Source organism: Dipteris shenzhenensis, chromosome 9 (assembly GCF_047967505.1).
Source record: "Dipteris shenzhenensis isolate YYH24624 ecotype China chromosome 9, Dip_SZ_1.0, whole genome shotgun sequence".
NCBI classification, from domain to species: Eukaryota; Viridiplantae; Streptophyta; class Polypodiopsida; order Gleicheniales; family Dipteridaceae; genus Dipteris; species Dipteris shenzhenensis.
The window spans coordinates 53,859,312-53,931,400 of NC_141604.1; the positions used below are offsets into that span (position 1 = coordinate 53,859,312).

At 41.8% G+C, this 72,089-nt stretch overlaps 1 protein-coding gene across 3 annotated transcripts; it reads right to left on the minus strand.

Annotated features, from left to right (window-relative positions):
• Positions 1-15,931: 15,931 nt before the first annotated feature.
• Positions 15,932-42,850, minus strand: LOC147898842 (1-phosphatidylinositol-3-phosphate 5-kinase FAB1B-like). 3 transcript variants are annotated; one of them, XM_087378964.1, is made up of 14 exons: positions 42,414-42,850; positions 42,186-42,246; positions 41,792-41,948; positions 41,450-41,669; positions 40,572-41,363; positions 40,256-40,409; positions 29,299-29,652; positions 20,885-21,913; positions 20,378-20,706; positions 20,008-20,134; positions 19,244-19,402; positions 17,278-19,125; positions 16,730-16,996; positions 15,932-16,632 (listed from the first exon to the last, which is right to left on the minus strand). In XM_087378964.1, the coding sequence occupies exons 4-14, from the start codon at positions 41,542-41,544 to the stop codon at positions 16,276-16,278; spliced, it is 5,511 nt and encodes a 1,836-aa protein (XP_087235090.1). In that variant the 5' UTR covers positions 41,545-41,669; positions 41,792-41,948; positions 42,186-42,246; positions 42,414-42,850; the 3' UTR covers positions 15,932-16,275. The 3 variants fall into 3 exon arrangements, with proteins under 3 accessions (XP_087235090.1, XP_087235091.1, XP_087235092.1); XM_087378965.1 differs by having other exon boundaries at positions 41,774-41,948; XM_087378966.1 differs by having other exon boundaries at positions 41,792-41,950; positions 42,179-42,246.
• Between the last annotated feature and the right edge of the window lie 29,239 nt (positions 42,851-72,089).

Genomic DNA, 72,089 nt, shown 5'->3' on the forward strand with positions numbered 1-72,089 from the left:
ACGCAGATGTCTTCCATATATTGGGCAGTCAGTATTGCTCAATATCACCGATCAACAAATTGCTACGATCGATCAGGAAGTCTCGAAAGCCCCTTGCAGACTCAGTGTGTGCAATTGATTGAGCTACAAAGTAACTTATAAATGGCTGGGAAATGCCAAACTAAAAAGAAATATATATTTAGCTCCCAAGTGTTGGAAGCTCTAGGAGCAGCGTAGGTTCTAGGTTCTAGGTTCTTGTGCAAGGAGCAACAATCCAAGACACATAAGGGTGTTTACACACTATGGGCGCCCAAGATGCAATAAATGCATCTAAACCGTGGGCGGGCTGTGGATGGGCAATCTTGCCCATCCATGAGCCTTCGACGTGGCCATGGGCGGGCAAGTGTGTAAACACCCTAAAGCATTTGGGGATTTATTGGATGAAAATTCACAAAACAAACAATGCTAGATTATCTCTCACATGCTCTTACAAGTAATTCGAAAATAATCCAAAATCTTGCTTGTGTTTAAGCATCTTAAATCATAAGTTACTTCAATGCTGCAATCTTTGTTAGCAATCTGTCAATTGCGTGAAACAAAGGACTGACCGATATTTCTCCACTTGCTTCTTGATCTGATTAAGTTTTCATCAACCTATAATCTAATCAGACTGTTGGATTGTTGGTTTGCAAGCATTTGTTGGTAGCATGTGTGGCAGTCTATAAAACTGTAACTGTGATCTATATGACCATGAAAATGCAACAAACATTGACAAGGAGGGGGCTTTTTTGCAAATTCAAGAGGCAAATCACGACGCTATATATGAGCAAGGAGATGAGTAAGTAATATGTCAATATCTTATTCATTCGCGAGACTTATTATTGGCACTAATAGTCATGATGTTTATATTCTCAGTGCACGGGCCCGTTCCGTCGGATTATAACTCTTTGGGGAAGGAAGCGTGCCACCTCCCCGCCCACACTATGTATGGTTATATATTATCATACAAATATTTTCAATTGCTTGTCTATTCAAAATTGCTTGTTTTTAATCCGAATTCTTACAACATTCCTCTCTTTTGATGCCTGTTCTCGATGTGAATGAGCAAGGAAATCCAAGCTGGATGCAAGTTCGAAAGATATCAACACCTATATTCATATGATTGTATTCCATGTGACAATATTATATAGACTGCAATGAGGATTACTTATGAGCTCTTGTGAGCATTGCCTTATTCATGTATTTGTTGGGCATTAACTCCCAAAATGCACAAACGATATGGCCACATCAATAATAAATTACCACCCTTGACATTTTCAGGAAGGATCGAGTCCTAACGAACTCTTTGTCGTGTCTCATGTCCACATTTCTACTCATTTACTTTTTCCTTTAAAAATTTGATAAAATTCTAAGATTTAAGTTCAATTTCGAGTTAGTTGTTACATGCTCGACAACGAAAAAGCTACTTACCGCACTAGTTTTGTAAGAGGTCTATGTGCAAAAAGTTGAGCCCATGTTTAAGTTTTGGAATGCAGTCACAGTAGATCAAGGCATGAATAAGAAAACAATCTAAGAGGGGATGCATTATGAGGATTGAGAGCTTTAACAAACAATTATACGCATTGCCACGTTATAATTTTTTCATATCTTGTTGATATAATATGTTACTGAATTTGATCGCCTTTCGGATATTGACATTCAGGTGTGTTGTTTACTTGGCAAGTAGTATCAATACTATAGCAAATAAGTGGACCAAGCACGATGACAAAAAAAAGCGTAGTTGACACTCTACGTAAGTATGACATTGCAACGTAGCTTTATTCGTATACAACGCATCCAACATTGGATGCCACTCTCTTATGTACCTTCTCCTAAATGGGGAAAAGGTGTGTTCCCCTATGAGTATCAATTTTGTGTAGAGAGTTGTATCGACTCTCCGCCATACATTATGTATGGATCCCCCCCCCCCCCCCTTTCCTCCCACTTCACTATCCTTCTGCATGCACAAACATGAGCACCTTATGCTCATTCACGTATCGCTATAGCATTGAGGGCAGACCTACTAATCCTTTTTTGTTTTTGCTAGAATTCACTAGTTTGATATGAGCTTCTTTATTTGGTAAGATATATTTTTCAAACGGTACAATTTGCTTGTGTTGCATTTCAAAATGGATGTTGTTATGAAACAAATACAGTTTTGCAAAGAAAATATTAGCTTTTTGGCATACAAATCTCTCTAAACCCCTAGATATCTTTCAAGAAATTTCAAGCATGCTAATTTGAATGCTAGTTACCTAGTAGAAGACATGTAATCTACATTCATGATAGAGAAATAATTCTGAGTGTTTGATTATCTAGTCTATTCATATTTGTAGATATACCTATGATGAACAAGAATAGATGTTGCATGGGACCACGGCAAGGGCTTGGCTTTCTCGAAAGTATAGCAACACTGATTATGCAATCCTCCATGAACGGAGATCCAAAGCAAGGAAAATTGATTTGACATCTAGAATCTCTCGTTAAGGCCTTCATCTTGTCATGGCCAATCATCGAACGATTGTACCATAAATGGATTGCTAACTGTAACAACTCGATCTTGTCATCGATAGCCATTTGTGGAATATGCGGTGCTACATTGCTCCATGCAACTTGCAACATAAATTTGTAGGCCTAAATGCTGCCCACATTTCACACTTGGTAACGTTATTCTGATGATGCTTGATAATAATTATGTACTATCAAAGTAACATGCACACCATGCCATGGTAGCTCACAAAATACGCAACAATGTACATAGTTCAGTTGCTACCAGATTATGTTCACCAACTGCTGAAGCCAAACCACCTAGATACAAGGATGCAAGTGGATTTTAAATGGGGAGATCAACATTCCAAGATCAATGGCCCAGATTAAAGTGACTAGTTGGACGGCTCAGATTTGAGCACCTTTGGTACTAACCTCCTCCCTTGATCCCCTTGCCAATCTATGGCTCAGATTGGAGAACTTTTTGGACTCATCTCCTCCCTTGGATCTTTGTCTTGATTAGCCTCTTTTGATCTCATCCATTGGATCTTGGTCTTGATCAAGGGACGATATTTGATCCCTCTATCCTTTGATGATATCCCTTAGATCTACCCCTGGATCTAATGGCTAGGAGTGCTCTCTATCCCTTGATGCTATCCCTTAGATCTACCCCTTGATCTAAGGCGAGGAGTGCTCTACCTCAAATTTGAATATATCCCTTGGATTAGAGATTAGATCAAGGGCTAGGAGTGAAGATCATGGGTCCAAACTCTAGGTTAGAGGTCTTAAAAGCTTGTGGCAACGTCAACATACCCTTGTCCCACACCTCAAAGTGCTCTCATTAGTACACCTCAAATTGCTCTCTAATCCCTTTATATTAGGAAAGACTAATTAGAGGCCCGTTTGAGACCCCATTTCTCCCTTAATGAATTGCACGAGGCATGTTAGATCAAAGATCCTTTTGGGACAATCCATTAATTTCATGGATGAAACCAATAGTAAATGGAACTTCAACAAGAGATGCCATTGAAAATAAGCTCTCAGATATTTTGGCATACAACATTGAAAATAATCGGGTCATACAAAAATATTGAACAATGGCTGAGCGATCAAACATCAAGACAGCCATGTCCCCCCAACTGTGTCACAAGTATCCTGCAAATACGCGAAGAATCAACACCATTTGAACTCATGTCAATAGCAAAATCATAGCCCGAATTATTATTATTATAGAACATGGTGGAGCCTGCAAACTATTGAGCTTTCACACCAAAGACACGCACGAATTTGTGCCAAGATAGCTATGAGAAACAAAAATGCTATCACAGAGGGTTGCAACATTCTCGGTGAATGGCCTTCCTACAATCAACAGTGCCTACCTTGACATGACAATAGAGGTTGCATGCTTCCCTTTTCTATTTCCATTTGGGCATGGTAACTAACAAGGGTCAATTCAATTTTCCAATTACATCAAATTGAGAATAAGTACATTGTTCTCCATCTATGCACTATACAAATCGTACATGTTGATCATGTATTAATTGAAGCAAGCAATCATAATCGCAAATAGCAGTAACTAGATGGCTTACAGTGTGACATTGATCAGTGCAAGAAAATCAATAAAGATGCATCCGATAAAGATGCAATCAAGCATGTCTTGCTCTACAACATGCCATCCATGATGCCATGGACACCATCATAGCATCGTTGACAATTGAAGGACCTAATAGCAATGGTTGACACTTGGGGTCTTCTGGACTTCTTCTTAATATTCATTTCTGATGAAGTGTTGGATACATGATGCCAAGAAATCAGCACTATTGAGAGTATTGCCAAACAATACAATGCATAGTTCACATGGATGGTCTATCCAGTTGAATGTGCAACTCTGTTCACACATGGTTCCATTTGCGGCATACATTCTAGAACAAGATGACATACAAGCTCAAAGTACTACACTATGTAATCTAGTCTTATCAAAGCAACTGCATGTTTGTTGAAAGAGCCACTACAAAGGAACAAGACATCATTCATGTAAGTACTCTTTTGAGGTATAACCACAACCTGAACTCGTTCTGGATTCCCATACACAAATATGGCTTTACTACTGTCTTGGGTTTGAGCATCAGAACATTGTCCCTTATCACTTAGTGCTCCTACTTCTATGAGAACCCCACATGAACATACAACATGTGATAAACTCTGCGATATCTCAAACCTTTTTAAATACACAATGAAGTCAAAACCAACGGGAAAGTTGAACATTCGCCCAGAGGATGCTACGAGACTTAGATTACAGGATCTCAACACTCTAAAATTAAAAGTCATAGCAGCAAGCCTAATGTCAAAACCTACATCATCGGTAGAGGCTGCACTCAATTGTTTGTGGATCTTGGTGATCACAAGAAGCGAGTTTGTTCACTATGTTGACTCCTCTCCTCCTGCACTATGTCAACGAATGATCTCAAGGAACTACAACGTGGTCATGCATTCGGGGGAACTCTATTGTTGCAAAAGGCCATTGTTCCTTGAGGATAACACATTCTATGAGTTTTAAAGAACATATGTAACCCATGATGTCAAACAAATGACTCAAATTCACAGAATCTACCCTGGTCATCAACTAGAAGGGTTCTTCTACAATGTGCTTTTACAAAATATAAGCTTAAAAAATGAGGTCGAGCTCATATTGAACAATAACATTGTTTAATAATACTGTTTAATAATACATCGTCGAATATCGGATATGAGGCCTTGTCTTGAACTATGAGGATATCGACATGTATATCGCGGAGTACACACAATGGAACTTAATGACAATAGATCACAAGGACCAACTGATCAATATGATTTTACATAAGGTCACATTCATCCAGGACAATCCTTTAGAGGCACCAAATGTTGAGCAAGGAGCTGCTGACAACTGGACAAGATTGGAGATGCTACAAATGTTGGATGTGTTCAAGACAATCAATGATGCAGCACTTATAGCCAAACAAGATTCACTCAATAGACACCTTGTAGCATTAAACATAGGATTACACATCATCATTGGAAATCCAAGAAGTGTGAAGATGTTTCTCACAAAATACTACATCTCGCATCTAATCTCACAAGACAAGACGGTTCTATTAACTACATCGATTGGAGCACCTATGATATGGATAAGCAGCACTGCCACAATAGTGCACTACCAATTCAAAATCCTTGTCTGAAGTAATTAGTACCCATTGTCTATCCAAGAGATAAATTAGCAACACAATGCCATCAAGGAAGCCGATGCAATTATCATTGATGAGATGTCCATGTTAATGAGGATGACTTTCAATTTGGTGGTCCGTCAAATAGTGAATGTAAGCAACAATGAGACATTTCTTAATTTGTCTAAGCACAAGCTATTGATACTATTTAACGACCTAGCCCAACTCCTGCTGGTTTGTAAACATCCTGTCAAATTATGTACTACATACAATCTCACATCATCGACACACTAGGTGCATGCAAAGATGTATCACATGAACTTTTTCGTATGTCATGCATAGGATTTGATGTTGTTGACCTTCCTTCAAGCCATTAGACAAAGGCAGCCTACAAATCTAGAGATTGAGGAATGTCTTGGCCAATGCATTATCAATGAAGAATAGGCTCTTGGATTCATTGACAAAAATACTATGATTATATGTATGCATAGAGTGGATGTGCATCCATACAATAAGCTCTTGATTAACAAATTCCATCCTTGAGAATCAGTCGTTCATATCCCCATTCATATTAATGGTGAAAATGAACAAGCACTACAAGAATGGTTGAATGACATCACTTTCAATGAGATCAGCAAGATTCGCATTGAAGCAAAGGCATTGATCACAGAAAACATCGATCTCACCATCGTTGTTGCCAATGGAACATCATGCAAGAGACACGAAATCAGTGCATCGAGCACGGGAAGTATAATCGTAATCATTGTTATCATCAACATGACCAAAGCCACATTTGCAATACAACATTCTAAAAATCAACAGAAGGCCATGAATGTAAAATGGTACCATGAAATTAATGTTTTCTTTAATGCTAGCATATGCAATTATTGGTCACAAATCACAAGGTGCCACATTCTCACTCATTTGTTGAGAAGCATTCGCACTTGGACCTTGGTTATGTCATGCTATCCCATTTCAATCCGATGTTGAAGTTACAAATACTCAATTTCCCATATCCATACCACTTCACTCCAATGCCACTGGATAGTATACAATGAATAAGCGTATTTAGGTACACATCCATAACGAAATAATTTCAACATTCCTACTAACCTTGAAAAAGCTGGCCTAAAAAATTTGTCCATTCTTTCTTGTTTCTTTCTCATGCAGGAATTCATCTATCAATCGCACAAAAGGCGTACATGAAAAAGAATGGATGTAAAGAAGGTATGCATTAGCACATACATGCGTGTATGCTTAGATTCTATTAATTTTTATACTTACAATAGAATTATACTTGAAGCTGTTTGAAATGAACAAAAATAATGCTAAATCAACCAAGCCGACTCCTGTTAGGAAGATTCACCACTTGATTAGGAGACAAATGTGTCTAGCCAACAACATAGGGCATATGCGTCCATCAATGGGTTTAGTACTTGGAAGGACCTTTGTGATCTCATGGATAGTTGTATAAGCGAGACCAAAACTTTTAGGATCCATTAGATATGCAAACAATGCGTCACATTGGTACTAGAAATAAGGATTGAACAAATCTTGTAAATATAATAGGTCTCCTCAAATAGATTCTTTTCGAACTTGATGTCGAGTTCAATGAGTCGAAAGACTTACTAGACTACATTGAAGCTCAAAAACTACTGGACGAAAGACAAACGGCATCAGCATATATCTATCAAATACTACGCTATGGATACGATATATCATTGGATTTGTTAAAGGATACAATGTGACATCAAGGCAGTGTAATTCTAGACTAATTTATGCAACACTTGATGTTGCACAGATGGCAGTCACAATGGAGAAGCTCACATATGTTTTCAGTAAACAGCTGTAAGATTAGTAATATGGAACACACACCGACCCATTTATAACCTTAGACTCGAATCATGGCAAGTACGTAAATAGTAGTTTCTTTCATTTAGTGCATAACTGATGTTTGCATCTTTTGTTTGCTATTTTTCTTTTTAGAGTGAGCACAATTGGACAACATCAACGATAAAGAAGAGGCACTAGCAAAGCACCAATGTAAACAGATGAATCGAAGCACGTAATTTACCGCATTACATGTTTGGTGACTGGTAGACGATAATAGGGCACACGGTGAACCTTTAAAAAAGAATCACCCAACACACACAAAAACCACTGTAAAAAATGGCGATTGATTTTGCAGCTCATCAACCCTTTGAAGACAATTTTGAAGTTCAAATTTTAGCAACATCAAAAAATGTAGACAAAGCCGCACATTTGAACAGTACTACATTAGGAAGAATAACACAACAAGACCATCAGGCTACAATACTCTCAAAATGGACACCTTGTAAAGTGTCAAAAATATCATTTCTTGAAAAGGACCTACTATGATTGAATAGATGCATCTTTTTTGGCATACATGTTTTCCCTCTACTCTTCACGATTTATTTCCTATTCTTCGATGCCCTTTGTCTCTACTTTACACGGTGTATTCACATATATGCAATTGCTTCATGAAATATCTATTTCTCAATTTTGTGACTTCACGAGTTCAAATGGAAACTGATTTATTCAAAAGTCCCACTATTATGATCTGTCCTCATAAGAAATTTCCACCATAATGCTCAACTCCCCAAAAAACCCACCATACTCATTCAACTTGCATGTGCCAGATCTCTGATGTATCATTAGACTTTTGGCATCTCCTTCCCCTCTCTTGAGATCTAACCTTTAAAGGTAGGCGAATTGAGGAATACCAGACTGGTCACCAACTTCGGTTTTCATTTTGACATACAGGTGCTACACTTTATTGTTTAAAGGCAGGTTAAGTTTGAGCTTCCCAGAATGTTGTCGATTTGGTCCTTGTAGAACGAGAGAGACTGCATTACAACTTGTAGCTATATGCAGTTGTCCAAGGCCTCTCTATCTTCACAGGACCTACAAGTCAATCAAGATTCACACCTCAAGCTCTATGGTGCTTGCATCATCACGCAACCATCTGTCTGAGCTTCATTGGAGTCCACATGACTTGCCCAAGCTAACGATGAGTCAATATAGATTGTTTCAATAAGGGTAAGAGGCAAGACAAAGAAGATAATGAAAAGTGCTTTAGACTTGTTCATGACAAGCGAGACTAGATGAATCTCTTAGTAAAACCATAAACTACTCAACTAGCATGTGCCTTGAAGAGCAAAGCTCTTAAACCCACTTATTTTTTCCTCTGTGACCGCCCAAAGCTCTTAAGAGTTGATCAGAATCAAACCACTAATGGGATGCTATCCTAAACATTATTTGCTTAAGCATGTCATCACTTCGTCAACTCAGCTAGCGAGCTAAGAAAGTTTGATAACAATTATGTGCAGTAACATAGCTCCTTATAGCTCTAAGATAGTCTCAACAATGCGCTCATACGATGTGAAGAAGCTGTTGTTCCTGCCATGACATCGATTAGTTGTTGCTGATCATAGACTTCATATGCTCCACCTTGCCATGGCTAACTAGGAAGGCCCTCATTAGCATGCATTTCTGATAATACGCCTAACGTAGTGCTTGCTCCACCGCTACAAGTAGATTCGGCAAGAAGGAATCTGTTTAAGACACTTGCAATGTCTCCAACAATGAACTCTAAATAAGTGTCAATCGATCATCATAACGCTTCCTTTGATGTGCTCTCCTTCTTCCATAGTCCTTACATACAGTGCTTCCATCTAATAGTAGGGCACCTAGATGATTCTTATGCTGCTCTCCAGGCCACAACGATGAGGCAATCAAAATCCTTTGCATCCACGTAACTAATATTCATTTAACGGGACAGGCCCCCTATTTTTTGTTGTATTACATTGCAACCAAAACTTCATCACGATTGGGAGATCATCTTAAGCATATATTGAGACAAGCACCTTACCTTCAATCCTTTGATCATCGACCATGCTTGTTGGGACAAATAAAAGCGATCTAGTCATCTTACTGCACCATCTTTTTTAAAGGGAAATCTATGCATCTTGCGAAGGATGTATCCCTCACATGCATGAGGAGGAGATGACTCCAACGGAGGCAATGCATCAACCATAGCATGCTTCTGAAGTGTCATCAAGCTGCCATAGCTCATGTGCCCATATCTGGTGTTCCATAACTCCACATTCTATATCGGAGCAGTGGGAGTGCTCACGGAAAGTGCAAGATCAGATATTTTCTCATAAATGTCAAGCTGAAAAAGACCCCAATACAAAGTGCCAAACAACATCAAAGCATAGTCATTCTCTTTTTCTCGGACTGCACACTTAGCATCATCAAATATGACCTGAAATCCTCCTCGATTGAGACAGGACACTGAAAGTAAATTCTTCTTTATACTTGGCACATAAAGAACATCAGTCATTTTGAAATATGTGCCATCTGTGGAGGTGAGTAAGATGTCACCCACTCCACACACTGATTAAGAAGACTTGTTTGCACATGTCCCTTGAAGGGTCATAGCTGCAAGTCAAGAAAGCATATGGGTCATCCTCAAGAGTGGCTATAGTATCTGGACTAGCCACTAGAAAATCTGAAATGCAAGACAAAAAGGCATAATGCTCTTCCACAAAGTTGGCTGTAACATCCCCTCCATCATGTGCATTAGGAGCTGATGCATTTGAGACAACCATACCTGAATCCCTTTTCTTCTCCTTAGCTATTCGCTTCTTGCATTCACCAATGTAATGACCTGGCTTCTTATTATAGTAGTGACAAATGCCCTTCCTCTTAGGCTTCTCTACATCACCTTTAGTCTTATGAGAGGGCTGTCCTGAATCAGCTTTATGTTGACGTGTGGGTTGATTTCCACGTGGCTTTTGCTGCCCTTTCCCTTTGGGCTTGAACTTTGAAAGCATGGCTAGCCTGTGTTGCCATGTTCTTTCTTGTCCGCTCTTCCTGCAACAGGAGTCCTACCAACTCGTGAAAGAAGACAGGATTGCTGCCTCCCCTCAATGACAAATTCAGCGAGGTATGGAAACCGAGATAAGACTTAGGAAGAGAATTCAGAGTGGTGGTAATCATCTCTGAATCCGGAATGATCTCATCTATATTCAGCAACTGTTCCCTCAAATCATGAGGTGAGCATTTATAGAATCTCCCTCATCCATATGTGTATGAAATAGCTCTCTCTTCAGGAAGGAAACTCTGGCATCATTTCTTGCTGCAAACATGCTCTCTTAAATCCCCCAAGCTGCCTTCGAGGTCTTGCATGACTGAATATGAGGAATGATAAACCTCTTGACAGAAAGATAAATAACCGAAAGAGCTTGTGCATCCCGTGAATCCCACCTTTTTTGCTCGCTGTGGGAGCCACCAAAGTAGCAGTTACTGCTCCTACCACTTGTCCTGCATTTTGACCTCTACCCCTGCCTCCACCTGTAGGAGTGACAGGTGTAGCCATAGTTTCTTGCCTTGTCTCATCTCCATTGACATAATCCCAGAGATGTCTGCCAACTATGTGTGATCGACTAAGTATGTACTGAGTGATTATAGTATGCATTAGTTTCTAGCTTCATTACATAGTCATAGTCTAAAACTAGCTGTTGCACGACTAATCGAAGTAGCTATTGCACAACTAGTTAGTGCAAGGTCCAGCATCGTCGGATTTTCTCTTCAAGAAGATTATTTTCACAAGGCCTACTAGAGCGTAGTTATCATCATCGAAATCCTTAGTTTCATGTTCAGCCCTGCTTCCAGCGAGGAGTCCCTCCACATCAATTTGTTTAAATGCAAAACAACAACATTGCTAGTGCTCGGCCTGTTTAGGTCCATCCCTCCTATATAGTCTCCGTGATGTGGCTCACTCTCCGACAAGTGTTATCTTCGCATTAGTGGTCTGTCTCCCCACATCGAAGAGAGGATATGAATGTAGTCCTCATATGAATGTCCACCCAAGGTTGGGTCTGTTGAGTTGAGCCCTCTAGCTCTCTACTATGTCTAGTCCTTTGCTATCCTTGGCTCATGTCACCAGCAAAAAAAAAGCTCTAACTGGGGTCTTATGGTCCCTCATGTGCTTGCCTTTATGCTCCTATAAGATGGTCTTTGTGTCTCTAGGCTCAAGAAGGAAAATGGCCACACTCCACTAACCTAAATGTGCTAGGAACTCTCTGAGTAGGCCAAAACCGCTATTGCAAAGACAGTGGTGCCATCTATGAATCTCAAATAAATAGGGTATCTAACTTCATAGTGATCGTCTGTGTCGGTGTCTTGCATACTATGTAAAGTGCAAATCCATGTCTCATGTGAGATGCCCTCTACATACCATGTCTGGCCCCATAGCCTATTTGAAGATACCCAACATTAACCAATCGAGATTCTCGATGCATGTGAGAGAAATTTGAGTGTAGCCTATGGCTCGATCAACCCCTCCTTGGAGACGTGTAAGTAGTAATCTTTGTACAAGCTGAGTTTCACCAAAAGCTCAATAGGTGCTAAGCAGGTCCTTTACATGTGGAGCTACTTCCTCTCTGATGACTTGGTTCACCTCCTAACAGGCGAGCAAAATGGATGGAGCCTCAAGGTTACACTGAAACAATCATAATCCATCTATCCGTAGTCCTAAGCTTGCAATATCTAAGCATACCAACTCCTCTGATCCCCCTCCACCTCTAAAGTCAGCTAAAGTCAAGGCTAGCCATGGCAATCTACGTCGTCTGAATGTTGTGGTACCAAAGTCCTTGACCCTAGGGAGATAAGTAACCACCTAGAAGATTGCATAAGATATAGAGGTCTATCCCTAAACTCTATTAGTATGATCTGATGTAGGATTTATGGATCATTCAAGCAAGAAGCACAACCTAACATCTCTCTATGCGAAACCAAACTCTCTCTGATAAGTTTGTCCCCCATATCTTGAAAATGTGAGTGGAAGCACTGATACTCAAGTTTTCCTAGTGCAATATATCCCCTACTTAAATGGGCGTACATAGCTAGCCACATCGTGAAGAAAGAGAGCACCCAAGTATGTCTAGGATGCAAGAATTGCTCTTGAAGCCCCATCGTAGGTAAATTGCACAGAGTACGACTACTCATGATGTGTTGAAAATCATGATTTTAGTTTTACCCAAGTTGATCTCTAAATCATATGTATCATTGAAAGACTGGAGTGGATCCAAATACTCTTGGAGACCCCCAACCAAGCAGGAGAGTAGAACCACATCATCTTCAGAATAAAAAAGGAACCGGCTAGCAAGGAACTTGCACCTCCTAGAGTCATGATGAAGGATTTAAATTTATCGATGTATAGGACAAACGAGGTCGGTGATAACAAACCACCTTGCTTGACTCCAATCATGCTCATGGTCTCCTCTATCCATCCCATCTAAGTGCTGACTCTGCCTAATACCCGATCATATAGTGCCCACTCTGCCCAAGAGAGGGAGAAAGAAAGAAAGAAAGAAAGAAAGTCTATTAATGTCCACATGATATATATATATATATATAGAGAGAGAGAGAGAGAGAGAGAGAGAGAGAGAGTTTATTAAAGTCTTCAAAAGACCTCCTGAAAAAAGTCTAAAAAAGGATGCATGAAAATCTTTTGAAATCATCTATAAAGGTAATGTTATCCCAAAGTCCGTATCCTCATAAGACCCCACACATCATTGTGTATGAGCTGCAATTTCCTCTTAGCTTATAGATGGGTCTCTAGGAATTCAATCCTGTTCATTTTTTCCAAAATGAACCAGTCTCTAAAGAAGCCATATCTTATACCATCCCATGTCTTTGTAACAACTACAAACCACCATAGCTCGCATGGCCAAACCTTGTATGCCATATTCTGTATTTTTCATTTTTACGATCGCTGTTGCTACGCATGCATTAGACATACTCTTATCATGTTTGGCCAACTGGTATGAACCCTGATCCAAAGTGCCCATTGTGACTATTTGATTGTCCTTTTCTCTATCCCTAACAATGCACTTATCATCTACAAAAATGACAACCTCTTTTCCCAAAAGAGAGTAAATTATTTATCCTTGGCACATATAGTACATCTGGAAAACATAAATCAATTCCATCAATTAATTAAAGTGAAATCCTTCCAACTTCTTCACAAGATAAGAAGAATTTTTTGCACAAAACACTCTTTTTCCAACAAGAGCAGAGTCCAAAATTACAAATGCATTCTTCTTGAAAGTAATGCACCTGGAATTACCTCCGTCAAAGTATCAAACTACATCTGAAGACAACCTCAAGATTGGCATCACACCTAGCATCATAACTACAAACAAAAAAAGACCAATCTTCTATAATCTATAATAAGGTTTGTTAAAGCACTGCCATTTTTGGCACCTGATGCATTAAAACCTAAAAATGGCATTCCAACTTTATTTTCTTTTTCTTTCTTTCTCCAATCTTTTGTTGCAGCCATTGATGCAGTTTCCAGGCTTCTTACAAGAATGCTAGTTACCCATTTTTCTTGGGCTGACTTGTATTTTTGTTAGATAGCTAAGTTGAATGAGTTTTGGACTGAGAGCCACTGAAATGAGGCTTATTTCTTCCTTTAGCCAACAAGGCCTAAGTGTCATCATGCATATCAATAGACATTTTTTTCCTTGTCAGTTCTTCCTGCAACCACCACTCCACAAGTTCTTGAAGAGTGAGTGGAACTATACTACCTCTCATGGTGTATAAAAAGACAAATAAGCCTCTAATAAAGAATTCATAGTTATAATGTAAGCTGGCTACCAAGTATAACTCTCTACGATCCTAGATTTTAGTCAATTGAATGACCCTTCTACATCTTGGCATTATCGAGCGATCTTTTCATTAAAGAGACCTTTGCCTCATTCCTTGCTTGATACATATTCTCCAAGGTATCCCGAGCTTGCTTGGAAGTCCTAGAGAAAAGAATATGAGTATGATGAACCTCTTAATAAACAAGGCAATGAGTGACAAAGCTTGGGCATCTCTGGCATCGCATTTCCTCTGATCTTGAGTAAGGATAGAAGGTGCAATTGGCCTCACCTGTGTCTATTGTCCATCACGTGCTACAAGTGCAATTGGCCTCACCTGTGCCTGCTGTCTATCACGTGGATTACCTCCTTGTTGAGATATAGCAGAAGCGATGATTGCATCACCTGGATAGGCATCTTCACCTATAACAAAACCCCATAAAATCTTTACAACCAAAAGATTCTTTACCATAAAGCTCCACATGGAATAAGTGGTGCCGTCCAATTTATCCTTTTGGGCCAAAATTCCCAAAACAAGTCTCTAGATTCTGATTTTGATTCTGAGCCATCTTTAAGATGAATGCACAAATAGTCCCAAAAGTTCACATGCTATAAATTATACTGCATCAACAAAAGAACACTGCTCTACAGAGCCTATTTACTTGGCTAGCCAAATGTGCCTCAATATATCAGTTTTTAACTAAAAAATGGACTATTTGAACCGTAACAATGAGAATCAAATGTGCCCGAAACAAGCCAATGCTTGGCTCAAACAAAACAAAACCTTCTGAATTTTGTGCACCAAAATAGAGGTATTAAACTGTTTCCTAAAGGAAAACATGTCCAACAAATAGGAAACTTGCTGTAGCAGAGGAACGACTTCAAAATCAGTCAAAAACACCTAACAAAAGTGGCCAGCTTCAAGAGGCACACTGATAAGGACAGCAGGTACAGTAGCGAAAACTACTCCGAAACACCTGCAACTGTGCTGCCTGATGAGAACGAGTATTTGCTATAATCATGCCCAAAACCTCCTGCAGAAATCTCAAGAAAGAGTCCCAAAACAGCCACTCTGTATTTCCACTCTAGTTGGGCACCTAACAAAAACCCTAATCCCCAAAATCAGCTCCAAAATGAAGCAGCTGTCACTCGCTTAACAGGTGCATATTTGTTGAAGAAAATTCTGCCAGACACAGCTGCAAAATGCAAAAGAGATGTCAGGGCTGCACCAAAATGATGTGGAATGAGTCACCTATGTAGACGACCTCTGAAACAGGGCAGGTCGACCTGCAGGCTGGAGTGTTCCAAAAGCACAAAAACCAGTCAAGTTTTTCAAAAAATAGGTGTCTTGCAAAAAAGGCTCTAGAATTGGTCGCCTAGTTCTAGAACTGATGCACAAATCAGTGCTGGACAGCGAGGGTTCTCACGACAAAAGTGAGGAAGAATCAGCTCCCGAGCTTTAAATGGAGCAGGGAGCAACTGAAGAGCAAGGGGCAGTCTGCTCTGATACTAAATGTCGGGTGTGCAGATGGAGAGAGCACAAAATGTTGAACCATGTGGAAGATATAACTGCAAACGCCGAAGCCTTGCAACAACAGATAGTCAAAACAGGTAATTTTGCTATTCAAATACAGGGTTTTGCAGATCAACCTTCCTAGCATAACCTATTGCCACTAACTAAACACAAGCCCGAAGGCTCAACTGACAACCTTGGAACCAGGACTATAAAAGCTGTTAAAAGAATGGCCAACTGGCAAATTTCTCTTATATAAAAAACAGGACAACAAGGTCCCCATCCTTGATGGGAAACTTGCTAATGTAAAAGAAAGACTAGCCATTACTGACCTTGACAAGAGACCCTTCCACAAAAATGCTCAAAACAACATTGTATACTACACATTCAATGTACCGGAATCATCCACAACATCATCTTTTGATGCAATTAAGGACCCTTCATCAACAGCCTCAATATGTGGTGGACCGGAAACAACAGTAGGTGGTGACCATTGATCTGGGACCATTAAAAAATATGTGCTCATAGCCTTTCGGAAGCGCTTTTTATATTGTTTTGGAGAGATTACAGTAGGAGTGGCATTCTTTGGACCACCGAGTATTCCAGAAGCCTTCACCCAAGTTTCCAGATGCTTGTCCCAAGTGTATTGCCTCATGAAGTCAATAATTCCAAGAACCAAATCTCGTTTTTCCTCGTCTACTCCAACAAGTAGGGAATAGTCCATAACATCAACAGACTGCAAGTTCACAATGGTTCAAAGCAAGTCAGCTGTGTAAGTCTAGCAATTGCAACATAAGAGCAGAAGGTTTGGCAAATGACTAAGACCAACTGACCGCTAAAAAGGCCGTGTCATTCCACACGGCTCGCTCCAAGAGACGCTTGGCCTTATTACTGATAAAAATAGGATTAGTCTGCATGGACTCTAAAAGATTCTGGTCCAGCAGAACTGCATTCTTCCCCGTTGCATCTGCATTATAACGTGACCTTAAAGACCCTTTTAGGTCGTAAACTCTAGTCACCTGTCGCCCATACAGCAGGTTCTCCATTACCATCAAGTCCATGCGTACTTCCTTGCCCCCTTTCCCATGTTTGACCGTTACCTGCCAGCACCATTCAAGACCTTCCTTTTAGTAAAAACTTCCGCACAAAAGTCAACCATGTGTGCATGTCGAGTAACCAAAGTCAGACAAGTAAAAGGTCATACTAATGACCAAAGCCCACCTAACACTGCCCACAGCAAACCTTTTTTCAAATAAAATAAAGAATGATTTTCACATCAATTATCGGTTTCCGCTTGTTCATTCCATCTTGTCAAGCATAAAACAGCCTCAATTAAGAAAACGGGAGCTGACTGAGGCTGATGGTATAGAAATCTGCTCACCTGATAAATGCCAAGGATTTTGGCCAAACAAGTTGGACTTCCAGAAATAAGTGCATCTGAAATGTATTTAAAATATGCAGGGGCAAAGGTGAGAAAGGATTCAAGCTCGGTTTTTGTAACTTGTTTGACAACAAACCTATCATCGGCAGTTTTTGCAAAAAAAACATTACTCTTTCCACCTTGTGCCCCCCACTTTTTACAACGGCAAAGAGATCGTATGAAGTCCATCTCATTTGCGCAGCATTTTTTCCTCAGCGCATCAAACTGTTTCGCATAGTAGCATGTAACATTATATTTTATTTTCCCCTGTGAAGTATCATCAGTGAAGCTGACCTTAATATGCATAGCTTTGGAATACAGTAGTGCATCATCCAATGACTTAACACTTAAACATGAAAGGGTGCTCTCCTCAGAAACACTTGATCTATCTTTCAGGTTACTGTCCCCTTGTTCACAGCTACCCTCCATCAGCTGAAGTGGATGGGAGAGACCACCATCGGACATATAATGGTCTAATGTTGCTTTCTCCTTATCTTTTCCCTTCTCCTTATCATTCTGCTTGTCTTTGTCAACTAGTCCATCACACAAATGAGCTTGATGTTCTTGTGAGGTGATTGCATAAGCAATGATGCTGGTCAGCTCATCATCATAGACCAAGACTACTGTATCAACTGGAGGTAACTTTCCTGTCCCTTCCTGTTCTGCTGCTTGTTCTGAATGAGGAGCTGAAAAAGGAGAGGTGGAAACCACTTCTGCACCTGCCTTTGGAGCGGAACTCGTCAATGGGCTTTGAATACTCCTACCGTAAGGCATACTCAAGCTTGGATAAACTGCTCCCACCCATCCTTCTATGTCAGAGGGTTCTCCAGCTTTCGCAGGTGACGTAAGAGTGCTAGCCAACTGTGAATCCACCCCCCTTACTTCACTATCCTGTGAAGATGAAGGAATACCAGAGCTAGTCCTTGGCATATGATACTCTGTCGAACCTTCATCAGAGGCTTCAGAACCAGACCTTTTACTTCCCCAGTCAGACCCTTCATTAGTAGCCACTATTTCAGTACCAGATTTACAAGAGGAGACTTCCTGCTCATTTTTAGATATATCAACTTCATGTGAGTCCACAATCTGACCTTTACCTATCCATGCAGCATCAAATGTAGCTGACAAATCTTTGAAGGCAGAAAAATGGCCTTCTGATAAGGTCCGATGAACACCGATTTCCCCCTCTAAGTTTTTGGGACTATTACTTGTACTTTTTACTGGCCAAGAGCCATTCCCTGACAACTTGCTACTTGTAAATAAACTGTCTTCTGAATCTACATCTAAAAAAGACACTCTTTGGGCATCATTCATGACCTCCCTCGTTTTATCCTTTGATAATGCCAAGGATCCCTCATTTAAAAGAACTTCAGCTGAATCCTTGTTTGAACCCATATCTAGGCCACTGGAACATGCCGAAATTGGTCTTATTTTCTCTATGTTGCCTGTGTTGGTGGGCACAATGGCACCATCAGTAGGAGATCCAGTAAGGCAACTATGTATCGGGTTGGAACCTTCCAAATTTGCATCCAGCACCGAAGACACATCCTTACTCTCATCAGACCTGAAGTTTTTGCTACTCCGAAAACTGATTTCCTTGAAAAAGGACAAAAAGGAATCTCCTAGCAGGTTTGACTCAAACCCAGTGGCAGACTTTGGTGACTTTAAGAAGTTCAACAGACTTCGTATGCGACTGTCCCACATAGAATGGCATGTAGATACACCTTGCCTTATGAAATTAAGTTCTAGAATATCAAGATGTGGTTCACCCACTCCATGACATCGTGGTGCTGCAGTTTGTAAACCTGCCTGAAAACACAAAGATATGAGTAAAACATAGCATCCTACAAGAGACCACAAGCTACATACCATTTGCACAGATTGACAGACACACAAGAAAAGTAAGGGAGCCTTCATCCCTATCTACCTCAAATTTTTCCTTTTGCTTCAGCAACAAATCTTCCATCTCAAAAATACGCCTCTTAGCCTCTGCCACTTTTGCAGCACCAGAGCTTACAACTCCCTCTTTGATCAGGCGAAGTTGATGAAAGGCCTCTGCAAAAAATCGCTCTCCTTTTTCGATAACCTGTTAAAACACAGGACTAGATATGAGTGAGCGCGTCTGGAAATAATGTGTCAACAACTGCTCATTAACAGAAGAACCAATGGCTGTCATCAGATGTGCATGCAAATGAGCTGCATTTTGTATTTTAAGGCATATCATGACTAACGCTATGAACTTTCTTAGTTCCTTGGTTAAGTCTACCAGTGAGGCTTTTCTTGGATAGATAAAACTTCTTCATAAATTGCCGTTAGGTCGTAAGGGACAAGTTCAGAAAGCACCCTTAAAGCCTTAAAGGACACCTAGGTATTAAGTTCAAAATGCACTAGAATTCATGTTCTTTCTGGTCAAGTCCGTCAGAGAGGAAGTTATCTTGAAGAAACCCTTAATATGTTTCCTTTTGCCCGGTTTGGAAAGGTGTTTTAATAAGAGTACTTCCTGTTCATGCATATCAATATCAGCTATCTCTTCATGCAGAGATGAATACTGTAACATATTGCGTACACCCCATGTCTTCTAAAGCTTCCCTAAAGTCCAACTGACTTTGAATTTTTCAGAACGAACTCTCCTTTAGGATTGCTTTTGAAAAAAAGTAAGTATATGGTAAAGGACAACAAACGGTAAACTACCTCACAGATTTCTTGTTGTAGCCAACCCTGCTGCTCTGAATGATGAAACTCCAACTTGGAAGGAGGTAAATATACAGAATATACATTGACAGGAGAATACCTAAAGCAAGCCACCATACCACCGAACCTGCAAACATCTCAAGGAACCTTCACCACCTCAGTGAAGGTTAGAAATCAAGTAAAGCTAGTCACATTGCAAACACTTGCATACGTCCTGTCTACCTTAGTAATTAGTTGAAACTAAACAAATTTATTTCCACTCTGTAAATGGGCATCAGAATTCTGCTATTCTGAATTACAAAAAATATATAAGCGACCATCACAATATAGTTTCCCAAATGTTGATAAGACTAATGTGGACAGAACCTACCCATAAAAACGAAGGCAATCCCGGTGCAAAGAATGACCACAAGATGCTACTCTGCTTGCAGCTGCATGATTTGAAAAACTCAATTCCAAAAACTTGCCAAAAGATAAACCCCAAGCAGCATCTGACATAACTAGCCGACGAGTTGCCGGAGGAACACCGTCTATTCGTGGACATTTTAAACACCGGTGCCACATCCAAATCTTCCCTTCACTCTCACCAGGAAGAACCTCACGCTGCCTGTGGACCGAGATTCTCAAACTACCCTGTCGATGGGTGTAACAATCGACATGAGCATCTTTGAGCTCCCCACAAGCTTGGCAAATGCGAGTCTGTACACAACATGAGTTGCAGAATATTCAAGCGCAACAATCATTTGCATCTAGAGGGCTAATGACAAACTAAGAAATCCATCACAAAGGCTACTCCATGACAAAGTCGCTGTAAAAGTAGGATAAAGCTACGCAGAATAACAATAGGATTTCCACTTGACAGATTACTGATGTATACCTGATCAAATGTTGTATCCCGTAAGAATCTTCCAAGAGGTTTGTCAAAAGTGCCATAGTATTTGATTCTGAAAAGATGACCTCGTTCACAAATGGTTCCTTTTCTTAAACAACTGCTGGAAAAAGAAACCAATATACTCTGATGGTCAGATGGAGAGGGTGGAAAATCTTCCCGACTAAATTCTTGGCTTTCATCATCCTGATTACTGATCTGTGATACAAGACGTGCCTCTGATGAGTCCATCCTTTCCAGTTGTGTCTCTGCTCCACCAGCTTCTGCTAAGCATGGAAAGCCACCACATGGTAACTGTGGAAAACTCATTAGAGAATCTTCTAGGGCAGATATATTATTGTTATCTCCAGTCGAACCAAGAGCATCATAAGCAGAAAACTTGGCTAATGATGGTGGAAATGCATTTTCTGTAAACGAAGTCTCCAAGTAAACCTGTCTCAAGGAAGCCGACAACCCTGAAATGCCTTGCTCAAATTTTTCAAGAGTCAAACGAGGGAGTCTTCCTATGACTCCTCCTCTCACTTCATGCCGCCTGGAGCTTGTGGCCTTTGTGCTCTTTGCATCAACCAGTGTACCTTCCTCGCTGCTAAATGGACTGATTTTTACAGAGTTGGCACTCGAAGACACATATGAAGAGTCTCCAGAAGATGAAACAGATGCTGCTGGTAAAGATTCTCTAAAACCAGAGTCACTGAGATTTGTGGAACAGTCTAAACAAGGTGAAACTAATGTACTAGCCAATGGGTCCACATGAGTGTGTGGTCGATGCCCAACTTGTGATCGTGATGATGTAGGAGCTAAGAAACCAGATACTGTGGATATAGACCTGTCAGATTTCGACTTCTTGTCTGGAAGCGCAACACTTAATGGAGATTTAAGACAAAGTTCTGGCACATTAACACCTTCATCCACAAGAAATGAGGTCTCTAAAGCTAGATGGTAGGCTGCAAATACTGCAAATTGAGCCGCACGCTTCACTTTCTTCAGCTCATCACCATCTGATCCCTTGAGTAAGATCTGGAAAACAAATTTGAACAAAAATCAACTCATAATCCGGAACTGTAAGCTGCAACTAGTTGAGAGGGGGTTTTAAGAAGGAAGGGGTTGTTTTAGCATTGTTAATTAGCTGATCCAAATAAAGTCGCCCACAAGCATCATTAAACCGCCAGAAGTCAAAAGGGGACACAAGTTATTTGGGCACTAAGCCAAAGTGAAATTTGTTCAAAGAAAACTTCAATTGCAGGGTCCAATTTTCAAATCAGTTCAGCTAGTTTAAAGTGTCATTGGTCAATGAGGTATATAGTGTACCCCACATGCTGTAATTCCTAATTAAACCACCAGGTATCCACAGTTGTATCAAGCGATTATACACATACCAACTGCTGAGGTTGTAGCAGTAATCCTATGCAGATATGCCCATACATACATCTTGTATGTATGTATGTTTGTATGAATGTATGTATGTACTATGTATGCATGTATGCAGGTAGGTATGTAAGTAGGTAGATAGGTAGGTGCATATGTATGTTAACACCAATAGGGGGAGACTGAATGTTCTCTCACTCACTAAAGGAAAACAATAAGGTACAAAAGTGTAAACCTACTGATGTGCCGTACAATTTACAATAACGCTGGTTGAGATGTGCCACCTCAGTGATAATAGAGATGGATGTATCCAATCGATCTGCTTTGGCTCCACCCTCCTCTATGTTTGTCAAGGATTTGAGAATGTTGAGCAGCCGGATTGAGTGGGAGATGTGTGGGATGCACGTGTCTTTGATAATTTATTTCTACACTAATGACATGTAGAAGCCCTAGAGGCCCTATATTCTCAGACCTATCACCAGCCTCTGTCTCCCATCAACAGCCAAGAGGCATCGATGCATTGGACTACTTGTGAAAATATAGACCTCAACAACTCGTATGATCGCCAAGATGGTACATGTACATGATCCGGCCATGTCACAAGCCTAATTCAATCCATAAATATCCCCTTGCCCCTTCTATTTTTCTTATATATCTATTATTTTTGCACATGCTTACTGATAATACCGGAGTTATTATTGTTACTGATAATACCCGTGAGTTATTATTTTTGCACATGCTTACTGATAATACTGGTGAGTTTATATGTGAATTATTGTTTCAAGTGTTCACACACCAGCCGGTTACCTTTAAAAAATCCAATGTAATGGTCTTTTTCAGCTTCAAGGATCACAGTCCATGGTTTTCACTAGGAGTATAAACCATATTTACTATGGTGGGGGCACATTTTGTGAGGGTGGCCACAGTTGACACTTTTTAAGAAGAAATCTTAAAAAGCCCTTATCTTTTGAGTGCTTTCCTAGATTCTATAGGTTAACCTTGACCACTCTCAAGTGCATATACCTAGATGAATCCAGGAACATTCCCAAACTCATCCTCTAAAAACACAACATAGTGCAGTTTCAATCTCACGATAGTCACTCATAAGATTGAAAACCATTAACTCCATCACGCATAGCAGGGACTAGCTACTATGACATCCCCACTGACGTCACCAACGCCCACCAATGGGCGTAGAACATAGTATAAAAATATGCTCTCACACATACAAATCCACACACCTACACATACTTGAACATCCATTTATGTCTTTGTACTGAGTTTCTGTTGGCACTCCGGAGGTGAAGGGCAGACTCAGCCATGATGAAGGCTAGCACTAAAGGAGAAGGCTAATCAAAAAGTAGTCCAAAATCTCTTCATTCAAGCTACAACTGCTTGTGAAGTCTAAACGATTTCATCTTAGTCTCTCCCAAACAAGCATCTAAATCTAGCTGATAGGGCAACGCACTCTCAAGTGCACCCTAGAGAGTGCACATGTAGGCATTCTAGTTTGGGCTAAATACGAGTTGTCTAGCATGAGTTGCGGCCTTTGATAAAATATTTGTTCTATCCTAAAAGTTTAATTAATTGTGTGCATGGGTAAGGGATCATGGTCAAACACTTATTTAAAAATAGATTAGCTTTTCATTGATTGGATTATTATTATTCATAGCTTTCCTTGCTTTTTGTTATTTAGAACAATGTTAGATTTGTTGGAGATATCATAGTCAAAGAGTGTGGTGATGTGATGTGTTAGTGTGAAGTACTAGGTGATCTAATACTAGTCTATGTGAGTGAGTCTTGTGTGAGTGCCACATGTCATCATGGGACTTATCCCATATGCACTAAGTGCTAGTGTGTGAGTGAGTAGCCTATATAAGGCTTGTACTTCACTTGTCTTGATACACTTGATGAATGAATGAGAGCCTTTGTCATGTCTTTATTTGAGCATCATTTCCTCACACCCTAACCTTCTCTCTCTCTCTCTCCCTTCACCATGTTTCTAACATGGTATCAGAGCCACCTTCCATAGCTGCCACGTCACCCTTGCCCTAACCCTAATTCTACTTCAGCTTCCTCCTCCTTGCAGACGCCTCATTTCCGCCTCTATTCTGCCTTCTCTTGCAGCCATTAGCTACTGTTTTCGCCTCCTCCATAGCCACTTCATTTCCTTTTGTTTCTGCCGCCACCATTCGGATCTCTTGGAGCTGTTCTTGAGTGCTCTATCTCCCTCGGCGGCCTCCTAGCTTGCTGGTCGGCACACTGTTCAAGGCACGCCTACACGTGTGGCTATTCGAGCCATCTTGGAGCTGTTCTGCTGGTCGGCACACTGTTCAAGGCACGCCTGCACGTGTGGCTATTCGAGCCATCTTGGAGCTGTTTCATTGCCGTTTTTAGGGTTTGCAGGCTGTTGTAGAAGAGGTGACCACCCGTGGGGCATTGGCTGCACATTTTCGTCACTTTTGGAAGCATTTTCAACCAGTTTTGGAGCTGCTGCTTGCATTTTCGAGTTGTTCTAGGGTTGCTGCTGCAGAACCACCTTCAACAGACCACTTTGGGGCTGCTCCTAGCCTCTAATTCATCAGCCTCTGCATTTCAGAGCATTTTCTAAGTGTTGTTCTGCGCTTTGGAGCACCTACAGCAACCGCCTTTGGACTTTGGGCCCTGCTGTGTGTATTTTAGAGCATTTACAGCCACCGCCTATCTGCTGCGAACATCTACAAGAGCTCTGAAGCATTCAGAGCTGTTCCAGGGAGCCGCTTTTCACTTTGGAGCTATCCTACTTCATTTCAAGGTGTAATCTTGCTGCGTTTTGATCAGGGTTTATATTTTGGAGCCTCCGAGGCTCTTCTTCGCATTCGGTGACTTCCGATCGGCACATTGAGTGTCATGACATGATGTCCCTTGGTAGCTGCTCCTATGGCCTTCATCAACACATCATTCGAGGGCATCCTCGCCTGGTTCTTCACCGACATACCTCTTCGCATTAGGATGTGCACACTCTTGTGCGGTAGCTACTTCGGGATCATGGGTTCTCTGCCTTTTCTATGCATAAAATGAATGAAAATATTTCGATGTTTGAGTTAAAGGTTCTCTGCCTTGAGTAGTCCCTCTAAAATGAATGTTTGAAGAGTCAATAAAAGGTCCTCTGCCCTGGGTTGTCCTAAAAAATGATTGTATTGTGTTTTCCTTTGGTTGATGGTATTGACCACCCAGTTCAGAGTAAGGGGGGATGACGAGTGATGGTTTGCCCTTGCCGATCGCAAGCTGATTGAGAAGTCACTATCACACGGGAGGTGCTAGATAGTTGAACTTGCTCTTTGCAGTATTGTGGTGGAGGGGGGATCCATCTACTCTTGCGTGTTGGGTCTCACACCTCTTTGCTCTGAAGGGGGGTGTTGGAGATATCATAGTCAAAGAGTGTGGTGATGTAATGTATTAGTGTGAAGTACTAGGTGATCTATGTAAGTGAGTCTTGTGTGAGTGCCACATGTCATCATGGGACTTAACCCATATGCACTAGGTGCTAGTGTGCGAGTGAGTAGTCTATATAAGGCTTGTACTTCACTTGTCTTGATACACTTGATGAATGAATGAGAGCCTTTGTCATGTCTTCATTTGAGCATCATTTCCTCACACCCTAACCTTCTCTCTCTCTCTCTCTCCCTTCACCATGTTTCTAACAAGATTGCTACTGTAATCATATTCTACTCAGCATTCCAACATTCTCGGAATGTTTTGGGAATGTTACTCCCTAGCATAATGTGGTACGTAGCACAACAGCCTATGAGCTGCAAAACAGCCCCGAAGTGCCATTTTGGGCACTTTGCCTCACTACCCTGCTCTTGTCCTGCATCCTTCATTTCCCCTAGCCTCTCCAACTACCCTTCCAGTTCCCTCCTCTCTAAGCTCTTCTTTCTGCACTCTTCACTCCATGAGTCCACTCAGCCACTCTATTCCATTCTCCTATGTCTGGTAGTCTCTCTTCTCTCAAGCTCTCTCCCTTGCCCTTTTCTCTCTTTGTGTTGTATATTTCTATGGCATATGATGCATTATAATGTGTCATATGATGTGGCGTTCATGTTCAAAATCCACATTTTCCCTTTCCAAAACGTTTCCATTCTAGCATCCTACGTTCTCGGAACATTCCCATTCCTTGATAACTATGGAAAAGATGTTGGAAGCTAGTGCATGGGGTGTGATACTCCACTATCATGGAGTTATCTCACAAACAGCAGGGTTGCATAACCATTTCCTAAAAAATTCACATCACAATGACATCCATGATAAACACAGCTAAAACTTCAAAAACAAAGAGAGAGAAAGTTAGAAACACCAAAACCGTGATGCCCAAAAGAGAATCACGCGCTTCCAGACGCTAATCACCTAGCATATTTATGTATTCCAATAATGCTGAAATTCCAATACAATAGTATTCAAAACTTAGGATAGTACCGAGACTGCACTCTAGGAGAAAACTAAATACATTGTCACTTGTTTATCATATAGGAGGAAATTACAATGAAAAACATAACAATAATGCTTTGCCACGAGAAGCCAAGCAATATGTAGAACCACACGATAACTGTGCAAGATGTCAAAACTCAGCCAAATGTAAGGCTGAAGCTTAAGATATCCACCACGCCATGCCCTAAACATGAAATCATCATGGAAGAGATGCCATAAGGTGCCAAAGTGAAAAAGCCGACAAATGAGAATTCAGACTCCCAATTCAAATCTCAATAGCAGATTGAGGCCTCTGTCCAAATCATAATTGCAACAAAAGGCCTCTGAGTTCAATGCAAGTAGTTACCTAGCACCTAGAACCAAAGCAAAACCAGCTTCAAGATGCCAACACTGGTAGAAGTTGTGGTACAAACTGACAAATACAGGTGTGCATCTCTTGGAGGTGGAACCAAAGCAAAACCAGCTTCAAGATGCCAACACTAGTAGAAGTTGTGGTACAAACTGACAAATACAGGTGTGCATCTCTTGGAGGCTAGTCTTACTTTGTAACCTTCGTGATTGATTTTACCAAGCACACTTGGATTTACCCTTTGAAACCAACGTCAAATGCCTTTGCTTGTTTTAAGCATTTTCTTGCCATGGCTGAAAATGAGAGCAAATGCAAGCTCCTCCCATTCCGCACTGCGGGGGGAAAGGGGCAGAGTGGCCATACACACTGCAACAAAATGGAATTGCAAAGCAGAAGAACCACACTTTAATGGAAATGGCCACGTGTATGCTAAATGGTAAGCCTTTTCCCAACAAAATTTGGTTGGATGCCATCATGTGTGCAAACTATGTGCTGAATAGAGCACCCATGAGGGCATTGAAGACCATTACTCCCCTATGAGGCATGGACAGGCCATAAGCCTTTTCACATATGAGGGTCTTTGGTTGTTTGGCATATGCACATGTCACTCTTTCCTCCTACTATATTTCCCCCCTTTCTCCAAGTCTCTCTTCCACAATAAGGATCATCAACGATCGATGTGTGTATGTCACTCAAACAGCAAGAAGAGAAGCACATCAACGAATTCTTTCATACAGGTCTGTATGAATAAGAAAAAAGGGAAATCGAGGATATTGACAAAGTGAGTCCCATAGTAACATGAAACGTTTCAAAATACTAAAACGATTTTTGAAGTCCCACAAAAGTCTACAGTACGTTCTGCAGATAGATAGATAGATAGATAGATATATATATATAGAGAGAGAGAGACACACGCACGCACATAACCCCCTTTGTAAGACTAGAATATATCCAACTGCACAAATTCAAATAATGCAAAACATGCGACATTCCTACTACTACATAGACTCAGACGATACATAAAAGTAATGAAAACTATATTCTAATGTCTGCAAATTCAAGAATTCAAAGTTCAGACTATAGAATCCTCAAGCTGTTGCATTTCATGATTCAACAATGAGCAATTCAGGTTCCGATACTACAATACAGATTCCATCATCTACAGTCCATCCAGAATCCAAATCCTGTTTGCCTGAATCCCAAAATACAAGAAAGATTAAAAATCTGAAAATATCACGTGATAAGTATCAAGAAGTACATACAAAATCTAAAAGCAAATAGTAATCTATAGTCAGCAGTCACGATTATCGTTCATAACTAAGCTACAAGAACGATATAAAGGTTTAAGAGTCTAGTTTGAACTTTTAAAATCAAGGAAAAACTGCAAGAACCATAGCATCAATAATTGATATAACAATGACTTGTGCATTGTCAGTCAAGTACAAGTGTCAATTTAAAATAATACAGAATAACGATTGATGGCTTTATGGGCCATGGAAATCTACCCTCCCAGCAGGTACCATAGTCAACACTATTTCTATTTTTCAATTAGTTATTGGGGTAGTTAGGCAACATGTTTCATATTTAATGAGACTGTTTCATTGTTACTATGAAAGTAATGTATAATGTAACAGATAACTCAAAAAAGTGCAAAGAATGCATCCTAAGTATGAAGCCATGTCACGTGAAGACTTGCTTTCACCTTGTTAAAGGAGTGTTGAAGATTTTCCTCAAAAATGGGCTCCAAAAAAGGTAAACATGTTATCATGGCCTGCGAGCAAGCGAGCGAGTGCAGGCACTGACAAAGCCAATCCTAGGTCTTCACCCGCAAAATAAGAAGACTTGCTTTCACCTTGTTGAAGTAAGACTTTACACTTTCCTCAAAGATTTTGTGGGGTTCCAAAAAGGTAAACATGTTATCGATGGCCTGCACGCAAGCAAGGAGTGCAGGCACTGACAAAGCCAATCCTAGGTCTTCACTCACAAGATAAGAAGAATGTCCCATGTGAACAAATACAATGCATAGCAACAAAGATATGAAGACAAAATAGGCATATAACAAGTATGATTACCCTCAGCAAAATTGATACAAACAGGAACATAAAACACTCGTGCACAACTGAATGTTTCAGGCATGTGAAGAACATAACGTCCTACTATGATTGCAACTTTTTAACTGTTGAGTAAACACTTATTAGGAACAGATGGGGCAATTACTTACCGTGCATCCCAGAGGTTTGGGACACCCCTCGAAATACATAAGCGTCTTAGATAGCTTTTTTCCACCTTGACTTGCACTCCCATGTTCCTCAACATGCTTCTCTACATGAAAGAGCTCACAATGACCAAATTTTGCTGACTTTGCTGAAGTCAAATGATCCAGGTCAGAAACAATATCTGCACCAGTACATCTTGCTATGCGTTCCAAGAGAGGTCTTTTGACATTCAAAACAAGAGAAATTTCCTTGGTTAGAAGTCGTTCTTGTGCATGTCCTGGAACAGCTTTTTCAACTAGTAAAACATTTGGATGCAGTGCCTCTATTCTTGCCACAGCCACGCTCAAAAGATCTGTTTCCTGCGAAAAATTTGTGTTTGCCACTTGTTTACAAAAGTCCAAACACTTGTTTACAGAGGTCCACTACATGCGCACAAGAACTGTTATCCTGACATTTGCAAGTAGCAGCCAAAACATAATCTTCCTCCTTGACATCAAAATTCAAATCCTATAAACAAGTCATCGCGACTCCAACATAAGCTTGAAAATATAAAGGCAAGTCCAGTAAGCGATTCATTACACTTATAGAAGATGAGAAACAGAAGCACACTGTACATATCAAGAACCATTTCAAACAGTACCCATGGAATACAATATGAAGCAGACGTTCTTAGATTCAGAGCATACACCCAACAATCAAACAACAAAAAACGATTATGCTATAGAACCCACAATTATATGTCACGATAATACACTGCCCACAAGGACAACTTGCTCAATATACCTAGATGAATCCAGGAACATTCCCAAACTCATCCTCTAAAAACACAGCATAGTGCAGTTTCAATCTCATGATAGTCACTCACAAGGTTGAAAACCATAAACTCCATCATGCATAGCAGGGACTAGCTACTATGACATTCCCACTAACGTCATTAGCGCCCAACTGTGGGTGTAGACCATAGTATAAAAATATGCTCTCACACATACAAATCCACACACCCACACATACTTGAGCATCCATTTATACAAAGTCTTCGTACTGAGTTGCTCAAAGGACAACTTGCTCAAATTCATTCTTTCATTACAACAGAGTATCTATAAATGTGAAGAACTATGATTCACCAATGAACCTATATTTTTTAAGAGCTTTTGTAAACTTCCAAAGCCTAGATTGCATGCAGTTGCAATAAGCCTATAGTTTTTTAGAGCTTTTGTAAAACTTCCAAAGCCTAGATTGCAAATGAAACTTTAAACCTTACAAAAGATTTAGTATATGATAATTAGATCCTCTCAAAGCAAAGAACAACTAGCATTATGTATGTATTGTAGAGTTACCTCTCCCATAAAAGTTTCATACAAAGTTTTGCTAGAAAATACAATTCTACTTGAGCATTTGTATACATAAGAAATCACTAACTTACTTCTACTAAAATTTTGGAGAAATGTTTCATCCACTACAGGTAGAGAGACATATCTATTGGAGCTGCAAACCAAAAGAACCTCCCTTGATTTTGAATCAACCACATCCAAAGTAATCAGTTTACATGTGATAAGAGACCTCACAGTCTTGATGGTGTCTCCATTTAATTTCTAAAATGTACAAATCCTTGGAAAATAGAACTAGAATTTCGAGTCTTTCAGGAAAAAGTCCATGAAAAAGTAGTAGGAAGGGTACAAGTACCTGTAGTAATATTGGGCCTTGGAGAACCTCCAACAAGGGCTTACTAAGCATGGCTAGTTAAGAGTTACTAAACAAAACTGTTCTGGGGTACTATTAGGGTTGGCAGCATGAAGTATTTACTTAACCCTGATTCATTCGACCTGAATGACCTGACCCACACCCTCATAAATTGCACATTTTTAGGGGATTATTACCGTTAGTGCTGCTTGGTACAGAGTAATGTGCCCAAGACCTTGTTTGGGTACCACTGAACCAAGTTGAGACAATCAAACATCCACATTGCTTTGCAAGACATCTGGTACCATTCAACATTGGACTAGTCCTAACTACAAACAAGGCATCTTGGTGAGTGAGATGATAGGAAACCTACCAGTTGACTAAGGAGGAGTACATTTACAATCACTACCCAGTTACTTAAATGCTATTATCAAGCTCAAAACCTACAATACAAGTAGGCTCTTGACTATGAACACATCATAAAAATTGCATCTCTTTCAGAATCTACAAGTTGCTGAGGTATGTTTGATCCCTTGAATTACTGCTGTACTTTATTATCATTCAATCAACCATGTAAATGATGCAAAGTAGTAGTTGCCCAATTCTTATAAGTCAGCTCACATCTTTGAATTGTCTCCTTTTACACCACCTTAAAAGGGTGCGTCTACACACATCGTTGTGAATGAGGTCAAGGTCATATATCTAACTGCTACACACAAGGACGTGCTTGGTACTGTTACGGAAGTACATTTGTAATATGTATACATGCGACAAAGACCAAGGCAATCATTGACATGGACATAGTAAGGATTGCAACTGCCCACCTCAGAGCAGAGTGTTTCTATGTTGCTTATGCCAATGAGCTATCTTCATGGAGACCTGAATGCACCTCGTCTATCTGTCTTCTCCACGTGGGCTCACTGCCCCCATGCACTGGTTGTAGGAGAGTGTTGTCAAGCTCTGAATCCAAAGCTCCACAAGGGAGATTGGGTTGGCCTTGTATAAGTTAGAACTTCCTCCTCGATCAGCTTGACTTTGGGGGTTAAATAGCCCAACTGATTGGGCAAACTGGCCATCAACTGTCTCCAGAATTTGACGGACTGTCCTGCCCCAACCTATATGCTGCTGATGAATGCACAATGGTTTCATCTATGCATGATGCAGTAAGGGTGGGTGGGAATTGGGCCAAAACAATACCTCACGCCACCGTCCTACAGACTCCTTTTCCTGTCCACGTTGTGTGGCTGCTCCACGGCGCCTGAAGGACTTGTGGTCGAGACCCCGTGAGCTGTCCTTTAACGCATAGGTTTTTCCATATGTGTATGGTGTAGTTACCAGACGTTTGCAAACACCTTAAAAATAGTCATATGAAATGGAACTTCATATGTGACCTGAGGCAAACAATAAATGAATAAATAAAAGTGTCCGGTGATGATGACCATTAAGACTCTAGAGCGAGCACACTGAAGCTAAAGTCTTCACTTTTGTAGCCTCATTCCATTTTTGCAATCTCATTTCTTTTTGGCCTAGGCTTTTAGAGTTTTCAGCTTTGATGCTTGAAGGTCAAAAGTCTTGGAGAATTTTCCTAGACCTGTCTTTTTAAAGTTTTAAGCCTCATGACTCTTCGATCTTTGATCATTGATGTACTTGACGACTAATGAATCATGAAGTGGCAAGTCTTTCAATGTTTGTGAATCTAGATTCTATAATTGTTTATGGTTTAAGATAAATTTTTGGAATACCTGTTTATGGTTGAAACTTGAAACTTCAACCATACTTATTCCATACTTCCATACTCATGTGCATATGCCGTATGGAAATGTGTAGAAAAAACTATGCTTTAACGTGGGCAAACTGCCCCGAACTCCTACTTCAAGTTGCCATAGGCAAACAGCCCCAAAACGCTGCCTCAAGACACCGTGCTGGCTGCTCTTGCTGCCTCTGCAACTACTCACCTGCCAGCTACCCCCACCAACATTGCATGATCAGTAGAGTGCAATTAATTACCAATCACCAGGCTTGCATGCCTAGAGTGCAGTACATTACCACTATTAGTTCCCAATTAATTGCCAAATAATTACAAAGATGGTCATTTGCTTCATGATTAGCTAGCACGTCATAATTAATTGCCATTGTTGTCGGTGGCGAGGTGGCATTTGGGGTGGCCCCTAATATTCCACTAGGCTGGCAGTTAAATATGAGCCACCACGGTGTCCTACAATTAAAATGGCTCATGACTAAATTTGGATGGAGACTTCTTCAAATTTTGATTGATTAAGGTGGTGGTTTAAATTGAGTCATGATTATTTGGACGGCACATTGGGCCTCCAATCTCACCAGGGTGGCTCAAACTTTGATTAATATAAGGTCCGTGGCATTTGGCATATGGCTACTTTGCTTAAGATGGCTCATGATTATTTGGATGGCACCCTCCTTAGATTTTGATTAATTAAGGCGGTGGTTTAAAATGGCTCATGATTATATGGATGGCACACTGGGCCTCCAGTTACCACGGTGGCTTGAATTTGAATGGCACACTGGGCCTCCAGTCACCATGGTGGCTCTAACTTTGTAATATATAAGGTCAGTGGCATTTGGCATTTGGCTACTTTGCTCTCATCTGCTATGCTACTTTGCTCCACACACCCTCCTCCATCTCTCTTCTAACCCTATTCTACTTTCTCCGTGCTCCCTCCTCCAACTCTCATCCACTCATCTGCTCCCCTGCTCATCCGTTGGACACTACTCACCCACACTCGTCACCATGCCTATTACTACTATCACTCCTTGATGCAATGTGATCCCAATCTTGTCTACCTTCTTGTATAAGGTCATTGTGTTGCACTTATTAGGACTTGAAATTCTCGCTCTTATGGAATCTCTTCATTCCCTTGATCGATTCCCCCCACATTTGCATGTCACCACCTTGAATGGAATGCACACCTCTGGCCTCTATATGGTTGTGCACTATGGATTCCTTGGAGACATTGATGAAGGGCTAAGGATTTTCATAGTAGAGTACTCTCATCTTGTTGGGGGGGGGGAGGCGTATTCTGAGTCTTGCATTTGTGCAATGTGCACGATTTTCAACCTCTGCAATGTCTCCTCCATCGGCTCCCCAAAAAACTTAAATGTAGCAAGCTTCACTAGTGGCAATACATAGTTGTACAAATATCATCTTGCTATGATCAATCAAAAATACTGAGTTGTACAAATATCCTCTTGCTCAATGAGGTTCATAACCACTCAGCAATGGTTGGATCAACCTCTAAGGCTCTCATTGATCTTTTGGCTCACTGGATGTAATCATTTGGCCTCTAAGGCTCTCAATAATTATTGGGTTTTTATAAATGTAATCTCTTTTGTTCATTTTTTTCTCCATGAGGCTCTCAATATAAACTGTTGTTAATTTTTATATGAACCACTTATACTCGCTCTTGTGGAATCTCTTCGTTCCCTCGATCGATTCCCCCTACATCTGCATGTCACCACCTTGAATGGCATGCACACCTCTAGCCTCTATATGGATGTTCTCTATGGATTTCTTGGAGAAGTTGATGAAGGGCTAAGGATTTTCACAGAAAAGTTCTCTCGTCTTGTTGAGGGGGCATATTCTGATTCTTACAATGTGCCTCGTGGTGCTACCAGCTTACCTACCCTGCCTAGCCCATAGGCTAGACTCACATAGATCACCTTTCTACCATCAACGGTCTCATTGATAGACCTCATTTGACATGCAAGTCAGGATCCCCTCATTTCGGATTGCGAATGATACCATGTGAGTGGTGCACGTGCGGAAGCGTAAGAGAGAGAGAGAGAGAGAGAGAGAGACTGAGAATAGGCAATAGCAACTGTATTATCCAGATTAGGGATGCAATCCCGAGCCAAGTGGCTGAACAAATTGAGAAGAGGAATGCTCCAAAGAGTGCCCTGTGTGAGACACCACTGAGTGGTGGGAGGGGGCCTTATATAGCCCCAGCCAGCCTAGCGGGCTGGCCAAAGGGAACGACCAGCTGGTCAGCCCTAACCCCACCCAAGGGTCGGCTGACTCTACCCAAGCAAGGTCAGGTTTGGTCAGGTTAACCCAACCAGTCAGGTCGGGTAACACTACCAGGTGGGGAGCCCATAATGGGCCCCTACTCAGGCAATCCAGGGCCTTTTGGCCCTTGCCAGCTTGCTTTGTCCAGGCCCTAACCTAACCTATTCCTACAGCTTACTCCAGGCAGGCACACCCACAAAGAAGCCCTCGCTCACTATGAGATGCCAAACTCCAATATGATGATGACATGCTGTCCATGGATACTGATGCTGCAAGAATTGCAGATTTCAAGGCTGAATTGCAGAAGACATTTGTGACGCCTGATTTGGGGCAGCCACACTATTACTTGGGCATTTAATTTGTACAATATGACAAGGGCATTGATTTGTTGCAGTCCAATCACAGTGGGAAACCGATTGAACGGTTCAAATTTCAGAATTGTAAGCCCATCTCAACTCAACAGAGCCAGGGCTTAAATTATCATAGTGAGGCATTTGACATCACCATTTACAGCTGAGGCATTTGATGCCACCATTTACAGCCATGCTGTGGGATGCATAATTTACTTGTGTGATACACGGCCACATTCAATATGCAGTATTCTAGTTGAGCAGATTTATGCACAGCCCAAATACTTCACACTGGCAGGCTATGAATCATGTTTTCAGATACTTGCAGGGTGCTCAGTCTCTTGGTTTGGGATAACTTGCATTTACATGCTTCCAGTGATTCGGATTGGGCTCATGATTTTAACATAGGCAGTCAACCACTGGTAATTGTTTCTTTCGCGGACACTCGTGCATTTCTTGGTTGAGCAAGAAACAATCAACGGTTGCTACCTCATCATGTGAAGCTGAGTACACAGCATTTTTCACCACCACAGTGGAATGGGTCCGGTTGAGATGTTTGTTGGTAGATCTACAGGCACCGTTGGAGGAGCTTACTCCAATTCTCACGAGCAGTCAGTGTGCCATTGCAGTGGCGCCAAATCTTGTCTTCCATGCACATACAAAACAGATAGAGAAACATTATCACTATGTTGGAAAGAGGCTACATGTAGAGCTTGGACTTTTGCCCCTTACATCAGACTGTGGAAGATCTTTTCACCAAAGCTCTACCTCATGAAAATTTGAGGCCTTCCACAACGCTTTGAACTTATATCTATTTGGAGATTGATATTATTCCTTGTACATTTTGACATTGTCACTGTAGGCAGGTGGTCAAAGTATTAATCTCTAAGGCAGTGGCCAATGTAATACGGGTTAGGGGCATTTTTCCCTTCTAAGGTTTCCCCCTAACCACAGTTAAAGCTTGAGTTAGTGGTACAGTCAGTTTTGACTCACCATAGGCTCACCTAGTTTTAGGGTTTTGTCATATTGACAGCACTCTTGTACTTCATTCTCCACAGACTCTCATGGTAGCAGGTTGAGCTGACCAAAGGAGGCTCAGAAATGGATGAACTAAAACAGCAGGCTGTTGAAAGTTAAAAGACTGACAAAAGTCAACCTGGTTGATTTGTCTAGAAGCCTAACCCACACGTAGACTAACTCAGCGCTCACTCGCATCAGTGCATGCCTTTGAACTGTTGCTTGCATGCCATATGTTGACTCATACGTGGCTTGCATGTCACACAAAGGAGTGTGAAAGCAAAAAATTGTGCACTCAAAATCATCGAGGTGAGGTGAACTGACCAATATAGGGATCATGCACCCTTGCATATTGTCATGCAGCTCCAAAAGTAGCACATGCAACCATCGCATCAACCGAGATAGCATCATGACTTGTAGCCTCTCAAAACTAGCCCCCTTGTGAGAGGTCAGATGATTGAAGCTATTGGTATTCCCTTTATGCGCATGCATTAAAAGGTTTGCATGCAAGTGCATACTTACAAGTGGTTGCGTACTTAGCATGCACAAGGTCCTTAGAACCATGGTTATTGTCAAATGCGTTCGATTAGGTTACTCAGAAACATTTTTAAAAAGCAGGTTTGGAAACTCCAATAAAACCTTGCTTTGTGCAGCACACGTTTGAAAATTTTCAAACATTTGAAAACGTTTGAACTTTTCAACATTTTGAAATAGCCCTAAATCCCAAATTGCATCGATTCGGGCTTTTTTGGAACGACTGTTGGCTGCTTGATGCACCTGTCTCCTGAGTCCTACAGTACTACTACAGTGACCAGTCTACTGCCAGCGCAGTCCCCACACTGCTGAGTTCTCTCAGCTCTGCACGGCCTGTTTAATGTCAAGGTAATTTCTTCTAGATTCTAATACTATACAGTGTAGTTTGTCACTTGTAGGGTCTAGGCTGTTACAAGGTAAAACGCTAGAGTCTACATTGGAAGCATGATAAGCTACAGCATTTTCATTTTTTATTGTTTTTATGTCTCGTTTGAACTTTGCAGTCTGCAGATAGCTTCATTCTTCAGCCTTGCATTTAATGAAACTTGTACCTTGAACCTTATAAGCTGTATGCTACAATTGTAATGATGGACTATGGCAAAATATGCAGTATACCAAAATCTTTAGTGAAATTAAAATGAACCGCATTTCGAAACTCCACCTGGGTTTTTCAAATGTTTGGAACCTCCAAACGTTTCACTGTAACTATTCAAGTTAAGATTGCATGCATACAGTAGAGTGGCTGTTATGGACATGCGCATGTACTTTTGTGTTGCACGTCTATTTACATGCTCTTGTATTGGCTGAAGCTTTATGGCCTGCCGAAACAGGCAATGACACCCCTAGATGCCGATCAGCCCCAAGAGCTGCTGCATGTACTCTGTCATCACGAGGACGTGAAATTATGGGGCTTTTGATTTGTGACTCCCGTAATTTGCGTGTGACTACCTTGAGCCTCTTGGGCGTGAGGGTCCAACCATGGGGCGAGACTTGGGGAATTAAAATTCCTAGTGGGCTCTTGGAAATAGTGAATGTGTGCCCAGTTACTAGGAAATTAATTCCTAGGGCCAAAGTGTGCAACAGGGGGGCCAAAAGAGTGGTGCAATAAAAACTGCTATTTTTTGCACAGGACTACAAAAGGGGCCCAGAGCTCTTATTTTGGGTTCAGTTGGCCAAATTAGTTTCAGAAGGAGCCAGATCATCAATTGTGAGCTGCCAGAGCCTGCCAGGAGCTGCTAGAGCAAAATCGCAGATTATTAGGAGCTTCGAGAGCCTGCCAGGGAAAAACATCACCAGTCAGGGCCTGTACCAACACATCCAAGACCTGCCAAAGGAAAACGCACCAGATCCAGGGCTTGTTGCAGATTGCGATTTCTGCCAGGGGTGTCTGCTGCAAATTGCGATCCAATTTCCACGTCCTCTGGGCTGTGCTAGGTGACTACGTCCTATTCTGGTACTATTTCCAAATATTTCCATGCTGCTGTAGGGATTGCGATTTGTTTTCAGGAGTTTTTGGGCTGTCCAGGTTGTGCAGGGAAAATTGCGATTCTATTTCTGAGCTGTCTAAGCTGTGCAGGAAAATTGCGATTCAGTTTCTGGGCTGTCCAAGCTGTCCAGGAAGATTGCGATTTGATTCTGGAGGCTTTCGGGCTGTGCTAGCTGACTTTGGCAACTTTCCAGGAGTGGGTGTTCGCTTCTAAGCTTACTGTGCTAGAGCAAAATCAGCTTATCTCTGCAGAATCTTGGGTTTTCTAGCCAGGGTGACCTGTCTTCTGTGGATTCCAGGTAGAAGAAGGCTTGTCTTTGCTTGCTTTTGCCGTTCCTGGGTTGGTTGCTGGCTAGTTATTGTGTTTGGTTTTCTTTCCTCACGAAGAAGGGTTGATTTATGATGTTGGGCAGTGTCCAGGGAGGCTGTTGACTTAGGCAACCCGCTCGGAAGTGTTTGGTTGTTTGATTGCACCAGAGTTCAGCTGTTGAGGGCTTTGACTTGCAGTTGTTCAGCCGTATTGGCTGGTTAAGCACTTGGATGTGCGATTGTAGGAGTGGTTCAGACAGTGGATGCTATTGGGGTCTCTGTTGCATGCTTTGGTTGGTTGAGGATACAGAATTGTCTAGTGATTGGATGCCGTTTACCGTTTGAACTTGAGCAGGGAATTACAGGGTGGGCTGGACAGGAAATCTGAGGGCGTTGGTTTGCCTGTGGAGCAGCTTCCCAGAGACCTTTGTAATCAGCCTCTTGGCTTCAAATGAATGTTAAATAAATACCACAAGGGCCCTAGTGTTTGGGGCCAATTGGTGTCTTGTTTCTGAGTAGGAGCGCTCTAGCTCCCCTGTGATTTGTGGTGTGTTGCATATTTACTTGTCAATTTACTGTATATGCTGTATTTACGTGGATCCTACCACCCTTTACGTTGTTGAGGCTGGTTTCATACTCCGTTTCCTACCCAGCCTGCCCGGCTCAACACTATGGCAGCTAACACAAGCACCCCACCAGCACGAACATAAGAAATTGTTTCCTTTGTGAACCTATCCTGATCCATATCCACGAAGCAATCAAGCATCAAATTGATACTTCATAGCCTTGTGAATAGAGGAATTTAGTCACAATGAAACATAGGTCTCTAACGCTCACTCAAAAACGCTTCATCTGAGAAGACCCGCTTCAACCAGAAAAGCACCGAATATTCACAAAAACCAATTTCCAGACATACAAGAAAATTCTGGCGATGGAGTGGCTCTGATACCAACTGAAACATGATGCAAGGCGAGGCGTGGCTAAGCCCAAGCCTGGACTGAGCCAAGGTCTTACTCTAAATCAATGAACTGCAAAACCACCAAGCGTTAGTAAGGACTGACGTGGGGGAGCTGGCAAGCTCATCGCCCAGCTGTAGATCCAGCATAAAGGACCACCCTCTGAGCTGGAGGTTACCCAAGTACCGGGCGACTTCAGGGCAACAACAACGTTCCATACCACAGGAATCCACCATTAGATCCTTCTAAAAGGTTCCCTTGCTTGAACCTACACCCAACCTAAAGGCCAGCTCATGCTATCTGACCTTGGGGGTCGTTTTGTGTAAAGGCCATGTAACAAGGGGTACCTAGTTCATTAGATAAGATCAAAGCGTTTCTGCATTTTTAAGCAAGAAATTTCCTACATACATTGAAAGCTTGGGTAAGCATATTTTAGACACAAACCCTTGTTCTAAAAAATGAGCAAATCATTCTTTGAACCACTAATTGAGCTCTTGGAGGACTCTTTTCATGGAGATGGACTCAAGAACGATCATACGAATTTATATAATACAAGAGCGATCTTCTTAGATATTCCTGCACTGCACATACCTGCTGTAAGACAGTGTCCAGAGAGGAAAGTTGATTTGAAACCTTCTGATACTCAAGTGCACCTCCCAAAAGAAGCAATCTTGGATTGTTGTATCGTGATGGCATCCGTCTGTGAGCTAAATTTTTCTTGCAAACAATTCCCTTCACCACATAACTGCCACAGAACACAGCAGAATTAGGAAAGCTACCAAAAGAAGCTTTGTTTACAAACTCCAGCATGGTAACTTCAATAAGGAACCTTGAAGCAAAAACTCGCACCCTGCACATAAATTGCAAAGTCGGCACCATCTTCTATGAAAGTTAGTACTCCACTGACCTTTCACTACGTTGACCACTGGCCACACACTTAACTTTTACATATCCTCCTGGATCCATGCCTCCACCTCTGCTTGTATCTGGCTTTACAATGCTCGCAGCCTGCAAAGAGAGAGTTGTCACAATCTCTAACCAGCTCTCTTGACCTCCTTCTTCCGCTTCAATACCTTCCCCACTGAGCAGCTGTGCAACAAGTACCCTGAAATGTCCATCTACAACTGCACGCATAGCCTTCCGCTGTTCCTCTGATGCTGCTTTCTCTGCGTTCCGGAACTCACTGCCACTCAAACTCCCATATGAGCGTGCCAACCCCCACACCCCCTCTACATCATCATCATCGTCATCACCCACGCCTATCCCCATCTCATCTTCTTCATCCTCCGGAGGTGGAGGGACCCATATCAACGCATTGTTTTCGACATCAATGGGCAATTCTCCTTCATATGAAGCCAATGGTTCTCTGTATAGAGATGCATAAAAACTGTTGTCATCTGCACCCTCTTCTGACCCTTCATAGTATCTTGCCGACACACCAGATCTCTTGGAAAGTGAGTGGAGTCCAGTTTCCGTAGTCAAACAGTTGAAACTCTTGTCTCGGTTGCCCTCAGGGTCACATTCGGTAACAGCCTTCATAGGAGAGACACCTCGACGAGAATTTGACTCATTCAGCAGGAAGTTATTATATGTGGATCCAGGGGTGTCAATATTTACACGGCCAGAACCACGTTCCTCATCCAGTCTAAAATCGTGAAGTTCAGCTTCGCCCAGGCAAGCATCTTCGTCATCATCACTCCTGTCAAAGACAAAGAATAAAGAAAAAGCCAGCGAATGAAACTCTGAAAGCAGAGGCAAAGAAATACGGTGCCTAGGAGAATTTACCTGTTGTTATTGCAGAAGTCATAAGGGCTAGGAGATCCTTCTCTGCCCCTTGGAGACACTGATCTATTGCTTGTTCTACCTGGGTGAACCACCATCCTATTATGTTTCTCGTCTGAAAATAATCATGGCATCTACTAGATACTCCAGAGAACACAGCGCAGGACACACAGAAGCAGCAGTAGAGCTAACACCGTTTGTGTATTGCTAGCCAGACTGTGACCTGGAAATGATAGAGTAATCATCAATGTTAAAGGACTATGTTCCTCTTTTGCCTCTATGCGAATTCTGCAAACTCAAAAATGCTGCCTAGCTTCTACAGCCAACCGTGGAAAAGAGATTAACTCGGAATGCAATTTCCAGTGTTGTCTGACCGCATGAGCTGGGAATCCATGAAGGCACCTTCTCGGTAACATACTGCTGTGCATTTTCTGCAGGTTCCGTCTATCCAAAACCAGATACCAGCATGATAGTTTTTCCGACGTTATCGCTAACCACAGAGCTCTGGGAGTGGAAATAGCATGAAGAAAAGTCAGCAACGTCAAATAAATACAAGGATCGTTCCTATAGCTCGATACTCAGCAAGCTTGCTTCAGCAAAGCAACCGTTAGCTTATATAGCATGAATGTGAAAAATGGCGAGCACAAAGAAAGCGACAATTGAAAAGCAGAGCAAGCGGGCGGATCAGCTAATCTTTTACGATCGCACGTTTGCTCGTATGTATAGAAAGACCTGATACCGTTGTAATCGTCGAGGAAAGAACTCCAACGCATGCGCCCCGAATAAAATCGCGCAAACAGCTACATGGTGCAATTTATGCCGTTAGGGCACTTACAAATTTAAAGCAGGATGTCCCTATTCCTAAAATTGAAAAGGAACGCAAACGGATCCACGGGTGGTTGAAAACTGAGGAGTGAGTGAATTAACTACCTACGCCAGATTAAATATGGGAACGATGATGCAACACCTGTCATCGGTAAAGGGGTGGAGCTTGTTTGAGAAGCAGGCACTCCGCCAGCAGAGGAACTACTAGCATAACGTTGTGCCCTGCTTTGCTCGAATTGAAGAACGAATCCGCTGCTGCGCAGAAACGAATTTTTTAGTGCTTCGACTGTTGAATGATATATAAGGGCGGATTCAAAGTTTCCAACCGCAAATGCTCCGGCTACAGATGGTCACACATAAACGTGTCGTCCTAGCTTTGATGCTGTCCACGGGAATGGTGCGTGACCTTGAAGCAATGAAAGCGAAGAGCGAACAAAGGAGGAACAATGGAAGGAGGAGCTGGGGATGGATGGTGATGCAGATGGAGCGAGGCAAGCATATGAGAGCGGGGGAGAGAACGAGACGCTTGGATGGTTGAGGTGGCACATGGCATTTGAGACGACGACAACTTGGAAGAAATGAAATGAAATGAAATCAAGGAGCTGCCACCGCTTGGGCTTCGCATCGCAGTCTGATAAAATCGATTGCTTTGTTGCTGCAAATTATAATTAGAATTAGAATTACCCAAACCACAATTCTGCTCACCACTCTAACCACAACACACGTCCCTTGAATTCAACACACAGATCATCTTGCCACCACCTCCACAAACAATATTTATCATCATCTCAACACACACACACACACACTCAAATACTCAACGACTCGAGATGCCAGCACCCCTCAACAACACCCTCCACACCATGCCATCCAAACATCATCATGCCCATAGAGATAATTCCCCGCACCCACATGGCACAAAAAGGGGGAGCCACTTGGCAAGTGATGGGTTCAAGGAGAGTTCGATAGAGAGAGAGAGAGAGAGAGAGAGAGAGCTTCATGATCGAAGAAGCAAAGAGAGAGGTTGATATACGGAAGGAAGCGTGGTTGGGTAGAGAAATACACTCACAACCCTCTTTCATAGCAGGTGTTCCACTAATCCTTAAAGAAAGGTGGTTTATTCATGATCTCCTGTCTACTACAGAATCTTATGAATCCACCATTGGCTGGCATAGCTTGGAGAGAGGCAATTTAAGCCAAGACTGAGGAGATTACAGCACTTTCAATGCCTTTGAGGCCTTTCAGATTATCGGGCTTATTCCCTACACATGTCTAAATCTTTGGTTCAATACAAGGCCCTGTTGAGAGTTCACGCTCAACATCATGTGATCATGTGTGCATAGCACCATCACGTGATCATATGTGCATAGCACTAACCTTATAGAGTGCTATAAAGGAAAGGGTTAGCTCCCCTAACCCTAACCCTAAAAGGGTTTGTATATATTCTATTTTTTCAACTAATTCTAGTGTACAGTTAGTCATTTGTGGTGTGCTCTCTAGCTGTGCCCTCTCTCCTCATCTCCACTCTTCTCCTCTCCCCTCTTCATATTTTGTCATGGTATCAGAGCTCCCTTGTCTTCCGCTGAGACATTGAGTTTCTTGAGAGTGTGAGAGAGATTGTGAGATTGAGAGTTCTCTTGAGTGTTCTCCGTGAGAGTCCACTTCCGGTGAGAGATCTTCATCCGTCCATTTGAGAGAATTTCTGTCATTCCTTAAGGGAATTCCGTTCATTCTTGAGAGATTTTAGTTCCTTCTCTTGAGTGTTTGTGAGAAAGAGTGAGCATTGAGATTGTGAGAGAACTAGTTCTGTGAGAGAGATTTTTGTTAATCCTCCTTCCGTTCATTCTTCTCGTGAGAGAGAGAGACTTTGGATTTATTGCATTCCGAGAGTGAGAGGGAGAGAGTTCAAAGGCTCCAACATACCCTTCTGCATACAGCGACTCAGCTCTTGGCAACTCCACTGGCCACAACGACCCACATATCAACTTCAGCAGCAGCGACGAGCTACCTCCATCGCCATTTTTCGACGTAGCCTACCGAAGGCTCCTCCAACCGCCAGCAAATAGCACGCAGTGACCTCGGAGGAAAAATCAACATGTCCAGGTGAATCAATAAGATTGATCAAGTAGTCGTTGCCGTCTCTCGGCGGATTGATCAAGTAGTCGTTGCCGTCTCTCTCGCCGAGATATGCCTTCAAAGAAGCATCCGTCATCTCGTAATACAAAGAGATACCGGTGGACTTGATGGTAATGCCTCGTTCAGCTTCGTCGGCACGAGTATCAGTAAGGCGCACATCTCCTGCAACCTCTTGGGTGATGATGCCCGCCGCAGCCACCAACGAGTCCGTAAGGGTGGACTTGTCGTGATCAACGAGCAACCTGCGAGCTTGAAAGAGTGAAGGTGAAGAAGAAGGTGAAGCGCCTCAGCTCCAAAACCGGCTTCCAAAAGCTTGTAACGCAAGGCGCACGCAACCGACGGCTCCTACAACAAAGGCGATCAATGGCCGACCTCCAACGAAAGCCTTCAGCAAGGCACCGTGGCTTCCCATCGACTCAGCCTTCATAGCCAGCGTTGTGGAAAGCTCCAACAATCAGACGGGCTCCCTCCAACGCATCGCCGCCTCCAACAAGCCTACGGCAGCCAGCCAACGAACGACCTCCGAAGGCACCTCAACGATCAGCGCCCGGCCGCCTCCATCAATGGAGAAGATGACAGAATCTCCAAGATTCCATCAGAATCTTAGATAGATTCCGATGCACCATTGGTCGACACGTGGCAGATAGGATAGCACCATGGTCCGGTGAAGATCACCTTGGGTTAACTGGCTGACCCACAGTTGGACACGTGTCACACCCTTATCCACAGTGCCACATCATCACCGACTGCCACGTCACCAGGCCACGTCATCAAGCCACGTCATCATTGCCACGTCAGCTACCACGTCATCACTGCCACGTCAGTTGCCACGTCATCACTGCCACATCAACTACCACATCATCACTGCCACGTCAGCTGCCACATCATCACTGCCACGTCATCTGTGCCATGTCACCCTGCTGACATCATCTGTGCCACCTCAGCAGTCCAGTCAGCACTGACCCTCTGCAGGCACAGTCCCTTGCCAGGCACACTGTGCACACACTGCATGTGCACACTCCTGCCACCTCAGCACAGAGCTTCACTGGCACACCTCTTGCTAAGCACAGTGCCACATCATCACTGCATGTGACTCACAGTGACACATCATCATTGAGCACCATTTGCACTCCTTTTGCCCCTCCACCTAGATCAAGTCATATCTCTTGATCCAGGAAGAATTTGAGGGTGCTCCAAAAAGGAAAGTCGCTCGATTTTTCGTGCTCTACGCGCTCGTTACATCACGCGCACATTTTGGCGCAAGTTACACTCACATTTGAGCCTCGCCGACAAAACCACTTCCTTCACGCACATTTGCCTCTACATCGACGCATCTGACCCAGCACTTAAAAAGAACAAAGGAAAAGGAATTATTTGCTGCTCTTTCATCGATCGACGGTTGGTTTAGATCTAGATCAGAGTAGACTAGATCGCCATAGAGGGGACGCTTTGAATTCCCCAAGTTGCCAATCTAAGCCATGCCCGAAATTCTCGACTAGTACCTACTCGGAGTCAGTCCATACGCTCACATCCGATTTCACATCATTACATTACCGGAAACCTTACGTTCATCAGTTCAGTGAGCAGACTTCAGAGTTCAGAGGCATTGCAGATTGATTCAGTGGGCAGATAGCACTTCATTTCACACACACATGCCACCATTGTAAAGCCTATTTGGCTATCTCACGGCATCGTGCACATCATTTTTCAGCCTTGTAAAGCCTCTTGGCTATTCCCGGCATCATTGCCACAAGCCTTGTAACACAGAACAGATCTTATTTACTGCAGTTCTATCTTCACCGACGGTACAGAGATTTCACTTGGCATCTTCAGTGTATTTGCAGTTGATTCATACAGAGTTTTTTCAGGACACTTTTGAGTACATTGTTTGCACCATGTCGACCAGCAACCTCAATCTGGAGGCATCTGCTAAGTTAGACAACTCCAATTACGGTACATGGAAATACCGAATGGAGACCATTCTTGTGCTTCAGGACAAATGGGAGTATGTCGATGGATCCATACCTAGACCATTGGCCGATCCAGCCACCAGTAGCTCTACTCCATCTGTTGTCACAGCACCAGCAACGGGATCTACATCGGGATCTACATCTACACAAACAGTTTCCGCACCAGTAGCAGATCCTGCCATTGCCCGAGCTCAAGCAGAATGGGATAAGAAAGACAAGTATGCCTATCACCTGATCAAGCAGAATGTGCAAGATGTCATGCTAAGACAGCTCAACACAGTTAAGACATCAAAAGAAGCATGGGATATGTTCGCAGCTCTTTACGAGTCGAAGAACACATCCAGGATTCTCACCCTGAGAAACCAGATCAACCAGAGTTTCCGCAACAGCAGTGAAACCGGTCATGCTTATGTACTCCGCATCAAAGACTACAACAATCAACTTGCAGCAGCAGGAGAGACTATGAATCCCTCAGAAATGGTTCAAGTAATCCTGAATGGACTAGGAGAAGGATATGAGAATCTGGTCCAGAGTATTGCCATCCAACGGCAAATTCCAACACTTGAAGAACTTCAGTCAGTTCTACTTGGTGAAGAACTCAGGACTCAGGCCATTCAAGCACGTAAAGGTCATTCTAATGATCAGGCATTCACAGCTTCAGACAGAAGCAGAGGCAAAGGCAGAAACAGAGGTAGATCATATCAGAAAAGTGGTCATCATCATCAACAAAATCAAAGTCAGAATCAACATCAGCATTAGCAGCATCCTCAGCAACATCAAAATCAGCAAAGAGGAAATCATTCCAACCGAGGAAGATTCCAAGGACGAGGGAATGCATCCACCAATGTGTCAAACATTCAATGCAACTATTGTCACAAGTTTGGACACTATGAAAGAGATTGCCGCAAGAAGCAGTATGACCAAGGCGGTCAATCCAGCAGCGAGGGAATTCCCGAGGAAGAGGAAATCATCGTGGTGGACATTCTAGTCACAGTCATTTTGCAAATGAACATGGAAATATGTTTCTTGCAAGTGAGGAATTGCATCAGACTGATACAATGCACCTAGACACTGATTTCAATCCCAAAGAGGATTTCAGCTATCAAGTCGACCAAGTGGAATAGGATCCTTGGTACATCGACAGCGGTGCATCATCTCATATGACAAATCATCAGGAATGGTTCACAGAAATGAAGCCATTAGAAGGTCAAAAGAATGTCATCTACACAGCAGACAATACACCGAATCCGGTTCAAGGGACAGGTGTTATCCCTATGAACAATTTCACTGGTACAAAAGGATTAGTCAAAGATGTGCTCTATGTTCCGAAGCTCAGCAAGAACCTTTTGTCAGTAGGTCAAATGATGGAACACAACTACAAAGTCATCTTCGACGGTGATGAATGCACTATCAGAGACAAATCCAAAAGAGGTCAGCTAGTAGCAAAAGGTGTCAAGGAAGGACGCTTATACAGGATGCTAGCTACAGTACCAGATAAGCATGCCATGTCAGCTCAAATGCAACAGATGCCACTATCTGCAAAATGGCACAAGAGATATGGTCATGTCAACTTCAAGTACTTGTTAGATCTAAGGAATCAAAATATGGCAATTGGGATTCCGAAGCTACAGTTTCTTGGAAAGGTTTGTGAAGCATGCTGCTTCGGCAAACAAAAGCGAACCAACTTTGTCAGAAGTACCTCTCGTGCACGAGGTATTCTTGATTTAATTCATACAGATGTATGGGGTTATGCCCAGACCCGCAGCATCAATGGTTCACTTTATTACTTGACCTTCATCGACGACTACAGCAGATATTGTTGGGTCTACTTTCTGAAAGAAAAATCTGAAGTGTTTGCCAGATTTCAAGAATTTAAAGCCATGGTAGAAAACCAAACAGGCAGAAAGATCAAGGTCATGAGATCAGACAGAGGAGGTGAATACATGTCTTCAGCCTTCATGAATTTTTGCAAAAATCACGGCATTCGAAGACAATTCACATGTGCAGATACTCCTCAGCAAAATGCAATAGCTGAAAGGAAGAATGGGACTTTAGCAGACAGTGCTAGAGCAATGCTTAGTGAAAAGCATCTTCCGAATCAGTATTGGGCAGAAGCAATAGCTACAGCTAACTACTTGCTTAATCGGCTTCCTACCGAACCGATACAAGGTATGACTCCTTATGAAGCATTCACTGGACACAAGCCACGCATTGGGCATCTCCGCATATTTGGTTGCATAGCATATGCCCACATACATGATGATCATCGCAGGAAATTGGATGCGAAGTCACGCAAATGCATCATGGTTGGCTACAGTGAAGAAAGCAAAGCATACAAATTGTATGATCCCATCAACCGCAAAGCCATTATCTCCAGAGATGTAATCTTCGATGAGGAATCAGAATGGAAAACCTCACCTACACAGGAGATAGAAGCATCGACTTCACAGTCATCTACAGAACAAGTTGATGAAGAAGAGCAAGAATTGCCAGCAACACCCCAAGCAGTGCCACAGCAGCTCAGACGGTCTACTAGGGAAAGCAGACCACCAGCCAGATTGACATATGCTCAGAAAGGCAAAGCAATTCAAGTGGAAACCACCAACTATGCTCTTATGACTACCATCATGGCTACAGAAGAGCCAGTGTACTTCGAAGACGTAGTAGATAAGCCAGAATGGCAAACTGCAATGAATGAAGAAATGGATGCTTTGTATAAAAATAACACTTGGGAATTATGCGACCTTCCACCAGGAAAGAAGGCCATAGCCAACAAATGGGTATACAAAGTGAAGTACAATCCAGATGGCAGTATTCAGAGATACAAAGCCAGATTAGTTGCAAAAGGATTTGCACAACAATATGGCCAAGATTATGATGAGACTTATGCTCCAGTAGCAAAGATGGATTCCATACGGTTCTTGATATCACTAGCGACACTCAGTAAATGGAATGTGTATCAGCTCGATGTCAAGAATGCATTTCTCAATGGTTATCTAGACGAGGATGTCTACATGCAACAACCAGCCGGTTATGTTGAACCAGGAAAAGAGAACAAGGTTTGCCATCTCAAGAAAAGTCTCTACGGCTTAAAGCAAGCACCCAGAAGTTGGTACAGCAGAATTGACAAGTATTTTGCTGATCTGGGATACATAAAGTCCAATGCAGATCATACTCTCTACTACAAAGTTCAAGGGGAAGATATTACTATTGCACTTTTGTACGTAGATGATCTGATTGTGACAGGAAGCAAGGATAGCTTCATCAGAAAACTAAAACAAGACTTATCTGCAGAGTTCGACATGAAAGATCTTGGACTTATGCACTATTGTCTTGGAATTGAGTTCTGGAGAGATTCCGATAGCACATTCATGAGTCAGCTCAAATATGTTGACAGTCTCCTGAAGAAGTTTCATATGGCAGATTGCAAGATTGCAGCCACTCCCATGGAACAGAGTTTGAAACTTACTAAAGATTCAGAAAAGCCTACAGTCAATGACAGATACTACAGGCAACTCATTGGATCTCTTATATATCTGACAATCACACGGCCAGATATTTGTTATGCAGTAAGCTCAATAGCACAGTTTATGGCAAATCCAAAACAGTCTCACTGGAATGCAGCCAAAAGAGTCTTGAGATACATCAGAGGTACAAGACAGTTTGGGATAGAATACAGAGGAAGTCATCCACGGTTGCATGGATACTGTGACAATGACTATGCTGGAGATCATGAGACCAGGAGATCAACACAGGGATATGCATTTTTCCTTGGTCAAGGTGCTATATCATGGTTGTCAAACAAACAGCCAACTGTTTCTTTGTCTTCGACTGAAGCAGAATATAGAGCACTCACTATAGGTGCATGTGAGGCTATATGGCTCAGAAGACTATTGTCAGAAACAGATTACTTTGATGAGTCAAAGCCAACAACAATATACTGTGATAATCAATCGGCTCAAGCATTGGCCAAAAATCCAGTATATCACTCCAGGACAAAGCACATTGATGTCAGAGAGCACTTCATCAGAGAAAGAGTGTTACTTGGTGACATCACACTGCAGCATTGTGATAGCAAAGAAAATGTTGCAGACATCTTTACCAAACCACTCGGTAAAGAGCTATTCGAGAAACACCGACTAGCTCTTGGTTTGATGCAGAGGAAGGACATTCCCATTAAAGGGGTGTGATGGAATGTAATGCTCAGTCCTTCTTCGATTCCCCAGAATCATCATCTTGAGGGAAGGCCTACTTCATGATGTTGATCTTGAGGGAAGGTGTTGAGAGTTCACGCTCAACATCATGTGATCATGTGTGCATAGCACCATCACGTGATCATATGTGCATAGCACTAACCTTATAGAGTGCTATAAAGGAAAGGGTTAGCTCCCCTAACCCTAACCCTAAAAGGTTTGTATATATTCTATTTTTTCAACTAATTCTAGTGTACAGTTGGTCATTTGTGGTGTGCTCTCTAGCTGTGCCCTCTCTCCTCATCTCCACTCTTCTCCTCTCCCCTCTTCATATTTTGTCAGGCCCAACCTTAACATAAGAGAGCTACCTGTTGTAAATGAAAGGCTGGGTATCGCAGACATCAGAAGCACTCAGCAACTTTAATTGATGAAGCGTTACTCTAACAACCCATAAATTGCTAGTCGAATTGGTGTTATAAGCCTCCACAAGGCAGATAATTCAAGTGAATAGGAGAGAGCTAAGCACAGTTTGCAAAGAATTCGGTGGACTTGCCATGGAGACAAAGCTTATAGACATGGCGCCTAACGTGAATACATAGGAGAGAAAATATGTGATAAGGCCTTTCAAGTCACCATAGATATTCCATTCAGAAGGAAAGAGCATCTCTGTACACACCACGTCCAAATGCCTCATAGTTTTTGCGAGGCAAGGGTGCAACTTTCTTTGCGCCTCCATGAGAACCACAATGAAGGGAAAGACTCAGTGAGTTGGTTCATAGCAAGACAAGGATAGCCACGACTTCATCTACTTAAGGAAAGCTCTCATAAAGGCCACATCAAAAGCCACATCATTAAAGCCTTTTTACCCCCTCTCATTCTCAATCAAAGGTTCCTTTTCAACCAACCCCCCCCCCCTCCAAGGTTTAAGGTCCTCTTTCTTTCCAAGGCCCTTAAGTTCTATGGTCTTTTTAGCCTCGCCATATCCAAAACAAAAACAAGTACATGTGGTACATGTGCAAGTACAGGTAGGAGCTAAATCCCCTAATAAACCTCCACAAAAACAAGTACATGTGGTGCAAGTATTACCGTTTAAAGATACTAAAACATACGTTGAGGTAGAGGTTTATCACGAGGATAGCACCCACATGTGTTGCCTATCATCAATAATGTGGTAGCCCACCTTTGGTCCTCATGATTTAATGAGGATGCATGGAACAATAAAGGGGCAAAAAGTAATAGTTCTGGTCAATGATAGTGTCACTCACAATTTCTTAAACGACTTAATGTTAAGAAATTAAAGCTGCCCAAGAGTCCAATTGCCCATAAATATGTGGTCTCTCTGGCAAAGGACAGTGATAAAAAGGTTTGCCACACCATGATAGATGGTGTAGAGGTGGATATTCAAGGTTTGGATTTCCAAATTATGCATCTCGACAGAATTAATGTTGTTCTTGGTCAGAATTGCCCCAAAGATGGTAGAATCATCCTTCCACTCCCGCATACATAAGGTGGTGGGTGTAAATGAGACACATAGAAATTCCAAGTCTCAAAATAAAACAAACATTTCACCTTTGAAATAACGAGTATTTTGACTATGTAAAATAGAGTAAAAAGCCAAGCCAAAATCTATAATTTATTCTAGAAGAGATGCTTGTGAGATCAAAGGAGTGATAGGAGGGGATGAAATGCCAAGTCAAACCAAATAACTTTGTCAAAGCTAGCACCCCTTATGTACGTGACAAAGGAGAGGGACCACCACAATGAGTGGGGTTGAGGAGGGGGGAGGGGGGGCAAAGACAAATAATATTGTATGAGAATGGCACAATACCATCCTTCTTGTTCCAGATGAGTTTATTTCTTATAGAAAAATTGTTATTTCCTTGAATGTGGACTGTGGTTACACTGTGAAATCTCAAAGATCATGCCTACATTTATCTTTAAGCTTAGGTGCTCAACCTACAATCTTCTCTTAACTTGCATTAAAAAAGTGAAGATTCATGCCAACCCCAAATTGCGGTACTATGTGCTGATGCTTCAGTTTGTCCCCTAGCCCTCATTTTCTTTGGGGTGTGCTGGGCTTTGCTCTTCGTCAAGCCATGAGAATTGATGTGCAATGACTACAAATCATGGGGGGGCAAGGGGGAATGCACAACTTAAAAGCAAATCACACACACACACACACACACAAAATGAATTGGAATTGAACTTCCTCTGCTCCTTAGCCAAAATTGGCAATCATATACAATTGTCTAGGAGGACCACTCTACACACCCATGTTGCCTTGGTAGTAGAACAACCCTAACTTCTTAGGATTCTCAGACTTTATATACACAAGCTTGTCTTACATTTAGGATGGGTACTATGCATCTTATCTACAATTGCTCGCACCCCCGGGGTAGGTGCCATTACATCGTATTAGACATTTTGTCACCTTTTGCCTTCAAACATTCTACATTCATCATCATCTATCTCTTCCTGAGTACAAGTTGTTGATGGCCAAAGCCCTCATAGTCTAAATCTTCTTCAAGTTCTGATCATTTGACAATCTAGGCCATCATCATTTGACTTTTCCTTTGAGTTCGGCCCCTCTACTGTTGCAAGAGGCTCTACTAACTTTGCTAGCTAGGGTCCTTTACTGCCTCGACTTGTCCTAAGCACCACCTTGCTTTATCACATGGACCATCTATAGGGGACTTGGCATTCAATACAAAATGTTAATACGGGCTTCCTACTTCACCTTGCCTTTTCCTATTCACTTTGTGGTGAACAACTCACTTTTCCATTCACTCAAAGCATTCACTTTTGGCCCTTGTTAAATCCCTGAAATGTAAGTTCTAGGGTCTAGCATTAGCCCAACCTCTACTTCAAGCTGTGTCTTTGTGGCTTGGATCTCTCTTTGTTGCTCGTGGAAATGGTGGTGTGCTATCCATCCATCAACGAATCAGGGGTTCGAGCATTTGCAAAAGAGTTCATAAATCCTTGTCACCAAGTGCGACGAGATGTAATGCATCCCATAGAAGATGTCCTTCCCCAAGTTGAGGTCCACAATCAAGTCATGTGTTTCACTAACAAATGGGTGGTGAGAATTTCTAGTAACAAGGAGGCCCAATGGTGTGCTGCCACCTCCCATATCTTCTTTGCCTTCTCAAGTTGCTTGATTACTTTCTTTGATTACTCGATGCCATGCTTGCTTAGTGTGGAGGGAAATGGATAAGGAGATTGGGGAGACAAGTCCATTAGTTTGGGCTTTGCCCCTTACAGTGTGGTTCACTGCAAGCATTGTCTGTTGTGGATTCTTGGGCATGGTCATCAGTGGCGATTGGAATTTGAGCTCCAATTTGACTAGTTCCTCCTTCAAGGATAGCCAATCTCTTTTGTGCTCATGAATCTCTTTGATTTATTTTTGCTCAACCTCACACATTACTTGATGTTCTATTGCACGGCTACTCGCTACTTTGCTTATTTGGTTGCCTAGTGCTCTGCTTCATTAGCTCCCAATGTCCCACCTTGCTTATAGCTTGCTTCTCTAGCTTCTTTGAATACTTGGATCTATTCCTCTTCATCCCTTTGCTTCTATGCTTCTTTGGATATTTGGTCATTTACTTCTTTAGCCTTTTGCTTTTCTCAACCACCCCCTTCCTTTGGTTTTGTACTCCTTGGGGGACACTTCTCAAGAGTTGCGAGGGTTATAGAGGTTGAGGCTCCAATGCTGCCTTTGCATTCATGGTCTTTGTTCCTTTATGGCTTTGGCTTCTTAGGGTTCAATGGAGCACTTGTAGGAAATATTTCATTTGTTGATACTGCAACTCTTCTCATTGACTGTGAATTTCTTCAATTATAGTGGAGCTTTTATGGGTGAGCCAGGCTTGGACTCCAAGGAGGTTAATCTTTCATATTGGTACCCTATCCTTAGCCTGCTCATGTTATGCTTCAAGGATCCTGGCTCAAGTTCATAGTTTGATATTCTCCTTGCATACTTGATTGCTATGCATTTGCACATCCTTTGCTTGGCTTTTCTTCTGCTTATTTTGGTGCTTGAGATTTTTTTAGTTCTTTGCAAAGTGTCATCACTTCCAATTTTGCTTCATCAACTTTGTGAATGGCAGCCACTCATTGCTGAATGGCCTTCACAACCTATAATCTATAATCCTCTCTCAATGACTCAATATATTCTTCAAGTCTTTATGCCTTATATTTGGTGAATTATAGTGGTAGAATATTTTTTGCTATGTGGCACATTAGGTTCATTGCATGCCGAACCTTTAGAGCATAATTGTCACAGTATTGGGAGAGCTCCCCTTGTGCGTGTGTGGTTACATCAATACTTGGAAGGGGTCATCAATACTTTTTAGGGGATCGATTCATCCATGGGGTACAACATCCTTGCCCCTGCTAAATCGATTGGTCATTACTCCATTGGTTTGTGGGTTGGATGTTAAGGCTCCGTTGGTCCCTTCCCTTGTCTTCCCACTTTGTTTGCTAGGACTGCTCATTGGCCAATAGTGGATCTTCATGTCATTGCTCCTATGCCCTTTATTCGGCTGATAGAGTGGTCAATTGCTCATTTATTCTCTTTGGAATTTCTTGGAACAGTTCATCCAAAACATTCATTGGCAGGGAGGCTAACTTTTGAGTTTTTTTGTGCTTCTTGCTAGTAGGCTGAGGTACATGTCCACTCATCCTCACTTTTACCACCCCACTTGGATCTTTGCCACTTGGTCCTTACTCTGCATAGTGCCTTCTTGACCAACATCCACACATATTCAATGTCTAGAGCTAGATTCATTATGACAAAAGACAAAGAAAGTGTTTGCTTTTGTGTCCTTTGGTTTGCTCATTGCATGCCCTTGCCCATATAGCCACACATCTTTGTTGTCGGTTATAGTGGGTCAGACAAATTGCCAATCAATACTGGATAGCTAGAACACCTTTGCTACCTTCTCTTTGTTATCCCTTCATGTAAAAAGTCTTCACCTAGTTGTCATAAGAATCGATCACCTTGATGGTGATGTTTTGATTGAATGTTTCATTCCATACCAATTCTTAGAAGTTGTCAAGGCCAGTCAAATGAAACCAATTGAGCAAAGCCACTAGCCATTAGTGAAGGGGGAGGACCGTTGATTTCTCTGGCTTTGTCTTCTTCTATGTGGCCATTCGGTCATCTTCCTATATTGTTTTTCTGGTTGGTACGATGCCATATGTCTGAGGGGTGAGAGATAGAGATTTCACATGGGGTTTGGAAGTTGTGGAGGCAAGATAGTCTTGGTTGCTCAGATTGTGAATGAAAAAGCAAATCTCTCTTTCCTTAGAGGGTTATATATGAGGGATATATGAGGGCGCCTATGCTTTTCCCCCCTCAACAATCTATCAACTATTAGACGACGACCCTTTCATGGCCTTTGCTTTTCATCATTCATTTGTGGTGAGGAAGGCAGAGCATGCACACCCAATTGGATATGAGTTTAGCCACCTGACACACACTTGATTTTCATTACAGTATGCTACTTTCTCCCAAATACATCATCATACGCACTGGAGGTTACCACAAAGGGTTATAGCCCATATGAGATGATATTTGATGATATCTTGGATTCTCTAGGTAGGGAGAGATCCTACTTCTAAGTTTCAATTCCCATATGGGGAATAGATAGGTGGGCCTACTTGATTTTAAGGGTGATCCCCTCAAAGTACCAGAGAGAGATCCAACAGAGCTTGGGATAGCGAGACACTGCACCACACATCATTGGATATGGCCGACACCTACTGGATATGGGAGTAGTTCATAATCTGGTTATATAAAATGGTCTTCTTAGATGGCCGTTGTCAAGAGGGCTCACCTACTTCCCACACAGAGGCCACTTGGGTCCAGGTGGTGCACTTTGACCATGCCCTTGATGCAATATACATGAGTCATCCATCACGACCTACTAGACTCCCTTGGAGACCTCGCCCAAGCTTACACACTCTAGAATTAGTTAGAACCCATTGTTTGATGATGAGTGTTGAGAGATGAGATCCCACCTCAAACATGAGCAATCCTTGGGGCACCTTATGAGGATTGAGGCAAAATGGATATTGCACCACGTGATTCATCAAAAGAGACAAGCTACAGACACCACCAGATTTCTCTTCTTACTGAGTCCCACCACGTCCTCGTTGTTCAATGCACTAAATGGATGGGTTGCACTATGCTAGCTCCACAACCATAGAAAGCCCTAGATTATGAGGGTTGAGGATAGAATACTTTGCACATGGGCAGAAGATCTTGGCTCTCTGATCCTAGCCCATATGTTTAATCATGCAGTATGCCATGGCTTCCCTCTTGCTTGGAACACCACTACTATTGTACCAATACACAAGCATGGGACCCTATTGAGATGGAAGACTACCGGACACTCGTGATTGGTCAAGATATATGGATTGGTGTTAGAACGAGAGATCATCTCATATATAGAGGCACATGGGTAGCGGGCACTAGGATAGGCTAGTTTTTGACGTCAACATTCCACCCTTGACTATATCTTCACCTTAAGGGCAATCATTAAGGAGGCGAGACCTAGATTCTACGCTTCTTTGTATACTTTTGGAAGGCTTTTAACACAGTCCCATGAGCCTGCGTGGAGACTTCAAGAGATGTAGATACTAGGAATCATGATCGGGGGTGTGATGAGCCTATATGAGTCATTTTCTCAGAGGGAAGGTATGTACACTTAGAGCTCTATTAGATTGTATTGAGAGCACAATCAGAGTGAAGCAAGGATGCCTCCTCTCTTTCTACATTGACGAGATCACGACTTTCATGAACTACTTAGGAGCAGAGAGATCCTTGCTTGCAAACTTGATGATAGAGATCCTCCTATACACTAATGACATAGTCCTAATCTCCTCTTCTATGGCAGGCCTACAATGACATCTTGAGGCCCTAGAGCTATTTGGTAGGGAGAGAGAATTGACTTGACAAGATCAAGGTTATGATCTTCAACACCTCACGAGTAGTACTTCAATGACACAACTTGACATACCGAGGAGAGCCAGTGGAGATAGTACAATCATATACCTCTCTTAGGGCAATTTTTGCAGGGTTTGCTTTCACAATGACACACTCAGCTCGGGCATGACTCACATGAGGCTAGGGAACTCTAGCATGGCTATAGAGACAGCACTTCTAGGGACACTTTGAGGACCCCCCAATGAAGGGATGTCTTTTTAATACACTACAGAGACTGTTAGCCATGTATGCAACACCCTTCTAGGGAGGTGGCCTATTGACAGCCGAGTCGCGGAGATTCAAGAGGCCATAGGTGACTATGGGGTCTAGGATGATTAGAAGTAAGCCATCAGTCCCTCACCAAATCTTACAGGTAGAGTTCACTATTACACCACTCCAGATTGATGCCATCTTCAGATAGTGACATATCCACATAGGGTATGGGACTTGTCTAACTGGAGGCTACCGCAGTTGGCATTAGAGACAACTAGGAGATTAGCTACAAGTGGAGTTGGCACAGCCTGATATGCACACATCTCCACACAGTTTTGTACTCAGGTATTTAGATGGATTGCCTCCCAAATAGGACAATCTGAACACCTCATCCCTCTAGATCCCATGAGATGAGATCAATTGTATCATATGGTGGACCTACTCTAGTTAGATACATCACAGACTTGGGGAGGGGACTTAGAGTTTTCAACCAAGATCCAGTTCTACTGCAACCACTTCTTAAGAGCATCAGAGGAGGGATTGATAACTAGGCCCTAATATCTGGAGGACAAACAGGTTATGCATGCACTAAGGATTGCCATGGGACAGATGCGGTTCTCGTCTCACCAATTGAAGATCAAGGCAGGGAGGGCCACAAGCACACCTAGAGAGGAGTGAGTTTGCAAGCTCTCCACACTAGCAGTTGTGGAGATAGAGGAGCACTTCCTTTGCATTAGCCATGCCTACCATGAGATTTGAGGATAATATGATTGCTTCTTTCAGGTTGGACACGGGTTTGGACCACTCTCCCATTTGATCCATTTCCATGACCAAACATACATTGGCCTCTTTTTCATGGAGATGCAGCAACACAGAGAGACCCTACTACACCAGATCAGACATCAGGAGGTGACAGTATCACAGGACACCGACTGAGCATAGAGACATGTCACCAACTTCTATGCCTTCGAGTCAGCAGGACACACTCGGGTAGAGGAGGAGATAGCCGACATGAGGGCAGCATGGATTAGGGGGAAAGAGATGATGCAAAGCAGTGGAGATTGCAACACAGGGGATGACCACGATAAAGGTCATCCTCTGGCATGCATGCCAGAGCATGCATGATAAAGGTCCAGCACATCGCTACTCTACTAATAGGAGACCAACCAACCTCAAGTGTCACTCTTGATATGGCTCATTGCATACATAGATTGAGAACACACCTCCTACCACAATGAGGGAGCATTTGCACTACTTGCTTAAGTCTCTTGAGAGTTTTTTAGATTTTGAGACTTTGAGATTATTAGTTAAACTTAGCACTCAGCGAGGGCGTTAGCGAGCCCTTCACTTCAGCCCATAGCAGCTTGCACGAGCTATTCTACTGATTGTGCTTTGTCTCCTAGGCCCATGATGCCTTCTAAAGATGTTAATACACATCTCTCTCTCTCTCTCTCTCTCTCTCTCTCTCTCTCTCTCTCTCTCCCCCTCCCTCTCCCCCCCCCCCTCTCTCTCTCTCTCTCTCTCTCTCTCTCTCTCCCCCTCTCCCTCTTCATTCCCTCTACGTCTCTCTCTCTCTCTCTCAAGATGTGACTCTAGGTAATTAGAAGCCTTCCCCCCCTATCTTATTTTCTACTTCCTTGGTCCTCTTGTCTCCATGATTTATCTCACAAACACAATGAAGCATCAAAGCTTCAATCTCTAAAACCAAAAAGGAGAATTTCCTAACACACAAAGCTCCACTTGTTAATTTGAATGAGAGAGCATAAAGACACAAAGAGACGACGACCACCAACTAGGTACAATCTTCCCCCCTTAGATGAGTGGCTCACACGTCCTCATCTAGAGTATTGATATTTCATAAAAGCTTCCAAAATGAGGGATTCGCTTTACATAGCCATCTTTGAGCCCAAAATTGAATTATGTCCACTCCAAAATATATTGCTCAAACTTGCAAAAATAAAGAAATACAAAATCGGCACATGGCCATAAATGATGCATTGTGTGACACCTCGATCAGTACCCTCACACCAACTCCAATCCTCGCTGTGAGTTCTATCACCTGTACTCAAGCCGCCAATTACATTAGTTATTAACAATCGATTGAACGAATCACCGAATCAATTAATCCCAACATAACTGCGCTCAAAGCACAATAATCAAGCACAACACCAATAACACTAGCAACATCAGTATTAACATGGAATCACCCACAATACCGACCATCTACATGGCAAAACACAAGCTAGTCAGGCATCCCCAACTAACCGCACAAAGTATCCATTAAGACCCCTGCTGTATCTGGTGCACTCCTATGGAATACTTTGCCATAGTCACACGACTAAAATAATAATGTCCAAAGCAAGATATAGCAGAAAATAATTTTTGTAGCATCCCTCTTGCTTAGATTGCAACTGACCTTAGTTGCATGTTTGATTAAAGGAACTGATTGATGGAGAGGAGGTCTTATCGGAGAGCAACAAAGAAAGGAAGAACACCAAAATTGTGGGTGCTAACTCACCCAAATCAAGGTAAGCTCTTATTATGTATGTATGGTACAAAGGGGTACAACCTCCCACTTAAAGGCCAATGCACCTTTAACGGAGAAGATGGGCATCCTAATGTCATCCGACACCCATCAATACTCTGTAATGTGCAAACCGCTCTGAGGAAAGACTCTTTGTAAGAAGATCTGCAGGGTTCTCGTCTATGTGAACCTTGACAAGCTGGATGCGCTTGTCCTCAATCACCTCTCTGATGAAGTGATACTTCACATCAATATGCTTTGTCTTCGCATGGAAGACAAGATTTCGTGCCAACTGGATGGCACTTTGACTATCACAGTGCAAAATTGGAACCTCTCCTGCAATGCTCAAGTCTCCCACTAGATGAGTAAGCCATATAGCTTCCTTGCATGCCTCAATGGCTGCAACATACTCTGCCACAATGGTAGACAAAGCCGTACATGGCTGCAAACGAGAAACCCATGAAACTGCACCTCTAGTGAATGAGAAAACATATCCTGTAGTAGACCTCCTGGTGTCTACATTCCCTGCAAAATCAACATCTGCATATCCAACAATAGATATGTCCTTCCTCCCAAAAAAAATGCACATGTTCTTTGTACCATTCAAGTATCTCATGACACCTTCCACTGCCTCCCAATGCTTCTTGCCAGGATTTGCCATATACTTGCTAGCAGCTCCCACTACAAAAGCAATATCTGGACATGTAGCAACCATGGTATACATCAGGCTTCCTACTGTGGATGCATAAGGTATCTTTGCCATTTCAGCCCACTCCGACTTAGGGCTGTCTGCTTGGCTTAGTTTCACATATAAGGCAATGGAGTACTTATGGACTTCCCCCTCTCCATATTAAAATGCTCAAGTACCTTGCTAATGTACTCTTTCTGTGACAGATGAAGTAGTTTGTTGTTCCTATCTTGAACAATCCTCATGCCATGTATGTGATTGGCATCACCCAAATCCTTCATGTCAAAGGTCTCATGCAACCTTTTCTTCAAGGCATCCACATCCAAAGTAGATTTCCCAGCAATAAGCATGTCATCAATGTATAAAATCAAAATAAGAAGGCTGCTATCTGATGTCTTCTTTGTGTAGAGGCAATGATCTGTCTCACTTCGTGTGTACCCTTGGGATCGCATAGATGCATCAAACTTATGGTACCACTCCCTAGGAGCCTACTTCAGCCCATAAAGATTTTTCTAAAGCTTGCATACCATCTGTTCTTTGCCCTGCACAACAAACCCCTTTGGCTGCTGCATATAGATGTTCTCATGAATATCTCCATGTAGAAAAGCTATTTTTACATCCATTTGGACAAGCTCCATGTCCTCTCTGGCAACCAATCCAAGCAATATACAAAGGGTAGTCATCTTCACCACTGGGGAAAAGATCTCATCAAAGTCAATACCCTTCTCTTGCTTAAAACCCTTGGCTACCAACCTTGCTTTATACTTAGGCAATGCATCTGCTGGAGACATCTTCAGCTTGTAAACCCATTTGCATGGCAATGCATGCTTTCCTTTGGGCAAATAAGCCAAATCCCAAGTAGCATTCTTCATCAAAGAATCCATCTCTCATTGCATAGCCTTCTCCCACTTATGCTTGTCATTCCTAGACATAGCATCCTCAAAGCATGAAGGCTCACCATAATCTGTCAACATGACATAATCTAGAGATGGAGCATATCTCTGTGGAGGTCATGAGACTCTAGTGGAACGTCTCAACACTTGCTCACTATGAGCATCTTACTGTCCCAACTGATTTTCCTGCATAACCTGAGGTTGTCCACCTAGATGTGGCTCTCGCACCTCACAATCTATGGGCTATCCATGCCGTGCATCATGTGGAACAGGTTGTGAATGCCTCTCATATGGTGGTTGTCCAACTGCTTGAAACACCACTCTGCGTATCTCAACAGTCTTTTCTGGCTTCTTGTGCATCTTGTCCTCATTAAAGATAATATCATGGCTACGTACTATCTTTCTGGCCTCTGGATCCCACAATCGGTATCCCATCTCGCCTGAATCACCATATCCAAGAAAAATGCACTTCCTTGACTTTGGATCAAGCTTGCTGCATTTTTCCTTAGGGATATGAACATAAGCTTCACAGCCAAATACACGAAGATGCCCATAAGATGGTGGCTTGCGTGACCAAACCTCTTTTGGCACTTTCCCATCTAGTGCCTTGCTAGGCGATCTATTGATAAGATGTACTGCTGTCTTGATAGACTCAGCCCAAAAGCCATGAGGTAGACCGACATTAGAAAGCATGCTTATATTCCTTTCTTGAATAGTTCTATTCATCTTCTCAGCAACCTCATTTTGAGAAGGATTCTCAGGAGTAGTCAACTCCCGCTTGATGCCACGTAGCTCACAAAAATTCTTAAATGCATGAGAGGTATACTCTCCTCCATTATCAGTGTGCAAGCATTTGAGCTTCTTGCCCGACTAATTTTCTGCAAATGCTAAGAACTTTTGAAATGCATCAAATACATCACTCTTCTTTCGAAGAGGACAGAACCACACTTTCTATGTGGCATCATCAATGAAAGTAGCAAAGTAAGAAGCACCACCCAATGAGACAATAGTCCACACACATCATTATGAACCAACTCCAATGGTTCAATCCTCTTCTTGCCCAAAGATTTTTTATGTGAAGGTTGTGTTTGCTTCCCATACATGCAATGCTCATAGATGCTAAAATCTGAAAAATTAAACACGGGAACATACTGCAAACCAGAAATTATATTCATTCCTGTCATGCTCATGTGTCCTAATCGACGATGCCACAAAGAGACGGATGGCTGCTCGATCACATTTATTACATTATCTCTTATGCCTGACACATGCATTGGGTACAATGTTCCATGATTGGAACCTCTAGCGATCACAAGTGACCCTCTACTAATTTTCCATGTATTATTGCCAAAAAACACATGATAGCCATCATCATCAAGCTATCCTGTACTTATCAAGCTCTTTTTCAGATTTGGAACATGCCTAACATTCTTAAGTACAAATGTAAAACCATTAGGAAGAGACAAGTGGATATCTCCCACTCCAACAATGTCACATGGATAATCATTTCCAAGTCTCATGGTTCCTTTCCTTCCTGTATCATAAATGGTAAACCACTCCCTATATGGAGTGACATGGAAAGATGCTCCTGAGTCTAGTATCCAATTCTGTGACAATGCATCATCACTAGTCACAAGAAAAGCATGCTCAAACATAGAGGCATAAAGAATGTCACCCTCATCACTATTGTTACTTATGGCATTCACTTCCTTTATATTGACCGTGGATTCCTCTTCCTTCTTGGACTGCACATTAGCTTTGCCTTTGCCTTGATTGTTCTTTCATTTGTAGCAATCCTTTTTGAAATGGCCTTTCTGCCCACGATAGAAGCATTTCAAATCCTTTTCGGCATGGGATTTTCCTCTAGATTTGCTTCTAGACTTGCTTGTATTTCTGTCATGGTATTTCCCCCTGGAGTATGACCTCCTTCTCACATTGAGAGCACTTGAACTTTTAGTTCCAGCATTGTTCTTTCTATTTACCTCCTCAGTGAGAAGGCTACTCTCAACATCACTGCTTGTCAGGCCTCCTCCATGGGCTGAATTGCTTATAGCAGTCCCAAAAGTGTCCCAACTTTCAGGAAGGGTGACCAATAAGAACATTGCCTTAACTGAGTCATCAAAGGCAATTTTTTGAGCTGAAAGTTGACTGAAAATTGTGTTAAACTTGTTTAAATGGCTAGACATTGAAGTCCCTTCTTCCATGCGAAGATCTACAAGTTTCTTCAGCCAATACATTTGACAAGCGATACTTTACTTCTCATAAAGATCATGCAACTTTGTCCACACACCATAGGCACCACCTGTAGTATCTTTCACATTGAAATACACTGATTTTGAAAGTGTGAGCATGATCGTGGAGCATGCAAGCTCATCTAATTCCTTCCACTCTTCATCATCTTCCCAATCCTCTGGCTTTATGCCTTTGCGTTTATAGGCTTTGCTTCTTCTTCTGCACCAGAACATTGTAGATTTGCTCCTTCCAATAAGAGAAGTTGGTGCCATCCAACTTCTCTATGTTAAACAATGCATTCTCTGATGCCGAAGCCATCACAATGGATGAAAGAACAACTAGGATACACTGCACCAATGTACCAAACTCAAGCCCAAAAATATCAACTGGAATGACAATAGCCACACTGTCAGTCACAAATACATGTTTTGCTGTAAGTGACCTCAGTGCATCCCAAAACTAGCCAATAGCTTTTGCACGGTAGCTCCAATGCAAAAGGTGTAAACAGAAGAAATGTAGCTTGTAGAAAACTCTACAACTTCTCAGTTTATAGCAAGTCCAAAATCCTTACAGATTTCCTTATATCTGCTATTGGAAACCACCACCTGCAAAGTTTTACTGTTGTAATAACAGTCTACAATAGTTTTGGCCTATATTGAACTGTCAATATCTTCCAAACCGTAACTCGGTTGCCTTTGCTGTAAACACCAAAGTTGTAGACAAGTAATAGATCTACAAACTTCTAGTTTACTATATCCAAATTCATTATGGATTTTTTGATATTTACTGCTGAATGCAGCCCCCTGCTCACTTTTTCTAGGTGGTCATAAATTGTCAAAACTGTAAATCATGGCCATACCGGGCATCATAACTTTTTTCTCTAAATCTCGAATTGAAATGCTTTCAAAAACAAGATTGTAGATTGTCCAAAAAACTAAAACTTCTTAGTTCAACTTAAAAGACAATTCCTCATGGATTCTCTGATATTCACTTTTGAAAACAACCACCTGCTCACTTTTTCTAGCTATCACGACTGCAAACTGCCAATCACCAACTTTTCCTAAAGCATTTGAGGCATAAAATCTAATGAAATAGCCCAACAAATTCTAAAAATTGTTGTCCAAAAAATTCCCTTAGTGGGAAGAGTATTGCACTCACAAAAATAATCCCTTCCTGGGATACAAGACAGCTTCAGAAAAACACTACTCACTTATGCTCACTTTATCCTTTCGGGCCCCAAAAAAGCAACTTCCAGTGGCTGGAATTGCAGAGCAGCAGGTCCTTTTTTACCGTAAATGGATAATATTTCTTCTCCCCCACTCAAACAAGGCAATAGATTGCTGGAACAGTCAAGGCAACCAAATATATAAGGCTAAAACAGTAAAAACGAGCTAGTATATGTCAAAATACAACTCCCAGGGGCAACCCACAGGCAGTAGGGACTCCATGCAACAAGTTCGAGCTCTTGGCATAGCAACACCGCAATGCTACAGTATCCTTGTTGGCTTCGCTCAACCAAGCTCTGATACCAGTTGATGGAGAGGAGGTCTTATTGGAGAGCAACAAACAAAGGGAGAACATCGAAATTGTGGGTGCTAACTCACCTAGATCAAGGTAAGCTCTTATTATGTATGTATGGTACAAAGGGCTATAGACTAGGCCATTGGTCTTTACCCCAACACTTATGAGGTCTGGAAAGGTTTGAAAGAACCGCTCAGGCATCCACAAGCATCATCTCTCGGATGATTCTTAAATTTATGCAAATATTTAGTATAGAAATTTCCTTTTCGGGTCGAGGTTTGTTGATGAGTGATCAATAATGCATTCGAGTTCTAGTATTTCTTCTTCATCAACAATCAATGGAGCCTCTTCATAAACAGGATGTATAGGTAAAGGTCCTTTGAAGGGCTTTAATAGGATGATATGAAAAGCATTATGTATTTTCAAATTATCAGGTAATTCAAGCCTATAAGCTAGATCATTGATTTTCTGAATCACCTTGAAAGGTCCATAAAAACGAGGGGACATCTTGATTACTGGCCATTTCTCAACGTTCTTCAATCTTCTTTTCTCAATCTGAAGAAGTACATAATTACCTTCTTTAAAAAGCATGTGTTTTCGTTTCTTATTAGCTTGTTTTGTGTACTTCTCTTTAGTGATTGCAATGGCTTCTCAAACCTCTTTGAGAGTATTTTGATAGTCATGGGTAAATGCATCTACTTCCTCCACTCTATGGGTCAATCGTGTGATATGAATAGGAAAAACTTTCCCATAGATGATCTCAAAGGGTGCTCTTCCAGTTGCTGAATGAGGAGTATTATTATAAGCAAACTGTAAGAGGTGAAGATATTTGTCCCAGGTCTTCGGTTGACTTCCCACATAAGCTCTTAACATGTCCAGAATAGTACTATTTGTGACTTTAGTTTGTCCATTCGATTCTGGATAAAAAGCTGATGAGAAATTTAACTTAGTGCTTAGATTATGAAATAATGCAATCCAGAAATTACTGCAAAACTTCGAATCTCGATTAGACACTATAATCTTTGGCAAGCCATGATGAACAAAGATATGCTTGATGAATATATGTGTAGCTTGCTGAGTTGTTTCCCAGATATGGTGGTTGGTGCATTTCTTCCATTACAATTTGTCTAAAGGGTCTAGTGATGCATAATTTCTTTTAATAAAAGAGGTATCCATCATTGCATAAATAGTCCAACATAGGATTCCAATTATTATGCTCTAATTTGTTCCATATATCAGAAAAGTCTGGATCCTCTTGATAAGAATTCTTCATACCTTCAAAAGATTTGGTCTCTACAGGAGTGATGTGATTAATACTTGTCTTCCTGTGCTAAGAGCATTAGCAACTACATTTTTTTTTCCAGGCTGATAGTGAATCATAGGCTAAAAACTCTATATAAATGATACCCACTTGATGTGCCTATCGTATATTAGTAGCTGAGTAAACAAATGCTTGATACTTTGCTGATCAATTTTGATAAGAAACTCAGCTCCCATCAAATAATGTTTCCACATTTGTAAGGCATGTACAACAACGGTTAATTCTTTATCATATGTACTATAATTCATTTCGTTGGTTTTAATTTTTGGCTCTCATATGCCATAGGATGTCCATCCAGCATAAGCACGGCTCCAATTCCATATCCACTAGCATCGGTTACAACTACAAAGAATGGTCTAGAAAAATCGAGTAGTTGCAACACATGAGCTTGTGTGAGAGCTTCTTTTCAAAGCTGCAAAAGATTTATCTTGATGCTTGGTCCATAAGAAATGCTTAGCTTTTCTAAGAAGGTCTGTCAATGGATGTGGAATGAATGCGAAATTCTTGACAAACTTTCTATAAAAGCTACACATTCCCAAGAATGATCTTAATTCGTGTATATCTCGGGGTTTAGGCCATGTGACTATGCATTCGATCTTCTTTGGATCTACTCGAATCCCATTGGTGGATACTATGTGACCCAAATACTCTATTTGATCTTGAAAGAAACTACTCGTTTCAGAATTTATGTACGATTGATTTTGTTTCAAGAGTGAAAAGACTAGCTTCAGATGTTCCTTATGCTCCTCAATGTCTTTGCTAAACACCAAAATATCATCGAAAAATACTACTACACAATCTTGCTGTTTAAGAAAGATTCGCTTAATCATGCTACTAAAAGTAGCTGGAGCATTAGTTAGCCCAAAAGGCATAACCAAGAATTCATAATGTCCCGTTTAGTTCTAAAAGCAGTCTTGTATATATCCTCTTCTACCATACAAACTTAATGATAGTCGGATTTAAGATCAATCTTACTAAAGACCTTGGCCCCTTTTAGTTTGTCTAAAAGATCATCAAGCCTAGGGATTGGGTATTTGTTCTTCACTATGATTTTGTTTAGTGCACGATAGTCTATGCACATTCGATAGGTTCCATTTTTCTTTTTGACTAATAAGACAGGTGCTCCATAAGGAGAACTATTGGGTCTTTTCAATCCTCTCTCTATTAGCTCCTCCGCTTGCTTTAGAATTTCCTTTTGCTCTAGCTAGTTGACTCTATAAGGAGCTTTGCAAGGTGGAGTATTGCCTGATGGGATTTCTATCCTATGATCTTCTAGTAGAGAATAGGGTAATTCAAGTGGCAAATCCTCTAAGAAACAATCAAAAATTTGAGAAAGAAACTTTTGGTGAGTAGGCTTAGTGTTTGGTTGAGTAGCCATTACCGTATTCACCAAAATCAGATATGTTTTCTCACGTTTCCTAATTGCTCTCTTGGCTTGTGTATGGTTGAGTAAAGGACTGATCTTAGGTTTCATAGAACTTTTGAGACATATTTCTTGTTTGTCCTTCTCAACCCACATCTGATGTGAGTCGTAATCTATCTTAGGATTATATTGATGTCTCCATGGCATTCCTAAGATGATGTCAACTCCTTGTAGGGGTGCCACTAGAAAGTCTCGTCTATCCTTGTAAGGTTTGAAGGAAATTTCAAGATTATTGACTTCTCTAGTGCAATTATACTTTGTCTTGGTAAAAGCAGCTTTAACTTTATAGCTAGATGAAAATGACTCTAGGTTTAGCTTTGCTAAGGCTCTTTTCGAAATGAAATCATGTGTACTACCATCGTCATGTAGAATAACCTCTTTACCATTAATGAAACCTTTCATTTTCAGAAGAGCATGACAATTATACTTACCTCCCTCTTGCTTGGCTGCTTTGTTCTCAATCATATGCATCTTTGCCATCAAGGTCTTCTTTCTTTCGGGACATTCAATTGCTATATGTCCCACCTTGTTGCAACTAAAACATCTTAAGTCTTTCTTCGAAAAATTTCCACTGTTCGGCTTCGAAGAAGAATCTGTTTTCCTTGGAACAAAACCAGATTTAGATTTAAAGTAGGGCTTTTTATCAAACCTCCTCTTCTTATGGAAGGGTACAGGTTATTCCAAATCTTTCCCTTCCTTTGGGATTCCATTCTTCCTCTCACAATTCATTGTAAGAGAAATCACACAATTCAGTGAGCGAGGATGAAACATGTTAATCTTGGCTCTCAACTTAGATTTTAGACCTGCCACATACTTTCTTCATTGATCTCGCTCGCTCACTTTCTCTAAGAAATGTAATTGGATCAACGTTTGCCAAAACCTATCAGTGTATGTGGAGATTGTTTCTTTATCGAATTGCCTGAAGTATCCCACTATTGTTTGGTTTTTGCTTTGAAGTGTGAGGGAAGGAAATCTCTCTTGATGAGATTTTGAAAAGACTTCCAAGATTTTGGTCGCCTTTTACTGTGCTTACTGATGTTCCACCAAAGTGCAACACTCTCAACTAAATGATTTGCAACACATTTATCTTATCTTTTTCGGAGAATTTCTCCCTTGAACAGTAATCATCTAGCCCCCATCTAGTAGATTGATCCAAGACAAGACAGTGTGTGCATCTTTCTTTCCATTGAAATTTTGAAATGAGAAAGCTTTTCTACTATTGTACTCCCCTTTCTCAAATTATGTGCTCTCAGTGTGGCTTTGACTATCTAATAATAGGATCGTCTTCGGAATCATCGTCGGATAACTCATCGTTAGATGAATGCCTCTTCCTTTTCTTACCATTGATTTTCTTTTCCAATCTCTCCTTATGCTCATGCTCATCGCCAACTGTGCCAAGAGTTGACTTTGGATTCTGACGTCTGTTTCGCCATGTCAAATTCTCCCTGAATCTTTTGAAATTGCAAACACTTTTTGTAGTGTTTATTCATCTATTGCAGATTGCAGATTTGAGAAACAATAGCTTGAACAATATTGTGCGCAACTGATTGGGTGTTCTCAATCAATGCATCGTGCAAATCCAAAGTCTGTAGACTGCAACATTGAATGTTTTAGTGATGGAATTCTATGAGTCTTTATTGCAGGCGGCGGCATAAAAAGCTTGGCATTAGCTTGACCAAAAGTGATTTTCAGGCTGCTCAAATCGGGCTGGTACCACGAACGAAAGCTTGCTCAATTGAATCGGGCTAGTAAAGAGAGTCCTAATGTCAAGTCATTCGCAATTACAGTTTTGGACCCAAAGATTGGTGCATGAATTTCTTTGTAGTGATTTTGATGCTATTCGAAAGGATGCGCCACTATTTCGTAGTCTTTTCAAGACTATCTGCAGCCCTGGCCCTTTTGCCGTGGGACTCTTCTTGAATAATGTTCTCTCTCTTTTCCTTTTTTTTAAAAGCCCATAGTCCCAAGCTTTAGTAAAGGCTCTCCATAGCTCAAAACATGTGTCCTTTTTTAGTACTGCTGAACTTAGCCTTAGTGTCATGGACTTTGAGGCAAGCTCTTTGAAGAGTCTTTTTTTTTTGGATTTCGTCTTCTTCCCAACAATCCTAGAGTGTAGCCTTGCTCTGATACCACTGAAACCAAAAAGGAGAATTTCCTAACACACAAAGCTCCACTTGATAATTTGAATGAGAGAGCATCAAGACACAAAGAGACAACGACCACCAACTGGGTACAATCTCCCCCCCTAGATGAGTGGCTCACGCTTCCTCATCTAGAGTATTTATGATATTTCATAAAAGCACAAGGAGCCAAAATTATCCCTCTCTTCCAAAATGAGGGATTTGATTTACATAGCCATCTTTGAGCTCAAAATTGAATTATGTCCACTCCAAAATATATTTCTCAAACTTGCAATAATAAAGAAATACAAAATTGGCCCATGGCCATAAATGATGCATTGTGCGACACCTCGATCAGTACCCTTGCACCAACTCCAATCCTCGTTGTGAGTTCCATCACCTGTACTCAAGCCACCAATTACATTAGTTATTAACAATTGATTGAATGAATCACCGAATCAACCGATCCCAACATAAACATGCTCAAAGCACAATAATCAAGCACAACACCAATAACACTAGCGACATTAGTATTAACATGGAATCACCCACAATATCAACCATCTAGCATGGTAAAACACAAGCTAGTCAAGCATCCCCAACTAATCACATAAAGTATCCACTAGGGCCCCCGCTGCATCCGGTGCGCTCCTATGGAATACTTTGCCATAGTCACGCTTGACTGAAATAATAATGTCCAAAGTAAGATATACCAGAAATATAATTTCCGTAACATTATCCAATGTTTTAAACTATATAGCTTAGTTTCTCAAGCTTGTTAGATTGGGACACTTTGCTTGGCCACCTCTTGAAGGAGAGTCTATAAATGAGACTCTAAGGTGTGGATACTAATATCATATTGAAGAAAGGGGTGTGAGGGTGTAGCAATTATGTGATGGTCCTCCTGTCCATGCCCATTTTATCTTCCCTTTTTCACTCACACACGTCATTCTATGCTTTATGGCTCAGCTTCTCAAGCTTTGCAAGATTAGGATATTTGGTTTGGCCACCTTTTGAAGGATGGCTTGTAGGATGAGACTCTAGGCTGTAGTTGCTATCTCTAAAACCATATTCAAGAAGGGAGTGTGTGGGGATAGGAATTCCACAACCGTAAAGGTTTGAGGTTAGTAGTGATTAAATCTTCGGCAATTAGATTTGGTCGCTTTCATAAACAGAAAGTAGCACGCCAATTTCAACAAACCATATTCTCGAATTTACAAACCTAGAAATATTACCACACCAATCACCACATATTACGACCAGGGATTGACGTTCGATTGAATGCTGGAGATCTGGTGCATAGCATGAACCATTTGATTAGATCTTGATAGCCCACTTATAGACACACATTCCCTTTCACCCTCCCTTATTAACTCATACACATGCATTATAAGCTTTATGTCTTAGTTTCTCAAGCTTGCAAGATTATGATACTTGGCTTGGCCACCTCTCGAAGGATGGCTCGTAGGATGAGACTCTAGGGTGTAGCTACTAGCCCTAAAACCATATTCAAGAAAAGTGTGCGGGGATAGGAATTCCACAACCCTCCCCCCCTTACCCTCCCATCCTTGCCCCCCCTCATGCATGTAGGACTTG

Coding starts and splice junctions, on each gene's coding strand:
- LOC147898842 (XM_087378964.1), bottom strand. CDS start 41,544: ATGGTGGTTCACCCAGGTAGAACAAGCAATAGATCAGTGTCTCCAAGG. Junction 41,364..41,449: donor GACTTCTGCAATAACAACAG/GTAAATTCTCCT, acceptor TGTCTTTGACAG/GAGTGATGATGACGAAGATG. Junction 21,914..29,298: donor CCAAACCTCTGGGATGCACG/GTAAGTAATTGC, acceptor TTTGTTTTCCAG/ATCTTACTCAAGGGATCAGA.